This window comes from Rhipicephalus microplus, chromosome X (genome assembly GCF_043290135.1).
Source record: "Rhipicephalus microplus isolate Deutch F79 chromosome X, USDA_Rmic, whole genome shotgun sequence".
NCBI lineage: Eukaryota > Metazoa > Arthropoda > Arachnida > Ixodida > Ixodidae > Rhipicephalus > Rhipicephalus microplus.
In genome coordinates this window covers 156,376,008-156,448,096 of record NC_134710.1, presented here as the reverse complement: position 1 = coordinate 156,448,096, position 72,089 = coordinate 156,376,008, and the positions used below count along the sequence as shown (strand labels likewise).

General features: G+C 44.3%; 1 protein-coding gene and 1 pseudogene across 4 annotated transcripts; one reads left to right on the top strand and one right to left on the bottom strand.

Moving 5' to 3' along the window:
* The first annotated feature begins 16,927 nt into the window (after nucleotides 1-16,927).
* LOC142775837 (uncharacterized) lies at nucleotides 16,928-54,596 on the top strand. 4 transcript variants are annotated; one of them, XM_075878056.1, is made up of 4 exons: nucleotides 16,928-18,292; nucleotides 18,826-19,083; nucleotides 19,666-19,788; nucleotides 43,685-54,596. In XM_075878056.1, exon 4 carries the CDS (start codon nucleotides 51,358-51,360, stop codon nucleotides 52,942-52,944), a length of 1,587 nt encoding a protein of 528 aa, XP_075734171.1. In that variant the 5' UTR covers nucleotides 16,928-18,292; nucleotides 18,826-19,083; nucleotides 19,666-19,788; nucleotides 43,685-51,357; the 3' UTR covers nucleotides 52,945-54,596. The 4 variants fall into 4 exon arrangements, with proteins under 4 accessions (XP_075734171.1, XP_075734172.1, XP_075734173.1 ...); XM_075878057.1 differs by having other exon boundaries at nucleotides 17,113-18,292; nucleotides 19,744-19,788; nucleotides 43,685-50,211; XM_075878058.1 differs by having other exon boundaries at nucleotides 17,113-18,292; nucleotides 43,685-50,211.
* Nucleotides 46,803-48,693, bottom strand: LOC119183145 (uncharacterized; annotated as a pseudogene).
* Nucleotides 54,597-72,089: the final 17,493 nt, after the last annotated feature.

The window sequence follows — 72,089 nt, the reverse complement described above, 5'->3', positions numbered from 1 at the left end:
CTGCAGCGGCGTCGTAAACCCATGCATTTTTCACATATCAGCTTTTCCCTTTTTTCTTTGCCTTATTTGTTGTCTATGTGCTACTCTTTTTTACCATCTTGTGAACTGCGACCAGAACATTTTTTTCAGAAAAACGAGTTTCTTGAGTGCTGCTGGTGATTTCGGACTAATTTTCTTACAGTAGCAGAGACCTGTTGAACTCACTGGACTGTCTGCTGCACCTAATACTGGTATACTCGGCGACAATCTTTCTTGGCACTGAAGGGAAAGCTACAGTGGCGGAGCTTCTGCACATGTGGCACTACGCGAAGTAGTCCGTTTTGGCGCGCGTCTAGTAACACTGTGTAAAGTGACTGGGCGCACCATCACCATTTCATGTAGACACAGACGTCGTTTAGCGCTTGAGGTGCACGTAAAAAGGCAGGACATTTTCACGCGTTCAAAAACGCGAAGTAACAACAAATAAAAAAATTACAATTATCTTAATGCTGAGAGTTGCGTCCTGCCTGGAATAGCCCAACATAGAAATTAAAGGAAGAATTTTTATGTTTCACGTTGCAAATACGAGCGTTATTGTGTAACCCCATTACTGGTGGTGAATTCGCGCAATTTGGCTCTGTAGCCTTTGCTCCAATGCCATGAAAATTTGTCGGCGAGTATACGCACGTATGCAATGACAAGCATCGGTATGCCAGGATGAATGAACGGAACTCTGCTATTCATTCAAATCAAATTTGTATCCGGAGCAATATTGTTCAAGGAACCGGTGACTTTTCATCTAAATAATCTTCTCGTACGTACTTCAGTCGACTTTTGTGAAACATGAAATTTCAATATGCAACGACTAATGGTAGATAAAAGCAGTACACAAAAATATATCTACTGTATCGATTGAATGACATGGGAAGTTTAACCTCCCCAAACCACTATATGAATATGGGAGATGCCGTAGTGGAAGGCTCCTGAAATTTCGACCAGCTGTCTACTCCATGAACGTTTGCATGAACAGCAGGGGAGGCAGCTGCATATGTGTGTGATGACCAAAAATTTCAGTGGCAGTTATGTGACAGAATACGAGGGCTTGAACTGAAAAGCTAAGTGCCAGTTCATCGTAGATCATCGAGAGGCGTACGTACTGTTCGTTACTGTAACCCTGCGAAACTCCTCGTATTGATTTCACGAATTCAATACAAGGGATCCCTTAGCAGCCGTTCAGCAAATACTTTTAGAGAGTGCTGCCAAGAAAAGGAAAAAAAAATCCTTCAAGACACTCTTCCGGCAGGTTAACAGCCCCAAGCTATTAGATGAAAACTGTGGTACTTGGAGAAGCCTGATCACTCGCAGTGGTCGAATATGCGTGTTTACACCCCGGAAAGCCGTGCCAGTTTGAGGTGGTCGGGCTCTTCTGCAAGATATGCGTGACGATACATTGTGCCTTATTTAGACTTATTCAATTATTACATGTGAAGCATTTCTTAGCGAACTTCGGCAAATTTGAGCGTATCTATCTATCTATCTATCTATCTATCTATCTATCTATCTATCTATCTATCTATCTATCTATCTATCTATCTATCTATCTATCTATCTAGCCGCCTAGGACATTTAGCTCCCCTAGCCGTTTCATTGATGGAATCTATACCGAAATTCGCATTGAATAACATGACTAAATGACAAGCATACGTGACTAATCATGACAATAAAATCATGTAGTGAATGTCGTGATTTGCCCCGCCGTGGTGGTCTAGTGGCTAAGGCACTCGGCTGCTGACCCGCATGGCGCGGGTTCGAATCCCGGCTGCGGCGGCTGCATTTCCGATGGAGGCGGAAATGTTGTAGGCCCGTGTGCTCAGATTTGGGTGCACGTTAAAGAACCCCAGGTGGTCGAAATTTCCGGAGCCCTCCACTACGGCGTCTCTCATAATCATGAAGTGGTTTTGGGACGTTAAACCCCACATATCAATCAATCAATCAATGTCGTGATTTACATGTCATGGTCTTATTACTCTTGCCGTGGTTTCGTTCACATGACATATTGGAAAACTGCTTTTGTATGACATGACTGCATGGCGAACAGAAGTGACAGGCCCTAACGTGGAAATCGTGACACACATGTCATGTAAGTCATGACCACATGCCATGCTCATGGTGCACTCGCGGTTGTTTCGCTAGCTTCACACATACCAAATTTGGCATTACAAGACGTGCATGGACGACGACCACAAATGCCAGGCGCAAACATGATAATCATGTACGGCATAATTTACATGCCTGGTACTGCTGGGGCTGGTATTTGAAACGTTGGTGGTGCCGTCGTTACACGACTATAAAAAACATACTTGCATCTTATTTAAATACCTGAGGGCGCAAACATTTCCGCTTGTGTTTACTGTGTACTATTTCAGTGCGCCTCGTAACGTTGTGCTCATTTTAAGTTGACATATCAACCTTCCTCATTCGTGCTTCGCATATCATCAATTCTCCCTGTACGTGGGATCTGCCAATTCCTTAGACTACTACGTGCGCCTGTGTACCTTTCGAGTGAGCCTCTCGACATTGGACTTAACTTCATCGCACTTCCTTCCACAACCCGCAAAAGCCTACTGGTTGTAAATAATAATAATAATAATAATAATAATAATAATAATAATAATAATAATAATAATAATAATAATAATAATAATAATAATAATAATAATAATAATAATAATAATAATAATAATAATAATAATAATTATACGATGATGATGATTTTTGTCCAAAGGAAATGGGAAATCATAAAGGTGAACTTCAGATGGGTAATTCAAACTATTAGAACAAATACCAGTCTTACGATAGATTATGATGAAATTTTCCCACAAGTGTAAGTACCAATCTTTGAGTTTTTTTGAATTCCAGTATAAAATATTGCACAGTTCATGCAGAAACAAATCACATAATAGCCAAAGATGTTTCTGTGAATAATAAAACGGTAAGAGTAGGAATCGCCTCGATTACTTCGGCTGGACATTCTCAGTAAGGCTGCAGACTTCACTCCGAATTTTGAAGCTGAGCTCTTGGCTATTATTTTGGCACTCCGAAAACTACCTTCAAGCGAAAGCAGTGCAATCATCATTACAGATTCTCTTTTGATGTGTACAGCTGTCACAGCTTCGGAACAATCAAGAGTACTATTGACATTGCGCACAATAATTCTGCCTCAACTGAAACGCCTGAAGTTAGTACGGGTACCAGGCAACTTTGGCATACAGTTAAATGAAACGGCCGATTCATTACTCGAGCTTCTCTTGATGGTTCTATGATTTCGGTTCCCAGAAATAAAATACACAGCATTGATCAGATTTAAAAATTAGCTATTCAGACAGATAAGATGGAGAGTATTACTAAAAGGACAGACTATCAGCACCTCAGATATCTCTGGAAACCTCATTGTAGTCAATTTAGAAAGTTAGATGTTATTTTGACTTAATTTGTATGCGGTGTTCCTCCACGGAGCAGGTCTGCAGATGTCTTCCCTGTGCCCAATCTGCGAAAAAGAAAAAACAATTGAACTTATTTTATATCATTTTGAAATTATTCAATAATTGGGAAAAGTCTTCTAGCTTGTCTGTTTTCCAAAGCAGCTTTGAACTTAAATGAAGACAATGTTCTCAGTTTCTGTGCATCCGCCTTGGGGCATTGCCACAGAAACTCATTGGGTGAAATATGTGTTTTTATTCAAGAATCTAAACGGATGTCAATATAACGTCTCCTTTATTATATATTTGACAAATATTTGTGATATATTTGGCATTGTGAATGAATGTTGGACGTGGATTCGATTTTGATTGGGTGAGGTATACTTAACTGTTTGGTCTACTCAAAATTTTAGTCTTCTGATATAGTATTAGCTCTCATTCTTATAATATTTCATCTTTATTTTATTGTTATTTTATTTTTTAAATATAATTTGCTATTTTTGTGCTTTCTAGTAATAGGCTGACTAACATTGTGTAGTGTTTACATATAGGCTATTACAAGCTTTCTCAGCCAATTAGAAAACTCACAGAGCTCGAAGCAGAGGCTTTTCAATAATCGACACACCTCGGAGGGGCGTTCCCCTTTAGAATGGGGGATCGAAACTCCCTCCAGCAACCGGGATCGGGCCGACCACATCATAGTGCGTCTGACACAAGTTCTCTTCCCGGCGTAAGCGTGGTCCACGTTGAGAATTCTGATGACTCCTCCGTTGAAGATACGGCTTCGGACAGCCACTACGTGGTCGTACCAAGCCGACGCCTGAAAAGGAAAATCAGCTGGACATCGCCGACTGGCCGGCAAGCACAGACAAAGGCGAGTTGGATGCGGTCGTACACCATTTCGTATGTGCCGACATCGAAGACAAACAACTTGAACTCTCTAAATAGGCAGAGCCTGTCAGAGTACTTTGAGCTCGTCGCTCCAAGGAAAGTCGTGAAAATACGCTTAAATACTCGAAAGAACATACTGTCGGTAGAGGTCACTACGAAGGCTTTATTGGACACGCTGAAAGCGATTGTTCGATTAGGAAACATTCCGGTGCGCGCATTCTCAGCGTATGACGAACAAACGACAACAGGAGTTATATACGATGTCGATGAAGCGATAACAGACTCGAGTCTCGAGAAACTGCTGTCATTGTCGGCTCCCGTGCTTGGTTTCCACCGCTTTCGACGCACGCGTTGTGTTAAAGTAGTGTTTCAGTCGAAGACGTTACCCACACATGTAACAGTTGGGTACGTGAGGTACTCGATACGTCCTTACGTACCAAAACCTCTGCAATGTCATAAATGCATGAAATTTGGGCACGTTAGTGCAGTTTGCAAGGGTGCAGTAACCTGCAACCATTTCAGTGGCCTTCATGATGGTGATAACTGCAATGCTGTGGCCAAATGCCCAAACTGCTCAGGCGCCCACGACGCAACATCAAAGGAATGTCCCAAAATGAGGAATTAAATTAGTATCCTGAAGAAGATGGTTCGAGACCACTCCACTCACAGAGAAGCTGCAAGGGCTGTACGGCACCGTAAACATCGTTCGCGACACCGACGCAAACGAAGCAGCAGTTCTCATAGCTTATCGAATTCGACACACAAAACCGTGCCCTCACCACCTACTAGCCTACTTTTGTCGGCCAGAAAGGAGGATACAGATGCTCAAATGCCAATACAGTCCACGCAAGTACAATGTAACCAGTCATTGGCTCTCCCCATGTCGGAGACTCAGTGGCCTTCACTACCGTCAAGAGCTACGATAGCACCATCATCACATAGTGCCCCTACCCCAAATGGAGAGAACAAGAAGATGGACAACGCAGATGTCAAGGCTATGATTAAAAATTTGATGGGTTCTTGGCGTAAGATTCTCAGCAGCCTAAACACTCCCACTGCTAAGGTGGCTGTACAGCTACTTGAGGTTTTGGAGCCTCTTCTTAGAAACTGGTTCTTCAGTAAGTGAACATAGCACTGATATTTAAAGAACGCATGCGCCAGTCACTTGTTATGCAATGGAATGCTCGTGGCCTACGCGGCCGTCTGTCAGACTTCAGACAATGGTTTTTTAAATATCAATTTCCTGTTATCGTTATATGTGAACCGAATATGGTTTTATCTTTTCCTATATCTGGATATATCCAGATTTGGTCCCGCAGTGATCAACGTACGAGCAAAGTTCTCGTTTGTATACGCCATGATTTGACGTTCTTGAGACATGAAGTCGCGTCGCATACCAGCAACGATTACGTGAGCCTGATTATAACACATAAAAAGCGGACATTCTCACTAATAGGCGGATACATACACCCAAGCGCACAGATGAACTGCTTCCACCTGAGGACCATTCTCCAAGCAGCACAAAGGCCACACATTGTGATCGGCAATTTGAATGCACATCATCCTCTCTGGGGTAGACTACAACGAATTATCACGGAAGGGATTTGTTCAATTTTATATGCAGCTATGGACTAAGCGTACTCAACGACGGATTACCTACATTTGTTCGTGGCACGTCCTTCAGCAGCGGCCTCGACCTCTGTTTTGTTTTCAGAAGCCTCCTGTCTTCCGCATGTTGGTGCACAGATTTGGACACTCACGGCAGTGACCACCTTCCAACCTATGTTCAGTTCAGGTGGTTTCGCCGCACGCACACAAGCTACATCCGTCGAACCGACTGGACATTGTTCAAGGCACCTGTCAAGTCTGGCTGTGAGCACACGACTGATCCATCTGAGGTTGAGAACATCATTGCTTCTTCACTGCGTGACACAACCAAACAGGTTAACCTACCGATGCAGAGATCAGCAGTTGGCTCCCAACACGAGGCCCTTCGTGCAATCCGTCGCCGTGCCGAACGCCGATACAGACAAACGAAGTCGCCTTCAGACCTTTCCGCCTGTCGTCGAGCTCAACGACATGTTCTTTGGCATCTTGACGAGATTTACAGGCAACGTTGGAGAAATTTCTGTGGATCTCTGGACTACTTGCAACCTCTATCTAAGATCTGGCGGGTGGTACGAAGTTTGCAGACAACTCCCCAACAATGTCAACCATTTCAAGCTGTTGCTCTACATCAGGGACGAACAGAAGTTGAGATAGCCAGTGAATATTGTAGCCTCATCGTGGACAACACTGATGGTCTTGTCACTAATGAGCCTCTTACTACCGTTGCACCTCCATCGTCTGACGAGCGCCTTGATGTACGTTTTGCAATGCATGAGCTTGACGCTGCGATTTCTGCCTCCCGCCGATCATCGGCACCGAAACCTGTCAGAATCACGTATGCTGCATTCAACCATCTTGATACAGAAGCACGACGTATCCTGTTATCTCATTATAACACCTCATGGGAGTCAGGAGAAGTCCCAACTCATTGGAAAGGCAGTCGCATTATTGCATTGCTTAAGCCGGGGAAGTGTCCTTATGCACTTTCCTCCTACAGACCAATCGCCTTAGCCAGCTGCGTCGGAAAAGTGATGAAAAAAAATGGTACTGTCAAGATTAGAGTGGCTTCTAGAGAGGAACAACTTCTTTCCTGAATATATGAACGGCTTCAGAAGAGGCCGACCTGCCCTTGATGGTGTGGTCGACTTGATCACCAGCATTGAAGAGGAAAGAAGCCGACGCAGACTAGTGGCGGCGGTCTTCTTAGACATTAAGGGTGCCTACGATAATGTGCTGCATTAAGCGATCCTTGACGCACTGGAAGATTTTGACTTTGGTGGACGACTGTGCGCTTGAATTTTTGGCTACCTTAGGGACCACACCATTTACATGACGACAAATAACGGAGACACCAATCGATATAAGGTTCATCGTGGTGTTCCCCAAGGAGGAGTTCTCAGCCCGATCCTATTCAATGTCACAATGATCGGCCTAGCAGCAGAACTTCCCAGCATGGTGAAGATCAGTTCATACGCTGAGGACATATGCATATGGGCATCCGGAACTACTCGTTCGCAAATACGAGCTCGACTACAGTGTGCAGTGACGATCACATACAAATATCTACGACGTCAAGGGCTCACTCTTTCAATTGACAAATGCGCAGTGCTTGCGTTCACGCGCAAGCATATGTCGGAATACCCGATATCTATTAATGGGACAGCGATACCTGCTGGAACGCACGACAAGTTCCTTGGGGTTGTCGTACACAAAGATCTATCGTGAACGAGGCATATCACAGTACTTAAATCTAAATTGAAGAGCTTTGCTCTCGTTCTTCGCCACGTAGCAGGAGCAAGATGGAGCCCGTCAGAATCATCGCTACTTCAATTGTACAATGCTCTATTTGTAGGATACATTCGATACAGCATGCCGGTGCTCTCCAATATGAGACCTAGTTGTGTGAAGACGTTAGAGAGTGTTCAAGCTCAATGCTTTCGAAGATGCTTGGGTCTACCGCGCTGTACTTCAACAAATGGGACAATCGCAGAGGCTCGGGCTTGTCCCATCAGTGTATAGATGCTCTGCGAGCCACTTAGAGTTCACCTCCGATTGCTGAGCAGACACAGACAGCACGCACTGTCAGTACTACCCGCCACTCACCCATATTGCAGTTTTTCAAGAGTAATATCGCGGCATAAAAACATTATACCATCAAGGTTTTCTCCACCTAATGCCCCCGCAGTGCCTCCATGGGTCCTGCCTAAACCACCTGTTTCTTTTACGATACCTGGAATCACGAAGAAGTCGCTCATTTCTTCTGTTGGCCTCAGACAGCTGACCCTATATCACATTTATACAACGTACAGTGATTCTCTGCACGTGTACACCGACGGATCCACCACGCTAAACACCTCCGCCGCAGCCATTGCCATCCCAGACATGGATATCACTCGACGATTCAAAGTGGACCATAAAACCACATAATCTGCCGCAGAGCTTGTCGCTATCTGGTAGGCAATAAGGTTTATTTCCGGAGAGCGACCTCGAGCCTGGACGATTTTCTGTGATGCCAAACCGCTTTGCAAACCATTAATTACATCATGAAGCAAGGTCTGTAGTACAGCTTGGCAATAGAAATCACAGAACTGAATCAGGTTGCTTCAACAAATGGTCATCTTATAACTTTCCAGTGAATTCCCGCTCATTGCGGCGTGATGGGAAATGAAGAGTCAGACGCTGAAGCTAAAAATGCCTTAAGCAGTGCCCCTGAAGTGCGCATTGCGTTCTCACAAGCTGACACGAACGCCCTGCTTCGCTGCGTGATGCGCAGCTACACACTTCAGCACTGGACCAAACCGGAACGGCGACACCAGCAACTTCACAAATGCGACCTGGAAATGAGGTTCCGCATGCTCCTAAATTGAAACGGCAACTCACAAGTATGATCCACCGCATTCGTCTTGGTGTAGCGTACACCAGACGTTACGCACATATCATCGGTCGCAGTGACACCGGTCCTAATTGTGAACACTGTGATGTGCCAGAAACACTTGAGCACATATTTTGTGTCTGCCCAGCATACGCACGTGAACGACAAACACTGATTTCTTGTACTGAACTATATCGCAGTAGGTCATAAACTGATGAGACCATGTTGGGCCCTTGGCCAGACACGAACAGTGCAACTGCGGTCACAAGAGCAGTTATAACCTTTTTGGAAACAACTAGACTATGTGCGCGGCTATGAAATGTGTCTCAGCTAGAAAGAACACTACATACTCACCTCTCTATCTCACCATCGTCATCCATTAATCTTTCTTTTCCCCTTTCCCTTCCCCCAGTGTAGAGTAGCAGGCTAGAGCAAGCTATCGCTCAGGCCGACCTCTCTGCCTTTCTGTAAATAAACTTACCTCCTCCTTCTCAGCCAATTCTTGCGTGGGTATGTGCCAGTGTTCACAGACAACAAACAAACACAAACAATGAAGAAGAAGAAGAAGAAGAAGGAGAAGGAGGAGGTGATGATGATGATGAATAATCACCATCGTAATGGTTTTTATGCTTCACTTCCACCAACAGCGTGCATGGACATTCCATGAACAGCAGAAGCCAAACAAGTTTGCTCCGTGTAACTTTATTCTCTGACAGCACTCAGCTTTGAAAAAAACATGATAAAAAGAAAGAAACTGACGCGAAATTATAACCGCATCTTCTCAGTCATTTGCCACAAAGGGAAAATTAGCAGGATAAAATATTAGATGCGTCGTTTAACAAGACTGTCATATGCAGTTCATTACATCTACGTCGGCATCGATAACTAGTGCAACGTTGTGCCGTTTTCGAAGGTAACACAAAATTACTTTACATGCAGCTGCGACGTTTTTACTCCATAGTTGGAGTGCCATAGAGAAGTTAAAAGAGCTTGAATAATTTGTTACTACGTTAGTGTGATGAGGTTCATAGAAGACAAGACCCGAAACAGTACTACAACTGCGTGATCATTGTTGTTCAATCTCCAGTTTGACACAAGCACTTAACATCTCTTTTGACGAAAGCGAATAATTCGCAGATAAAGGGAGCAAGCATTCCCGCGGCTAAAAGAGGACGCGACCGTGGCATGACAGCCGTGCCATCTCCAAAGCTTGAGTGCTGCGCGGGTGGTGGACAGAAGGACGGAGACGGAATGCATTTCATCGCCTTCCCGCACCGCTCAGTGCATGCACTCTGGCCGTCGCGCCGCATCAGCAACTCCTCGCGTTTCTTTGTGCCTGCCTCACCTGGTCGTGGTAACTGCGTTGCAGGCCGAACTTTTATTTACAGTCCGGCTTTCCGGGTAGCGCGCACTGTAACCCCCGTGTGCGTCGCGTGAGGCAGCGTTCTCTCGGCGGACGCTGCACAGAATGCGGGAAGGGCTGCTCTTCGCCCACATTGTATCGGGAAAACTTCAGTGAAAATCTTGCGTGTGGGTGCCCTCATGCCGAGGAACACGTTTTCCTTGCGTCAGTGTGGGATAGGCTCAAAAGCACACGCCTGCCTTTTGCTTGCAGCACTCAACGATGCCCGCTACTCAAATTCTCGGGTCAAATGCGTTCTTTAAAACCCGCGCAGAGGAGAAAAAAACATTTTAAAACAGCCTGACATTTGAAGACCTCGCTTCTTTGTTTGGCTCTATAACGAGTGCTATAGGTTTAGGATTTTCAGGCCCACTGGGCTTCACAACTCTTCACCTGTTGGGCCATCTGTTTTCCAGCCTGCTTTCTCGATGTTGGCCGCGAAATGAGCCTGTGTGCTCTCTAACCCGACTCCATGGCGCAGCTTTCAGTTATCAAGTACACTTTTATGATGTCAATTTTAAAAATATACATCACTCACATTCATTTTTGTCATATTATGGTTGCAATACAATTGAAGTCAGTTCGATCATCGCACAATGAAATAGCTTTTTTTTTTCACTGAACATAATGACATTTATGCACTCGTCAGTTTTTTCCTGTTCCTTTTGTTTTGTTGGTTTTGAATGAAAAATACTCAAAACTGCAGTAGCACATATCGTCTCTTGCCCATTATGTGTAGTTGTCTTCATGTGACCTTCGTTTTTTTAAGTCTGCAATGCTGGTAAGTTACAATTATGATATAAACAGGCTCGGACTCTGGCCACTATATAGCTAGCATATACAAGTAGGTGAGAGGTGTGGCTAGAATTTTTTTTTCCATGGGCGCCAGTGTTGAACTATACCTAATGCATGTTAAGACGCGCGTTTTCATCTGTGCGTGTATATATACACAGAAAAACCTAAAATTCGGAGAGGTCTCAACCCTACACTCCCCGCTGAATGCGTCAGTGAAGTAGTATACATGGAGATGGAAAGCGCAGCAGCATAAAAATTTTTCAGCACTTCATCATGCTTGTTTCGTTGCTCTTGTCTCAATCTGTAACGCTGCAAGTAAATATACTTTGATCACAATTATTTAACTGTGAAATGATTGATGTATAAAAGCGTGGCACCGCCCGCTTCAGAGCACCTCGAAGCCATCACACACAAATTCATGAATTGAACGGAGACTGAATGCGTGATTGTGTAATTCTTGAGAAGGCGAAGAAGGCACCTAATTTTCTTCTGCATCTTGGGCAACATGGCGCAGTGTCTTGTAAGGGAAGGAAGGCTAAAACGAATAGTGGAAAGATATAGATAATGAAATGGGACAAGCAAGTGACAGAAAAAAAGGAGATTGGAAAGTTGGTCCGGTCGAACAAGCCTGAGGATGAGGCACCACTTGACTAGAGCTGCACAGAAGAAGAAGAAGAAGAAGAAGAAGAAGAAGAAGAAGAAGAAGAAGAAGAAGAAGAAGAAGAAGAAGAAGAAGAAGAAGAAGAAGAAGAAGAAGAAGAAGAAGAAGCGCGCAGCTCTCGCCGACTGCGTAGCTTTCACTGACTAGTTTGCGAAGGGTGAAGGGTGAGAGCTACGCAGTCGGCGAGAGCTGCGCTGGCGTAGGAGATTGCGGGCGGCACAACCGGTCAACTTGAAATCCTCCGGTCAACCGCCAAAGATTCTGCCAAAGATGAAAGAAGTGCGCACACTTCTGTATTTTGCTATCTTCCCCTCACGTGCGGTACAGTAACGTTGAGTGCTTACCACCACGGTCAACCGCCCCTTCCTGTGTGTGCTGTTATAGTGTTTGAATTACGCAGCACAATACATCTACGCCACATACTACATTTACATATGTCTAAAAAATGGCGATAGCGGCATACCGTTGAATATTTCACCTTCCTTAACATTGTTTTTCTACAACCCGTAATGACAGTTGGTTATTCGCAGCAAAACCATTCCCTGTATTTCTAGTTTCTTTTGCAGTATCTTGTACGCGGACATTGTCAACTTCACCAGACTGTCAGAGCAACTCTCCGCATCGGATCTGGTGCAGACGCTGAACGAGCTCTTTGGCCGCTTTGACCAGATCGCCCAGGTAAGTATTTACTTCTTGCGGCCTTCGTAAGAGATACTACAGCTCGACTCATCCTACGCTCCCTTCGAGCTAAATGCCCGTGTTCTGCAATTTGGTGTGTGGTAAATAACGCCAGAAGGCCAAGATTTCCGCAGCCTTCTATAACGACCTCCCTCATTACCATATCGTGGTTCTGGGACGCAAGACTCTAACTGTTATATATATATATATATATATATATATATATATATATATATATATATATATATTGGCATATCGAGGTACTGCCTATACAAGTACAGAAAGCAGGCAGCCGATTGTACAGCTGCTTTCTCGCTGCTAGTGACGCTCTTTAAGCGTGTCCAGGGGCTACCTATGGATATATTATCTTTACATCAAAATCCGCAAGTTGTTATAGCCCAGATTGAGCCAATTTTCTTCTATCCTTAGCAACAAGTGCTTGCTCTACAAAAATCTGAGCAAACTCGTTACTAGTACCAGGTTAACCTTACTGCTTTGCCCTTTTATATATTTCTGTCTCTCTCGGAGCTGGTCCATTGTTAAACAGCTTACCTTATCACTCGGACAGCAATCATGATTTCGGCAATAAGTGGAACCTGAAAAATGTTACTCATGCCAAAATACTCCTACTGTACTGGTTTTTTTTTTTTAGATCGAAGATACTTTGCAGAGGGGCATAAGCAGTGAACGAGTGGGCTGGCAAATGGCGAATATGGGGAATCGTTTCACGAAAAATATTCTGTGCAACTTGAGAAACAAGCAAAGCGCTCCACCGACATTTTTATTAGCGACAACCACCGTCTAACCGCGACGCCCAAACAGCCCGCTGACAAACAGTAAAATTTTCCCTTTTGGTTGTTCGTCACAAGAGCAGAGACGGCATACAAACTTCCCCGATTGCACAAGTGCTGTAGCTGAGCACCTTCTATGCATGCCTTTTGCAGCCAAGTATACTGAGCTCCTTAACGTTCATTTTTTGTTCAAGAAGATTGACTTTACTTGCTGATGCGTTCATTCGTTTTTCTGCTTTTCATCATTGTCTTCGTTCATTGCCATGCATAATCGTTAAAGTGTTAAATGTACCGAAATACAAAGATGTTCGTGCACCCTTGTTTTGTTTGCCCTTCGTCATCTGCATTTTGAGTGGATGGGAAACGTCACCGTCTACTGCTTATCAGAAGTGTTTGTTTATATGAGAAAGTACTTATACGCAAAAGAATAGAAGAAAATGTATTCTTTCTAACTGATGTATATTCATTTCGTTTCATTTTCTTGCCCTAATTATGGCAGCAAAGAAAACTAGTATTATTTATATTAAAAGGAGATATATGCATGCACACTAAAATACAGGTGTTAAGGTCAGATACAAGCTCGAACAGTCTCCAGAGGGAAACAGAAGCAAGAAAAAGCAGAGAGGCTAACCGGGTGCACGTGCGTTTCCTACCCTGCTCTGAGAAACAGTCTTCGCAATTCACAAATCGCACGTGGAGGCAGCAGCAGCACTGCGGGGCAGGTTGTTGCACTCTCTGGCAGCCCGAGTGAAAATTGAGATCATAAATGTGATGGATCGTGTCGGAAATTAAGCAGCTTGCTGCTGGTTGCTAGTGCGCAGTGACATACGCGATGATGGCGACGTGATGTAAGGTGGGCAGATGGGTAAGGCGGGCGCTGTAAGTTTCCCAGCAGTAGAAATTATGTCAGTAAGGAAATATGAAAAAATGATGTCATCGTTAAGTTTTACTTATTTCAATTCGTAACTTGTTTTTTCAAGCGTAATGCGAATTTTCGTTAGACGTCATTTGGGCGTTTAGTTTCATGCGAAACCCACAGCGCCGCCAATTCCACACCAGTCAAATGGGTTTATCTGACACTCTATATGAACTACGTCCATGTGTATACTGGTTGACGACTGTGTTCTGGACGGAATCGTGCAGTAAATTATGGATGGTGCGTGAGTGCTTTATTCATTATCGGCATGATCGTCATCATCATAATTATCCTCGGCTTGCTTTAGTCCACTGCAAGACGAAGGCTTCCCCCAATCATATCTACCTTACCCCTATCCGGTGCGAGCTCATATAATTTTATTCCTGTGAGCTACGTTTCGCAGAAGTATTGAAAGTTGGGCTAGTTGCTACGAATGCATTTTTTTAAATGCAGCGCGAAAATGACAAAGACGAAAAACAAAAGGGACAGCACTCCTTTGTGTCTTTTCTGTCTTCCGTCTTCGTCGCTTGCGCGCTGTAACCAAAAATGCCATTTCTTCACTCCATCAGTTAATCTAACTCCATCTAAGTCTCTCCAAATGTAAAGAACCTCTCAAGTACACCTTGGCTTCAGATTCTACCATTTGACGAACACCCGACCACGGCGGAGCAGTGAAGAATACTGATAATCTCTGGACTCAAGCTGGCCGCTACGCTATTACTCTCAGTGAAACACAATGTATATGAAATAAAACACAGTCCCTTTAGTAAAGCAAGCCTGTGCATGCTTTAATGCGTCTGATTGGAGTGCACCTCGCAAGTAAAGCGCTGTTCAGTATTCCTACTCTGGAATTTTATTTTTACACTCTGGAATGCTATCTTTCCCCTCTAGCCTTTTCGTTTCACAGCAAAGGCCAATATAGAAACATGCGTTGTGTGGAATACGTGCTTGGAGTCTCGGCGTGCAGCCGTCATGTCTGGGAGGCGTGAAACCACGACGGCCGAAAAAGCTTTGCAGCTTTCCACTTATGAAGGTACAATAACTAACATCCCAGGATGCTGAGCAAGGAATGCATGTGTCTCCTCTTGAAACTCATCTTTAAAACATCGTATACCTAAACGGCTTGACAGTTAAGCATAGTAAATCATACTTTTTCAATGCCCTCATTTTTCGTAGCCTTTACCGGTGTTCAATACGTCTCAGCAGTGTAAGACTATTGAAATTGCAACTGCCAGTCAGTCGGTTTCAGAAGACACCCAATAGAACAATGCAATTACGTGAACTGGTAAACTACGCCGTTATTTTTTTTTGCAATATGAATTCCAGATATGCTTTTATTTTTGTAATAATAAAAATAAAACCTAAAGCACTAACAAAAGTATGGCCATAGGAGCAGAAGTTGTGTCCCCCATCTCATTTTTCTTGACATACGCCATTGGTTACCAGCGTATATTCTGTCTCGTTAAGGCCAAACATAGTCGTAGTTTTTGTGGCAGCTGTACCTGGTGTCCTTAGGTTAGTGATTCAATTAGGTAATCACCTCAATAAACGAAACGAAACAGAGCTTTCATAACAGATAAGCGAAATATAGTCTGAAAGACGCACTTTTGCGAATCGGGAACTGGGCCTAGATTCACAAAACTCACTTACGAAAACATTTTTGCGCAAGAGAAATTTTGTTGCGTAAGTCGATTCACGAAACAAAAAAACGTCGTAAGAGGCCATAGTTGTCACATCGGCCGCTGCAAATAAAGCGCGCTGTGACTGCCCGGGAACATGTCAGCGATGGTGATGCAGTTGCTATATTTGCTTACGTCACCGAAAAGTGCTCATAAGTGGATTCACGAAGCGAAATTGTGCGTAAAAACAGCATGGCTGAGAGAAAATCTCAAGAGTAGTCTGGACCACTCTTAGGAACAATGTGGCTACTTAGAATCTGCTGCCGCAGCGGTATACTTTGGTGCCCTGGCTGGTTTTGGGATAATTCACGCCCATTAAGGGCTGCCTGATGACTGCTGGTGCGTTTTTATTTCTATCGGCGCTTTGAGCTTCGCGTGTTGTTTCCCTTGTACGCAGTGGATGGTGTTGACAACCACCACCGTCCAATTAGTTCGAAGTCGCAGTAATTGAAGAATTCTATTGGGCGTCAATGGCATTAAACTACGCATGTAAAGATTTGTGGTTGGATGAAAACCAATGTGATACGTGAATGGTCGGTGCATTCGAACGCGACATGACATAGGATCAACCTTATTTGTTATGTTGTTGTGTTGCGCCCCATCTCATCCAATTAAAAGTGCGACTCGAGATCCTTGCCTCATTGGTGGAAATTACCACCAAAGAGGTTAATAGGAGCACATTCTTTGCACGCTATTGGAAATAAAAATGAGAGGAAGTTTTCAGTGAGTGGTTCCTAAAGTTTGTGCTCTAGTGTACTTTCATTGGCTCTAACTGTCCAATGGTTGCGATCTCTTAAATACAGCTGTCGATACACTTTGGGACGATCTGGAACAAAGCGTACTTTGTAAGCGTATTAGGGGTGCGCGTGATTACGCATGGAACTACAAACAGATCATGCATTTTCACCTTCACTGTTCAGACACCGATATGGACCGTGATATTATGGCAAGCAATCGGAATGAAATGACCCTAGTAACTTTGTATGACACCGAAAATATGCAAACCCTCACGATTCTGGAGCAAACCTTGGCTGAATTCATCCCTGCGTCAATTACCAGCCATTTAACTTGGCACACGAACATCATTCAAAGGTAGAGCGAGCCACTGACATGTATTTTGTGCGACGTAGCGACCACTTAACCTGAGAATAATAGCGTTGCGAAGGCGAATCCCCTGTCGCATGCTCTGATCGAAGCAGACGACAAACGTGAGCAGACGACGGCTTGGCCGACAGGCACAGCTTGTGATTGGTTGTGAAGCAATACCCTCTACATCAGCTCACTCCGTGACGTTGCCAAAACACTTCTTTCATCTGGCACGCCTGTCGTGTTCGTCATATCACCCCCCTCGCACATAAGAGAAAATTTTGTCATGCCGTGAAAATTGTGCAAGTACTTTCTAAGAGCTCTCTTATCATCTTATGTGCTGCGCAGTTGTCGAAAACAACATGGCGTCGTAAACAGCATATCGGTCGGTGCGACTTTCAGCAAACGCTTCTCGCACGAGTTACTTCAGCGTTTGACCGGATGTGTTGTGATTACAGCAGCTCTTTTGGTGCGTGTAAGCAGTGCGGAAAGCTGTGGCAGTGCAATGGTGTACGGTGAAGCGCAGCGAAGCCTGTGCGTCGGTGTGGTTATCAAGCGGGGATCGGCGTCGATGTATCGACGGCAACTAGCACTCGAGAAGCCTGCAATGTGTGTTTGTGTGCCGGTAACAGTTCGTTCGCTTGACTTGCCAGTCTCTCAGTTTGGTGCTGTGCGACATTTCGGATTGACAGCGTTTTGACACGTTACTTGAGTGACCCCAAGTACGTACGGTAAACGTATGAACTACGCGCTCGGTTCTTGCTTCGCCACTAGTTAGCCCGTACGCTTCTATTTACTTGAGAGCAATGTACTGTTCGGGAGTGAAACGATGTTCGTTGTGAACAGTGGTGCTGTGTTGACGTTCCAAGACTTGTGAACAAGCTGTGCTCGTGTGACCGAAAATTGAAAGACAGCGTTGATAACTGTTTTGCCCTGCGAAGTCGTGGTGGGGCAGCTTGGCGCTTTTGTTTGTTAAGTCGTCACTTCTCCTTTTTGTGATAACCATAGTCCTAGCGCTGTGATGTGATCAACCAAAACTGCGAGATGCTACATTCTGTTGTGGATCGTGTTACTTTGGAAGCGCGCCTAGACTGTTCTTCGGTAACAAATTGAGAGTTCTATGTGGCAGCGAGAGCCCGTGAACGTCAAGCTTCCCTCCAGCCCCCCCCCCCCCCAAAAAAAAAGCAAAGATTTCACCGGTGCCTTGCTTTGGATGAAGTTGTAGGCCAATATCGCCTAACTACAGGTTTCCGAGTTCGTCTGGCCATCGTTTTGCACGGCACTATAGCCTTGACAACAGCCGGTCATGGCCAGTTCTTACACTTTATCAATGGACGTGCACGCCTGGCCAGCCCTTCATTGCTGTCATCGGCAGCTTCCAGTCTGCAGATGCCCTTTGCCTGTTGGCCGTACTTGGTTCTTTATGACACCGACGGCTACTAAATGCTGCCATCGGTGAGTTCACCTTGCAGAACTAAATTTCACCGGTACTATAATTCACGCAGTTCTATAACGTGTGCAAGTTTTTAAGCCCATCAGATGTAATGTTTCCCTATGGTAAGTTGAAGCATGAAAAATTTACTACTACTGTTATATACATACATATATTATGGAGCAAATACATAAAACGTTTTTTGTGATTTGATACAAGTGAGCTCTTGTTTATTATGAGGTTGGGCCTGTCGATTGACCACGTTTGATAGTTGGAAAGTTAATGTGAATTTATTTTTCAGGAGCCAGGTTGCACTTAAAAAATTTATGTTATTTTGGAAAATTAGTTCTATAGACGATTACCACTGTGGTAGTACTATACTTCAGTAGGACATATATATTGTGGTACGTAAATTTTACATGAGGCTTAAGTTTATTTCAAAGTGATTATAGCAGATTTTGGTCACTTTAACGAAGTGATATCTTCCTAAAATAAGTATTAGAAGTGAGTGCTTTTAATGATTGTTTTTAAATATCTCGTTTTTGGCTCTTCACAGATCGCAGAGATTGGTTTGTTAAGGTCCTGTGATGCATCGGTTGCACATTCTGGCACATCAATCCTCATCATTACTTGGAGCACCTGTACAAAAATAGGAAGGACACGTTCTCCCTAACTGTGCAAACCTATGTCACTGCTGGGACTGTTATCATTCAGCGGATGTGGCGTGGAAGCATGCATGGCAGCCTCATATGGATGGACTGCAATCTGCTTGGGAGCTTCGAGGGCACAAAACTGCCTAACGGCTGGCTGCAAGGTTAGTTTTTTTTAATACATACGATTACGTGAACACCACTTACTGTGCACAAATTGAAAACCCAAGCATGGTTGTTTTCAGTGAATATTCTTACACATAATTCCTATTCAACATTTATAGAACTAAATTGCAAGATAATTGAGAATGTTGAAAGCTGAAAGCCGGCCGCTTATGAATGAAACTCCAATAATCTGAGACTCAAAAGCTTGTGCTTTGAAATGAGCACAAATACTTTGATTCCTTATTGAGCTCTCGACTTGTGACTCCCTCTGGGGATCAAGTGCTCTGGAAGGAAATAGCAAGTGGGTGAAAATTGCCTGGCTGTTCACAACTTGCAAGGAGAAAGACCTATTGAAGAAGCCTCAGATGACATAGGGCCAGTAACTGCATATTTTACCTAATGTAGCTTATTCTCTCTCAGTGCTGTTGCTTGTGTTTCAGCCGAACATGTTCACCACGATTGCATAGTGATATATATTTTTCTACAAATTGTACCTGACCTAAGTATGCATTGTTGATCTCTAAAGGTGACGTTGAGTGTGTTTCAAAGCCATGGCTTCTCATTTCTTTGTCTGTGGCTAGCCTATTTCTGCAGCAGAGCGATGCAGCTAGCACACACGCAATCCAAGTCATGGAGCGCTCCTTTGGTGTTCTGTGCAGGATGCAGCATATCCATCCGGCAAGACACTGGTATCAACAATAATGGTGAGTGTTGGTGGCACCTGTAGGAGCCCGTTGTGTTTGTTGCGTATGATTATTTGCCCTGATTAGGTGCAAATTTGAAAGGTTTCCTTCATTTAGAATAATAGATGTCAGCAACAAGCACACTCATAATCCACAAGTTCTTTGTGTCTTCTAGACTGCCCATTTGCTCCTATATGCGGTATGGTGAGCTGGTTATGTTAGACAGCCTTAAAATTATGAACATTGGCTGTTGTGTTGTAATGCAGTCTAACTTGTGTTTCTTAGTGAACCTATTTGTGGTCTACTTCTCGCACCCAGTGTAAAGTCGAAATAGAAGAAACTCTATTGGCTTTTTATGCCTGTCAGAAGTTTCATGTCTTCATCTATAACATTGTAGTTTTGCTCTTGTATCATATTAAATATATTTTCAGTCTTCACTGTTTGTGTGTGTGTGTGTTGAGGCTTGTCACTGGCTTCTGAAAATACAATATCTGTAAATATGAGCACATAATTGACAACTATACACTCTTGCATGTAGCATGGTTGTAACAATGATCTGTAGTTTTCTAAGTTCCAGCAGTAACAAGGGGTTCGGTTCTCCACGGTCATGAACAGTTTATCAAGAACAGAGCACAGAAGACCAACAAGTATAAAGGGATTGCCAGTGACTGTTCTCCAGCTCAAAGTTTACAACAGCAGAAAGAGCACATTGTGATGTCAGGAGCAGCTGCTGCTTAACTTCTTAGCAGTGCATTATTCAGCAGTTCATTTGCTTGCATTCGAATTTATTTAAATTTTGCATGGAAGATACCAAACTATGACACTAATTTAAAGGCTGCTGTAGTGTTAGTGGGCAAATATTTTTGAGCTGAAGTTTTTAACATGTGTGTTAAGTGCCTGCGTGCCTCTACATTTACATGCCAGAAATCACAGCATCTATGGTCGCCAATGATAACTGTGTTTGCATTCTTTGTAGTACAAGAAGTAAAGCCATGGATGCAGTAATCATGTACTTAGTCGATGTAATCCTTCAGTGTACACTCATTTGTATAGCACCAATGATGCCATGAGTGTATAAGCTCTGGGAAGTGAATCTATGTGAATTATTTTATTTGGAAGGAAGAGAATCATCATTACTCCTAGTATATGTTAACAGTAGATTTTAGTGCTTGGGTATTATCCCACTGCCTATCCGTCCTTCAACAGTCTACTAATCTACTGTGTAAGTGTATTTTTTTAAATGTATACTTTGCTCGGATACATTTGTTCATAATGTAATGCAAGTGACTTATCATCTATGCAGCTCTACTCAGACTAGAAACAAAAATATTTATTTTTATATGTAGCTATAGCGTGCATTCAATTGTGTTTTTCTAGGTGCCTGTACAATTGTTTAGCCCTACAAAAGTGCTGGTATACCCTAATATTGAATCTGGCATCTTAAAATGGCTTGTTAGTGGAAGTAAGAATGTGTTTACAACAAATATTACTAATCACAGATGAACTGTGAAAACTCTGTGAAAATTTATTTACATTTATTGAACTTTGTGAAGGCAAATGTTGTTATGTTCTTTTATTGTGGTCCCTGTTTCATGCAAATGACACATAATTACTTTGCAGTGGCATAGTATTAGTTGTTATTTTACACATATGTGCTGAGCAACATCGCAGTTGAGGCCAGCAGCAAGACATACATGCAGTGCACTGGAGCATCACCTCACATAGTGTACAGTCTTTGCCCACCAGTAAACTCAATATTTTTCAAGCAGACTAATAGACAGCTGTATGGGAACTGTGTTGATGCCCAAACTTTGAAGTCTTCTTGAGGAGTGTTTTTCATCATTTTTGTCCAAGTGAAGTAGCTACCCAAGGCCACAACTGGTGAGAATGTGGTGGTTTCCTCTCTCCAAAAGCACTCCTACCTGCTGCCTCAATGTTATTATGGGGTGAATTCACGAACTGGAAAAATAATTGGTCTTTGTTTTCTTGGCCGAAAGAGTCACTTCCACTGTTGAGCCACCACGACGCGCCAGAATAGAAACTTTTAGCTAAATAAAGTTGATTCTACTTTTGAGAAGTGTTTTGGGGAAACGAAATGGCACTTATAGCTGTCAATATAAACACTGTTTGCACCAAGGAGCTTAGTAGCTTATAATTGTATTATTCATGTATTGTCTAGAATTTACTCACGCTGTGCCAACTTTCAGCCCAAGTGTCCTAACATGCTTTGTTAGTGGGTTGTGAATGAGCCAAGCTATGTAAATTAACAGAGTGATATTGCGGACATGTACAAAATATTGATGCACAGCCCTTTTCTTTAGCAAGATATTGTCAAGGGCTTTATTCTTGTGTATTTAAAAAAACTGCTTGTCACTGGGCAGCAGCGGAAAACTTTGCATCAAGCTTTTGCGAGATGGTTTGAGACGGTGTTCAGACATAACAGTGCCGGTGGAATTCTCTCGTAAGTTACTTTCTGTAGTATATTCAAAATGAGTGTATTAGAATTGTTGTTTTATAGCCATTCATTTTATATTTACACCTGAGTGTGTGTATGTATGTATGTATGGGTGTACATATGTATATATGTGTGTGCGTATATGTATGTATGTATGTATGTATGTATGTATGTATGTATGTATGTATGTATGTATGTATGTATGTATGTATGTATGTATGTATCTTTTAAATGAGAATCCGTTTATCATTGGTGAGTAAGTTTGGTAATGATTTGGCTAAATTTGTGTCTAGTTATTTCTCTTTTGAGCCATTATACAATTCAATTTGTTTTGTACTGCATAAAAATAAATGTAACCTTACACAGAATATGTGTGTTCGAAAGAGTTTCATTTACCAACCTACAGTCATGGGCAAGAAATTGGGTAAAATGGAACGAACCTGCGAAGATTAGTTTCGAGCATAGCTACTCTACATGGCATATCTCGTACACATTGCATTGGTTGAATATGTCGATTTCAACCTTTCAATTTTAATCAGAATAAGCAAGCTATCACCTGTGGTTGTATATGTGTGTGATATTTATGCATACTGTGATACCGGTTCGCAATTACAATTAAGGTCACAAACCTAGTCAAGCTGAATACACGAATTTTGTCCATGCACCTTTCTTCTGCACTGCAACTGTTGTTAATAAAAAATAAACTTCAGTTTTGAAATTTATTCTAGTAACCAAAAGCAGGGTATCTCTTTATCACACAAATCAAATTGCCATTGTTCTGTTCCTTTCTGGACAATAGGGGACCCTCTCAGCAGAACTCGATTAACTGCTATAGTTCATTTTAACCATTGACAGCGACATTACACTGAAGCGTGCAGCATGACAAATAGCGGGAGAGAAGCCACAAACTAATCACTCTGTTTGCGTCAGCTCTAACTGCCCGTGCTCTTTGGTCTTGCTGCATGTGATGATGCCCACCAAATTAGCACGAAAGCGTGTCCCTACAAAGGCAGTCAACTTGGCTGCAAGCAGTTAGCTCACTGCATGTGTAGATTTTCTTCAAAACACCGTGAAGACTGATTGCTGGTCGAATATCCAAACACGTGAAAAGTAATATACCAGGTATGATATTGGTATTTCAGCACTGGACACTTTTGCGATAAGAGAGGATGGAGGAGAAAATTATCAACCCTGAATTGTTTAATTTTTTAAGGAACACAGTACAGCGCTTTTGGGTCAAAAGGGGAGTGAAAGAAGCAAGTGCGAAAGCCTACTTCTCAAAAAACTAGTACCCGCCACCACGCATATTGTCAGGCCGGGCGACCTCTTGAAAAAAAAAGTGCTCAGTGATTCTGCGAATCGAACCAAGTACCTCCTAGATTGTAGTTGAGCGCTGTAACCGCTCGTCCACTGCAGCAGTGCTTGTTTACGCCCTATTGCTGATATATCCTAATTCCTTCGAATGAAGCCAAATGCAAAAACGTCCCGTGAAACTTTGTCAAAAATAGAAAAAATAGTTAGAATACGTTTTCCCAAGGTTACTAGAAGATAGAAACCGCCACGTGTGACTGTATAACCGTGCGCTATTTATTCTTGTACATTACTGTCATGACGTTGGGATAGCCGGCTCTAACGTACGCTACCTTCTCATAGTTTGCCAAATATAGATAAGAAAATAAAAATATATATCGGCCTGTGACAACGCTAATCAACTATTATGAGTTCACTGTCACTAGTGTCACTTTCACTAGATGAATGCTCAGTTTGCTTCCATTATCGTTATTTAGGAAAGTTTTGGCTCAATAACTCAACTCTCTTAATTAGCATTGATTCTCACACCTAAGGACAGTCACACTTCATCTCGCTTTCTGAGTGGCTGTCACTCCCATATAACGCGTACTCCACTTTTGTATGCTCTCCGAGCATCTGACGCTGCTTTGCGGATACTTTCTCTGACGTCTGCTGGCCAGCAAATTGTCTTTATTATCTATCAATTTCAAGCTTTCGCGAAGCCGAAACGAGAGTCTCTCTCTCTCTCTCTCTTTTCATCCTTTTCGCACGTGTGATAACGTCTCTCGACCTCAAGACTCGTATACACGTCCCTTGCTTCGTTTGCGCACTCAAACAACGCTGGGCGAAATATTTGCACCGTGTTTTGTGAAAAGCATTAGCACTGAGACACCTCCCGACGAGTCTCCCTCATTTTACGTAGACTTATACCTAAGCGTAAGCGTATGCACGTTCTCGCATTCCGGCTTTATAAAAATGCTGCGGTGCATGGAACCAGCGAAATTGCGCTCACAATTTCATTTGATTACCTGTTATCTATTTCCGCACAATTCGTCTGCAGGCACCAAAGTCGCTGATGTGTCTTGTAATAAGAATATTGTAACAAAGGCTACCTTTGACTATAGGTACAAAACACCCTTACGTTCACCACTATACCGTGCTAGATTGCACCGAATTAGTTAAGTAGCAGCGCAGCTTCAATGAAATGTAAGGTAACTGGTCGCGTTAAATAGGGGAAGACATTCGAGGCACATTTTCAAACATTGCATGCATCGATTTTTGGGTGGTTTCATTTATGTGGTACACCTGGAGTGTTGTTTACTTGTACTTGGCGAGATAGTGCATGGATTGCTCGGTGGCTTAAGGCCATCGAGCAATTATTTTTTTAGCTACAGTCGTTGATTAAAGGCGAGTGCTTGGCTTTGCACAGCCCACCAAAACGTCTATTACAACGTACGCGGCATCCCGTAAGCGCTGTAGCAGACGCTCGCGGAACTGAAACTTAGATGCAGCAAATCATTGGCTATCATCGTATACCTCGATGCTAGACGCTTTGCGTGCTACCTTGATATTATCGGCACACACTTCTTTCTTTCCTTGTCGTTTCATTGGCTATCGTGTGTCCTCCTTGCCCTCTTAAGTGCCGAATAAGTTAAATTCATACCCGCGCTATAGTAATCCCTCCAGATAAGAGAACTTTTGGCTAAGAAAATGCGTAGCCAAAGAGAAAGCTTTGTGAATTCGGCCCCTGGTGTTCACAGACACACTCTTCGCAATTAAATTGTCCGTAAGAACAAATTTAGCCAATTCTGATGCACTGCATTATCAGCCAAAACTGGTGACCTATGAAAAAGGTCATCATGCAATAAAAGATCTCCTTACGAAATTTTTAAATTTTGCGTGTGTGTACATGCGCACCTAAAACAGGAAAGAATATGCATGACCTCCTACAACCCCCCTCCACCCCCCCCCCCAAAAAAAAAAAACCCTGGCTACAGCATCGTTCGTCGGAGAGACACCCATCTATTCGATATAATGCTCGTCCGACTGCCACATGGCCACGATTGAGGCACCCGTGAACAGAATAAGAGCAAGACACGAGCGTGCACCTCCGCAATGTAGCATATTCAGACAACGCTTGAAGAGTGCTTTTGTGATGATGGCACTAACCTCATTGTATTTCACCGCAGGCAAGATTGAAGTGCTCCTCTGTGAAATTATTTTGATGTATTTCTCACAATATCAGAGTACATAGCGGGCTCCGACATGCTTTGAATTAGTAATTTCAATGTTATTTGGGTGTCAATGACAAATGCTACTAATTGTCATGTCAAAAGTTTTACTGACTTCAACTGTTATGGCATGCTGTCATCTTCATTGAACAATTACGCTAATTTTTGTTCAAATACACCGCATGCTGATAGTGAAGCAAACGTTCAGGCATTGTCTTTCTTCCTGATCACAAACCTTAAAAATGCAAGAAAAAGATGTGTTGCTCATCATGGTTTCTATGGGTTGGCCACTTTTTTTAGGTATAAAGGGGGAGAGGAATAATTGCGGAGTGAAATGATAGCAAGAAAAACTGCCTTGATAAATGCTGTGTAGTTTGTCGCAACTTGACCCTCCTAGCAAGAAGTGTGTCAGCTAGAAGACGAGAAAGCATCGTGAAGTACTCTCAATGAGTTCATTAAGCCTCGGTGCGGGCATCTTTTCGGAAAAATTAAAAAAATGAAGGTGGTTGTTTTATTCATCTGCATATTTATATATATATATATATATATATATATATATATATATATATATATATATATATATAAGGGAAAGAAGTGTATATCTAAGGGCTCGTTTTGCCGTGTTTTGACACAATAACAATGAGATCTAACAGACAGTAATGCCAAGGAATGTACTGGTGAAGTTATTAGAACCAATGGAATGTAAATAAGAAAAAAAAGTGGATGAAAAAATAACCAGCCGTGAGCAGGAATCGAACCTACGACCTTCGAATAACGCGTTCGATGCTCTAACCACTGAGCTACCACAGCGGCCTTCACCCCATCCACTTTTTTGGATTTATATGTGAATTTAGAAGTAGGAGTGACAGTCAGCGCCATCTATAAGCCAAACGACGAGTGTGAAAACAATCTTATGCGCATGTTTGGCGTCACGTAGCACGTGAACTTATTATGAGCGGGCAGCTGATTAATTGTCCCTCTTATACAACCTAAACGCACCCAAGTCTGCCATTACGAGACCCTCGTTCAATGAAATAAGGGAAAGAAGTGTATACCTAAGGGCTCGTTTTTCCGTGTTTTAACACAATATTAATGAGATATAACAGACAGTAATGCCAAGGAATGTACAGAGGAAGTTATTAGAACCAATGGAATGTAACTAAGAAAGAAAAGTGGATGAAAAAATAACCAGCCGTGAGCAGGAATGGAACCTAAGACCTTCGAATAACGCGTTCGATGCTCTAACCACTGAGCTACCACAGCGGCCTTCACCCCATCCACTTTTTTGGATTTATATGTGAATTTAGAAGTAGGAGTGACAGTCAGCGCCATCTATAAGCCAAACGACGAGTGTGAAAATACTCTAATGCGCATGTTTGGCGTCACGTAGCACGTGAACTTATTATGAGCGATGCTCATAATAAGTTCAGCATCGCTCATCGCTCAACGTATCCAGTCCACTCATTATTTTACAGTTTTGTTCTAGCAAACTGCCTGATTTTTTCCTAGAAAAATTGAATTGCTGCACAAACTTGAAGAAAAAAACAAGGGAGACAGGAAAGAGCGCATGAAAGAGCGCAGAAACTGCGCTCTTTCCTGTCTCCCTTGTTTTTTTCTTAAAGTTTGTGCAGCAATTCAATTTTTCAAGTATGAACCAACTAGTCTGCAAAAAAGTATTGCTTCAACTAATTTTTTCACCGATGATACAGTTTGCTTAGGTAAAAATTGGATGAATAATTCCTCTTTTCTGGCTATTTTTAAAGGTATTTTTGCTATTTATTGCCTGTTATGTTGTGTTGGACATGCTTTGTAAATTTGTAAAACCTTTTCAGGGCATCTACCATCACGTTTAAAAGATTTTTTGTCTATGGTAATCGGATTACGTCTAGGAAGTGCGACTTAACCACAGTAAATTATAGGCTGTAAAGTTCTAAAAATAATTACGGGCTTTAGAGTGATACTAATGGCTATATCGCTCGTCATGCGCCTAACCAGGCTACCTGCTTACACATATATAATTTTCACTGGTGCAGCAAATGCTTAAGATATTGAAGTAGCCCTATCGGCTGCTATAGTTGCTGTTCAGGCGAGTTGGTGTTCCATAGCTGCAGCCTGAATTAGCGCAGCACGAAAAAACTACAAAAACACTATTCTTGTCTGTTTGTGTGCGGTGTGTTTTCTTTATATATATATATATATATATATATATATATATATATATATATATATATATATATATATATATATATATGTGTGTGTGTGTGTGTGTGTTTGTCAGCTGCCAGCTCGTAATAAGTTCGCGTGCTACGTGATGCCAAACCGGCTCATAAAGAGTGTGCCCCACTCACCTCCATGGCTACAGGTGGCACTGACTGACACTCCCACGTTTAATTTCACATATAAGCCCAATAAAGTGGCTGGGGAGATAGCCAACGTGGTTGCTCAGTGGTAGAGCATAGAACGCGTTATTCGAAGGTCGCAGGTTCGGTTCCTGCTCACGGCAAGTTATCTTTTCACCCACTTTTATTTTTTCACATTTACTTCACAATTGATTTAATAACTTCTCTTATACATTCCTTGGCATTATTGTTTGTTAGATCTCGTTAATAATGTGTCAGAACACCAAAACACGTAAAAATGAGCCCTTAATTATACACTTCTTTGCCCTATATATATGTATATATATATATATATATATATATATATATATATATATATATATATATATATATATATGATGCATATATCACTTCAGTTCAATAACTGGAAGAATAAAGGTGAGGTGGATTATGTTCGGCAACCATTCTGAAATCATGAAAGGTAATCTGCTATTAACCCTCAAGAGGATGGTATATAACAGCTGCATCTTGCAGTGCTTACCTACGGAGCAAAAACCTGAAGGTTTACAAAAAGGGTTCAGGTTAAATTGAGGACGACGCAGCGAGCGATGGAGAGCAAAATAATAGGCCTAACCTTAAGAGTCAAGAAGAGGGCAGAGTTGGTCAGGGAACAAACCGGCGTTAAGGATAACATAGGGGAAATCAAGAAAAAATGGGGATGGGCCGGAAACGTAGCACGAAGGCAGGATAACTGCTAGTCCTTCACGGTAACTGAATGGTTTCCTAATGAAGGCGACTGCACGAAGGGGAGACAGGAAGTTAGGTGAGCAGATGAAATAAAAAAATTCGCAGAGATAACGCTCCAACGGAAAGCAGAAGACCGGGTTGGTTGGCAGATCACGGAAAAAACCTTTGCTCTGCAGTGGGCGTAGACAGGCTTATGATGGTGATGATAATGATGACACTTGATTTGAACCTATGTGATTGCACGTTTGTTTAGCCATATCTGAGCGAAAACACATAAGAAATCCTTTAGAACCAACGTGTTCTTTCTTGTGCGTATGTATGCTATTATTGATACGACAGCCGCTTAAACTCTTGGTGTTATTTTGTTTGGTCTGTTGTCAGAGAATTGTAGTCTCGTTATTTTATCAATTTTATATCGTTTAGCGTTGTTTTTATTGTATAGACTGCAAGAGAATCTTCTCGGTAGCAGAGTGATAACTGAATGTACATGGCATTTTACGACATGACAGCGGAATAACACATTGACTGTTCGGCATCGACACTTTCAGTCGTCTGTTTCGCATTTTTATTCTTCCAGAAGATTTGGGGAGTTTTACTTAACGACGTGGACGTTCAAGAAGCTTTTTATCGAGCACGAACTGACGACAATTTGAACAATTGTGGGAACTCGGCCGCGTCTTCAAAACTACAGCACACCCAGATGGTAAACCATGTTACTATACGGCAACATACAGTTTCCGCAACGTTCGCTTCATTAGAACATTATTTGGGTCTACACGCATTTGCACAATTGTGTACTAAAAGTACCACAATTTGCATTAAGCATTAGAGACCAGATGAAGAACAGAAAAAAAAAAAGCCCAGACATATCTCGACGTCTCATTTTTTTGGTGACGTAAAGCGCTGACTCTCCGATTTCTCTGGGATTTCTCACCGGGGCATAAAAATCGGACCTCTCGTGGGAAAAATAGCTTGAGTCGTTCCGAAGTCTTCACAAGTTTAATTACGAATTCCAAAAAAAGTTTTCTCGGTGAATGAGCGATTATGGAATTTTGTTTAGTTCTAGCACCTTTTTTCTTCGTATCTTTCTCGAGTTCTGAACTTGGCGATTCATTACGGAGAAGCAAATAATAAGGCATAATAACTCTGCGGCAAAAAAGAAAAAACATCTAGAAAAAAATTGATATGTAAGAGGGGGGATGGGGAAATAGGGAGCATCTTTTTTTTTTTCGTGCACTTCTTTCTCCTTGTGTGCGAATTTTTTATAGATATCTGGGATCGGTGAATCTATAGCCTTTATTTCTTAGAGTGCCGGCGGGAGGATTTGTGTAAAGAAGTGATAACTCACGCATGCTCTTGTGAAATCAGGATCGAACCGGGTGCCGGTGGCCTCGGTTTACTTAAAGTTTTTTTTTTTGGAGGCTTTCTTTCTTACATGTAATGATTATCCCTTCTGTACTGCGTGCACCAAGATTATTCAAAAATATTATGTTATATACTGCTCAGTGTATTCATTCGCTGATTTCACGTTTTGCTTCCCAACACTATCGCGTGGCGTGGGCATTGACAAGCTTTGCGCTGATCACTTTTGCGCATAATTATTCCGCTTGCGGCAGCGGCTGTATTGACACTGACACTTCTGAATAGCTAAGTGATTTCTCCCTTTTTTTTTTAGCGCGAACAGTCTCGCGATTATGGCTCCCGCTGTGCTGGCGCCAGTTGCAGCTCGTCAGCAGCGCTCTTCGAGCTTTAGTGATGCTCAGTGTAAAGTGCAAGCAAACGCATTTAGGCAGTTGAGAGTAGTGCCCGTTATTCACTTGATGTACCATCTGTATATGACGTGATTGTAGAAAAACGAAACGAAAAAAAAAACGAAAATCAAGCGTTTTTTGGGAAGATGTTTTATTTGTCATTAGAAACATTTTGTGCCCAAACATGTCTTGCTAGTATTATATTGTATCACCGATAACTACATATTCTTTTTCATCTTTTTTGCATCGTTGGAACAGCACGACATTCAGTCAAAAATGCAGCACATTTTTATTCAGATGAGTGCTGTACTTTTCAAGTTCATGCTGTATCCGTAGACTGTTGGAAAGAATTTGTCCACTCGTTTCCTCAAAAATGAACTTGCTGCGAATTTAAAAAAATATATTTACAGCATAAAAAGTAAACAAAAGAAGTTAAATGCAAGGCTAGGAATATTTCGTATTCCCAAATATATCGAGGCAAAAGCTAAAAGCAAGTGCTTACAAAAAACAATAATAGCAACAAACGTTGCTCTGTTCGTCTCGAAAGCAAGAAGGCGTACTTAGTTCCAGATGGCGAATACCGCACAGATGGTTCCAGAAATTTACTCGTGTTTCCTGCGAACCGAGCTTTGAATTCCCCAACGGAAGTTACTTTGCCGGATTAAATAAATCAGCTTGCACAATGCTTTCGTTTGGCCACGCATTCTGAAAAGAGGAGTCTGTAGTGGGTTCGCACAAAATTTAGAGCGATAAATGGCAAACAGATTGCATGCAGTATCACATTAGTTCTTTTTCTACTTCTCTACAGCTGTTTTCTTTTCACTTATGTTAGCTATCATAATTGATGTTCAATGCAGTCTGCTCTCTATCTTATTTGCGAAATTTTGAGGCAGACTGAGCACAAAGTCTTGAAAGAAACAAGAGCTCATATCTGCGTTGCTACGATCAAAGTTCGTCTCTGCTGCCACGCATCGCCTTAACTGATTCCGCATTCAGACAGTGCAATGTTATCCGCGGTTCGTTAATGCAACGTCGTTTTTTTGTATTGTCGGACTTGACGGCGCCTTCTACGTTCCTTGCGAAACCATAAACCACATGTTGAAGAAAATTGACTCAAGCACTTTTTTTCTGAACTTCTGGAACCGGCACTTACAGAGCCCTTTTTCAAAGCAACAATAATGGAGGTATATACCGACGACAGGCTAACAAACACAAAAAAGAGTGTCGCTTATTTGTTTATGTAATTGTTGACCTAATATTTATTTATTTACTGAAAATGAATATTTACTGCACACTACTTTTTGATTGTGGGGAGAAAAGCCAATACGCAAGTGGTGTGGCATGAGTAATATCAGCTGATTGTTGACTTGAGCTAACGCTAGTGCAACGGCTCAGACATATACAACCAGTGGTGTCGTGTAGGACGGCAACCACTAAACCCCAACCATAGTGTTTCTTCCGGGGACATTTCACTATAGTAATCAGACATGCAGCGATTCATAAGGTATTGCGCGTTCAGACGCAGACGGGGTTTATATTTCCAGTACGGTTCTTGTTTATAGACTTGCTACGGACGTTGCATGTTCCAAGTCATTTTGGGTCGTTTTAATACACCTCTCAGAGTGCTTCTCATAATAATCGTCGACTGCCAATGCTGAATAGGGTGATTTTCATGTCAATGTCTTCTTTGCTAAAAATTGGTGCGAGGACAATGGTCTCTTGAACTTTTTTCCTCCTCTAAATCTTTTCGTCGCCTTTTCAAAATAGGCAGAGCATTGGGCTATTGCATTTCAAACAGAACTTTCCTTCTTGTGCGTTCTTCCGGTGCACCTTTTGAGTTTTTTGTGGCATCTGCCATCCAAGAAGCGATCCAGTATAGCACCTCGCTCCGGAGCACTAGAAACACTCCCAGACATAAGATGAAGTGCGTGACACTTTAACTTTTCGACCTCAAAAGCGGAAAGATCGTTTTTCTTTGCATGCATCTACCGTGTGAGACGCGCTTTCTTCAAAGCAGTCCATTTCGACACCATTCAAATAAAATAAAAGCTGTATAAAAGAAAACAACTGGCCCAGCTCTTTTAACGTCATTCTTTCTTTTTGTTATTTTTCTTGCATGAAAACAACAGAATATCCCACCGACTGGACACTGATGCCATCTCAGCAGCTTCGCGTAGCGCAAGGCAGCCTCGTCGCGTGCTACTCGGGGAGCAGTGGCGGGGGCTACACGGCATTTCTTGGAAGAAGTCCTTCGCATCACAAATTCGTTGCATTTCGGAGCATGACGCGCACTCCTGGCCCGGCGCCTGCTCTAAATCGCGTCCCGTTGACCCGCCACGAAGCACCCGTCTCAGTTGTCCCCGCCGTTTGTCCGAATGTGGCGAGTAAGGGGAGTGGCTCAGGGCCCTTATTAGGCGATTTAGTTCTGAATGCAGGCATCGGGACCTCCTCGCGTGCGTCAATATTTCACGGCTCTCGGACGGTGTCGCATGGCGCCTTTCTCCTGCGACTTTGTTCCCACTTTTCCGCTACGCTACCAGGAAGGCTGGATCCTCGAACAGAGATTTCCAGGCGAGCCGCGCGACCGTCGCGGCTGACTTGAAATGCGAGTATCGCCAAGCATCGAAAGGTTGAAGAGGACTCCAATTACCAGGCAGGGAGCGCGATTCTCGGGAACAGAGCTGGAGGAGACGACCGTGGAACCCTAGCGTTGACGTTTCGAAGCAACACGACTCTTATACGGCGCGCAGAAAATATGGACGTTAATTACGGCGCTAACTGACCACTGCGATTGTGGTGCACAAATGCATCAGATTCTCGGTGTCAACGTGAGGCCTGTGTATAGTAAAGTTGCGAAATCTTTAATGTGTACCATTTTTTTACTATATTCAGGCAGAACAACCTTCTTTATTTTATTAGCGTCAATATCGCTCTAACAATCTCCGGTGCAACCTTGGATATTTTGGCAATCATTAATAAACAAGCACAGTGGGTTAAAGAAATGGAGACAAATGAGAATGACACCCACATCTGCAAGGACATAACAGTTTGGTATTGATGAAAGGAAGAAGTAGGTACCCTACTGCACTGAGATGCGCAATACGATAATGAAAAAAGAGCATGATCTACTTTAGAATATCTTTATTAAAAGCCAGTTGTTAGCGACATGTAAAGAATCATTTTGTTACAGCATGACAAGAACTAGAAAAATACTAAGGCACACATACGACAGGACACACATTCGACAGATCCTGCCGTATGCGCGCCTTTTTTTATTTTGTTCTCGTTCTTGTCGTGCTGTAACATAATGTATCAGTATTAACTAGCCCCACACATTGCACTACTAAGGGTAAAAAATGTTTGCCGTTCACAGTAGATTTAGATATGGGATCTCTTGGGGTGCAAATGCAACAAACTGCGAGCGGACGCATGAGCTGTCAGACTTCGGGATGAAATGTGTTTTTACGATCTCACGTGTTATTTGCGATCTGTGCTCAGCTACCGACTCACTTCACTACTGAACTTAAATTACCTGAAGAGACAGGCAAGACCTGTCCGAAAGCGCTTTACAATCTCTGAAAATGGTTCCATAGAAGTTATTACGAATGAGTTAAAATGGCACAGCCTGTACTGCATGCACTGATGATAACTGCACTAACGACAGGTCTACGCAGGATAGGACGAAGTCCAGGAAAGGTTATTTCTGAAAGTAGTAAACATTAGTTGGGTGCCATTGGTTTTGCTGTTATGTTGCCCATCTGTTGATGGATCATCTTGTTTGTCGTGGCCGTCACTGAGACATCACTTAAAGCCGGCACATCATATCATAGAGCAACATGACCCTTTGAACAGAGACATGGTAACACCAGTCTTAAACAAGACATCGTTTAAAAGAGTGCAGCTAATATTTCTACTGTTCCGGTGATTTAGTATTTTTGCTGAGAATGCTTTAAATGAAATTTCTTTCTCTATGAAGAGTTTATTTCTTGTGTACCTTCTGTTTGGCTGCTGTAGCTACAGCCTTATTCCTCTTTATCATCTCTCTCACCCCCCCCCCCCTTTTTTTTCTACTTATGCCTTATGTCTCGCTATTCAGTAGTGGCCTGCTTACAGAAAATCTTGTTATCCTCTTCTCCATATGTTAGTATTAGATAACAAGGCAGCCCCGGAAAGCATCACAAAGCACGCAGCGTTCAATGGAAAGAAAAACTATGCGGCGGAAAACATTGTATGAGGCAAAAAACAAGGGTGAGTGATATTCTAGTTGATATTAAGCAAACAAATTTGACTTTGTGAGCCGTGTTATGGCTAGGACTAACAAAGAGGGACCAGTAAGAACTACCGAGTTTGTAGATTGCAACAACCCAACTTTTTCTCTGCCGGCCCTTAGTAGGGTGATGAAAACTTCAGTAGGGTGATGAAATGAAAAATTTCACAGAAGTAAGATGAAATCGTCTTGCTCTCCCTACGGTGAATTCGAGATCGTTTGAAAAGACCTTCATCCTGTAGGGGGACAGAGAATAGGCTAAAGATGATGACATGGAAGATCTGGCTTTGTAAGGTACCAAATGAGTTCCCATTTTTTTAAATAGAGCAATATTGTTATCTTCGCAACTATCATACCACTTGTTAGGCATTTATGTTAGCCATAATTATTATTTGATTATTTTCGTCGTACAGTGGCGATGTTTTCGCTGTATTGATGCTTATTTGTCTTTTAGCACGTGGAAAGCAGGGCCTAGTGTTCTCCTGTCGCTGACGTTGTATGTTCCTTCTCAATATTTTCTTTGCTGATCCAAATTTCTTTGGTGGAGCAGACTTACGCGTATGCTATGTTGTCACCATACGCTTCTCGGCCAGTGGCCATAGTATTGAGCCCCTCTTCTCTCTTTTTCTTGTTTTTTTTTTCCTTGTTAGAGACTGCGTGCGATGCATGCATGTAATTTCCGAGTCCCAAACTTCATTCAAGAACTACACTTTCGTTTCCCACTACAGAACCTACGTGTGTTAACCATTATTCTGCTTTACCAGTGTTGCCAGCGTCTAGAGGCACACAGTCTTCAACGAAATGTATGTCCAAAACTTTTGAAGCCACCCGTGGCTTCAAAAGTAGGCGCGACTGGCTAGGCGTGAACTATTTTATTCTAATCTATAACAAAAGCATGACATGAACACAAACAGACAGCATATACACAAATCGACAGCCTGACCTATTAAGCATATCACCAAGGAACTTGGTTGCTTTAGAATGTGAAAACCTGTATCTCTTCTTTATTGTACTTGTGATTAAGTAGTGGGAGAATCACGAAAGAGGTTGAGGTTCACTACATTTAGAGATGTATATTAGCAACGTTGTTGGCATCACTTTCTTTGGCCGATTGAAAGTAAAAACATCGCAAAACACATTGCCTTATTTATTTATTTATTTATTTATTTATTTATTTATTTATTTATTTTGTTATTTAAAATTTGTTACAGGCCTGATGGCCTTGAGTAAGGGGGGCTCTAAAATAACGTCAATGATCAGAAAGATATGAAGAAATCAAGCACCACTAGGAAACGACACAGAAACAAAACTGAACACTTCATGCATAGCATGTACATAATGCAATTATATTGGAAATAAATACATGATGTATACATATTAGTGGCACAATACACATATATACATATGTACATATACATACACATGTTTACAAAATTGTGTTTTCAATAATAAACGACTTCAGTGGAAATGAGCAATTATTTGGTGGTGCAATGTGTCAGGGTTGGACAATGAAACTATGTTGTCTGGCAGATTATTTCATAATGTAATGGCTCCTGGGAGTTCTGATGAGCTCAATGTTAATGTACGACCATATGTTCGTGTAAAACTCAAATTATTATGCAATCCTCTGGATGTTCGGGACGGGACATCGCGATGAAGTGAACATAGCCTATCAGAGTTGACATACTGTTGGAATAATGTTAGTAGGGCCATGTCATGGTGCGTTGCTAAGGACTGTGGGGGCAAAAATCAGTTTCAATTCGTGTGACACTGCTGTAGTAAATACTTAGTGAAACTTGGCGTTTTTTTTCATTTCGTGTTATTTATATTTGACGGCTTTTAAACCATGCCATAGGCTGCCCTCGAAGACTTCAAGTTGTGAACAGATGACGAAACGTCAGTCACGTATGTTCCATTTTCCATATCTACCTGCATATCCACGTATATTCCGTGTAGTTTTTCAAAAAGATTTTTAAATTGCTGTTTAGTTGTCTATACATCTTGTCACCTGAACTTCGCAACGTTTAACGCTAGAACCTTATCTAGTTAGGAAAGTCTAGCTGTACTATTCGAGGAGCTAGAGGGTGTTAAATGAGATATATTAGGGCTCAGTGAGGTTAGGAGGACAGACGAGGCCTATACGGGGCTACAGAATGGGCACGTCCTTTGCTATCGGGGCTTGGCAGACAGAAGAGAACTGGAAGTGAGGTTCCTAATTCACAGAAACATAGCTGGCAACATAGAGGAATACTATAGCATTACTAAAAGGCTGGTAGGTGTCGTAATTAAACTGAATATAAGATACAAGATGAAGGTAGTACAGTTTTACGCGCCTACATCCAGCCATGATGACGCTTCAGTTGAAAGCTTCTATGAAGACGTGGAATCGGCAATGAGTAAGGTAAAAACACAGTATACTATAGTGATGGGCGACTTTAGTGCAAAGATAGGAAAGAAGCAGGCTGGAGACTAGGCAGTAGGAGATTACGGCATCGGTACTAGAAACGCCAGAGGAGAGCTACTAGTAAATTCGCAGAACGCAATAATTTACGGATTTTGAATACCTTCTACCGAAAACAAGAAAGCCGCAAGTGGACATGGAGGAGCCCTAATGGCGAAAATAAGAACGAAATAGACTTTATAATGAGTGCCCACCCAGGCATCGTGCAGGATGTAGAAGTGGTTGGCAAGGTACGATGCAGTGACCATAGAATGGTACGGTCACGAATTCGCCTAGACTTGAAGAACGGCAGAAACTGATACGCAAGAAGCCAATCAATGAGCTAGCACTGAGAGGGAAAGTACAGGAATTCAGAGTGTCGCTGCAGAACAGGTACTCGGCTCTTAGTGAGGAAACCAGCCTTAGCGTAGATACAATGAATGATAATCTGACGAGTATCATTAAGGAGTGTGCAGTGGAAGTTAGAGGCAGGGTAGTTATACAGGACACTGGCAAGCTTTCCCAGGAAACGAAGAACCTAATTAAGAAGCGTCAAATCATGAAAGTAACAAGTACAACAGACAAAATAGAACTGGCTGAGCTTTCGAAGTTGATTAATAGACGTAAGGTATGCGATGTAAGAAGGTATAACATGGAGAGAATTGAACACGCTCTGAAAAACGGAAGAAGCGTCAAAGCAGTGGAGAGGAAACTTGGGAGAGGCAAAAGTCGGATGTATGCACTAAGGGACAAAGAGGGCAAAATAACTACCAATATGGATAGGATAGTTAAAATAGTGGAGGAGTTTTACAGAGATCTGTACAGTAGCCGAGACAACCACGACCTTAAACTATAAGAACTAGCAGTAACTCAGATGACACCCCACCAGTAATGATAGAAGAAGTTAGAAAAGCTTTGGAGAGCATGCAAAGAGGCAAAGCTGCTGGTGAGGATCAGTTAGGATCAGATCTGCTGAAAAATGGAGCACAGATTGTGTTAGAAAAACTAGCCACCCCGTTTACAAGTGTCTCCAGACGGGAAGAGTACCAGAGTCTTGGAAGAACGCTAACATCATCTTAATACATAAGAAAGGAGATGACAAGGACTTGAACAGTTACAGGCCGATCAGCTTGCTCTCTGTAGTATACAAGCTATTTACAAAGGTAAATGCTGACAGAGTAAAGAAAACATTAGAATTCAATCAACCAAAGAAACAAGCAGAATTTCGAACAGGCTACTCAACAATTTACCACAATCATACTATTAATCAAGTAATAGAGAAATGCTCAGAGTATAACCAACCACTATACATAGCCTTCATAGATTACTAGAAGGCGTTTGATTCAGTAGAAATATCAGCCGTCATGCAGACACTGCGGAATCAGGGCGTAGATGAAGTATATATAAACATTCTGGAAGAAATCTACAGGGGATCAACTGCTACCATAGTGCTTCATAAAGAAAGCAACAGAATACCAATCAAGAAGGATGTAAGGCAGGGGGACACAATCTCGCCAATGCTATTTACCTCGTGCTTACAGGAGGTTTTCAGAAGCCTAGAATGGGAACAGTTAGTGATAAGAGTTAATGGAGAATACCTTAGTAACCTGCGCTTCGCCGATGACATTGCATTGCTGAGTAACTCAGGAGACGAATTGCAACTCATGATTACGGAGTTAGACAAGGAGAGCAGAAAGGTGGGTCTTAAAATTAATCTGCAGAAAACGAAAGTAATTTACAACAACCTCGGAAAGGAGCAGCGCTTCGAGATAGGTAATAGTGCACTTGAAGTTGTAAAAGACTATGTCTACTTAGGGCAGGTAATAACCACAGAGCCGAACCACGAGATTGAAGTAACTAGAAGAATAAGAATGGGGTGAAGCACATTCGGCAAGCACTCTCAAATTATGACAGGTAGATTGCCACTATCCCTCAAGAGGAAGGTATATAACAGCTGTATCTTCCGGTACTTAGCTATGGAGCAGAAACCAGGAGACTTACAAAGCGGGTTCAGCTTAAATTGAGGACGACGCAGCGAGCAATGGAAAAAATGGTAGGTGTAACCTTAAGAGACAAGAAGAGAGCAGAGTGGATTAGGGGACAAAGGGGGGTTAAGGATATTATAGTTGAAATAAAGAAGAGGAAATGAACATGGGCCGGGCATGTAGCGCGTAGACAGGATAACCGCTGGTCATTAAGGGTAACTAACTGGATTCCCAGAGAAGGGAAGCGGGTTAGGGGGAGACAGAAGGTTAGGTGTGCTGATGAGATTAAGAAGTTTGCGGGTATAAATTGGCAGCAGCAAGCACAGGACCGGGTTAACTGGCGGAACATGGGAGAGGCCTTTGTCCTGCAGTGGACGTAGTCAGGCTAATGATGATGATGATGATGTTGACTTCTTCGCAGAGGTCCTCGAGTCACTTACCTCCTTGACCCCTTATGCTTTTTTTGCTCCGTATCATAATTATCTCGAGTGTATCATTCGAAAGCAAACTCGACGATTAGCTAACTAATTAACAAAGCTTCATTATTACTGACTATGCCCACAAAGTATACTGCACCAAGAAAAGTTACAGCTTTATCACATTTGCGTTTGGCGACGGAGAGCACACGTTTAGCAAAAATGAGAACAATGGAATATTGTATTAGTTAGAATAACTCTTTAGTATGGTAAATATAAGGTAATGGACTTTCTGATCTGAGGCTTAGACTTCTCTCTTTCTGTGCTTGCCCAAGTCGGCACTTTGAGTACTCAAGTCACGCGTGTTGAATTTAGTAGGTTGGGCTTCAGGGGTGAATGTAAAGGAAAGAAGGAACTTAATAGAAAGGAAAGGCGGGATGTTAATCACTATAGAAGGACTGGTATACTACCCTTTACCGGGGAAAGAGGGAACGGAGTTTTGAAGATTGATAAAAAAGGAGGGGAGTGAGCACGCACACATAGTCACACTTGCTAATCGACGTGCTGGAATGTCTCTTTGCTAACATAGTTGACGCAAAAAGTTTGTCAGCTATTTGGATTCGAAAAGACAATGACTTTGTGAAAGCCACTCTCTGCCATAAACGACAAATCAGAGTGACATCATTTCAACGTCGTCCAGTAACAGTCTGAAGACGTAAAGTGTTCGGGCAGTAGTGGTGCTGATCGCGCCGCCTACTTGCTGGATTCCAAGTGACTTCTTGTGCGACCACTCGAAATTGGTTGCAGCATTGGTCTTCAATAGGGGTATTGTTTCTACCATGTCCCCTTGGTGAGCTAATTGATCAACAATCTAGGCATTTTCATCGCCTATCACGCCGCAGATACTTGGCAGCCACTGAAATGTCACGCGGTGTCCTTCCTGTAATGCAGTGTGAAGCAGATGCCCAAACTTGAAGACCAATTGCTGGCATAGTCCGTAACACAGGCCTGACAACATCGGTTGCAAAGCTGTCTCGAATCACTGAAGGCTGACCATCGTTAAGACTGTTCGCGGTTGAGTACGTGCAGTGTAGCACAAAGAGCAGCAAATTTTGCAGCTGTCGATCATGTTGGGTAGTCGGTCTTGAAACTGACGGTAATAACCTTCGCTGGCACTGCCACGGCTCCGTACGAAGACTGCAGAGACGTTACCCCATCAGTATAGATATGTAAGTGATCAGCGCAGAAGACTGATAGATGCAATAGCACTGGTGAAGAGAGCTCAGACTTTTTCCTGATTTCCGGTACATTGAAGTTCACATCAAATCGGATGAAGCCCCATAGAGGTATCGCTGGCTTAGTCATGGGGCTGAAGCCCGACGATTGTGGGCAACACAGTTTGAAATGATTGCTTGATACAACGCCCGTGGTCTTTCTTCAAGCAGTGTGGCAAGGTGGTGGTAATGAGCCCACGAAGAATGCCTGACATGAGCTCTCGAGGCTTTCTCTGCAATGTGCATTTGTATGTGTTGTTCCCGTGCAATATATATAGTCGCATCAGTCGACGTGCATTTAGCCAAGCCGAAATCTTCTCTCTCTCTCTGATTCTATTTTCCTTACTTTTCGGTCTCTCATTAACCCTTTCGCAGTGCATGGTAGCAAACCACATACTTGCTTTCCGGTAAACCTCCCTGCATTTCTTCATACCATCTTTGGCAAGCCAAAAGAAACTGTGAGAGCCTGAGCTTTTACTGTCTGTAGAGTACATATTTGTCTTACAAGTATCAGTCACTAGGGGCAGACTGTATAGCAAAAATTCGAGAAACAGTGACATGTACAGTTGCAGCATTTCTTCCATCGACATGTCTCAGGTTTTTCCACACAGGTAGTAAAACAACTGGGAGATGGATGGGAGAACCTGTTTTATGTGACGCAAATGCTGCCTCTAACGTAGGTCTCTGTCTATGAATATACTCATTGATTTGTGGCTTTGGGCAAAAGTTATGGTCCACCCTTTAATAGAATTGTCTTGGTGCGTCATTGGCTTGTGTGAACGCCACTAAAGTACATTTTCCCGCATATTTGCACAGCGCAAGACTACGAGAAGTTACGACATAACTACAAAAGAAGAGACGTAGACAGAAAGAACGGTCTTTCTGTCCTTGTCTTTTCTTCTGTAGTTACGTCTTAACTACTCATAGTCTTGCGCTGTGCAACTATGTTGATTCCCAATCACCAACTACACCAAGCATGTCTTAACATTTTTCCGGGGAAATTTTCTGTCCTTGTTCGCCGAGGTAGCTCGCTGTCATAGTTGGAGCTTTTTGAAGCCTCGCTCGTATCTGGGGTCGTGTGACGGCTGATGTCCAGACGCATATGCTGTTTACGTATATAGATATCGCGATCTTACAAGGAAAATATTCGGAAAGCTTTAAAGTGCCAGATTGAATAGAGGAGGGCTTAATACTCCGTCCTGAGGAACGCCCTCACATGTTTAGCGCCAAGTGATTGGGAACTCGTCCGTTGATACAAATAATAATCTTGCTCACAGGTAGCAAGTAATCCGTCAAAAAATTTGAACACCCAGGCCAACCATCTCGAGGGAATCGAGAATTCCTGCGTGTATTGCGCTTTCTATTAGCCTTTTACGTCTAGAAACAAGGCTGCAGACAAGCGCTTGCGAAATTTCTTCTGTTGGACGTATGTGACGAGATCAATTACGTTATCGATAGATGAGCGATCACGTCCAAAATCAGCCATAGAGTTTGTATAAATCTTTTAATGTTCGAGGTACTACCATTCAAGGTGGTGAAGGATCATCCATTCCATTATCTTTCCCGCGCCGCTGGCCGACGCGGTAGGTCGGTACCAGGCAAGTTAAAGTGAACACTTCTGTGGCTTTGGAAGTGGTACTAGACGACGTGTCTTTCATTTGTCAGAACACTTCCTTCTTGCCGGGATGCGCTGTACAAACGTAACATCTCTACCAGCGCTGCCATACCCATATTGCTCAGGGCTCGAAATAACGTCTGGACCCTGTGATGAGAAACGCCTGTATAAGGCTAGTGCCACCTAGGGCTCCTCTGTCGTTAAAGGAAAGTCCATGTGGCTGTCACGAGAAGTGGGGACGTCACTTCTGGCCATAACATGCAGGCGGTCTCTTGGTCTTCTATCCTTGCACAAAAGTGTCTGTGACATCAATGTATTGCCGCTTTTGAGAAAGCGCCAGCGCCTGGAACGGAAAATGCTGTTCAGGAATGCAATGAAGACCGCTCACCGTTCTGCAGATGTGAGGTAGGGGCTTGTGGTGGTTCTGTCGTCTGACAAAATGTCCTCCACCATTCAGAGGCTAACTTGTCCATACGAAGCTGATTTTTTTTGCATTCTTCTGACTTCTCTAAGGTCGTGGACGGACTTTGTTTTCCAATATCTATGTCCAGAATGGCGGCGACGCGCTCGCTGTCTTTCCGATTCAGCATAAACATCTATACGCTTGGACGTAATCGGGATCGTACGCGTGGCATCTTGCATTGTGCACTTGATTACTTGCTCTCGCCTAGTGGGAATATAATAACTTGCAAGAATAGCGCTGTGCTTCTGTGTTTTGTTTTTGTGTGCTGTTTTATAGCACTGGTTACCGTGATTATCATGATTCACATGCAGAAAGTGCAGATTTTAAGCCATTGAAGCCAGTGTGCAACACAACATGCCCTTGTGGAATCTCTGATGCTGTCACCACTTTGAAAATAGCTCAACGCAAGATCTGCTGGCATTACTGGCGCATTCAGACTCGTTTATATGAAGCAAATGAGGAATTTTAGAAAAGTAGCTGCTGAATGACAGTGGAGTGTCTACCAAATATTCTCAAATAGTTTTCTTTGTTTGTTTGCTTGTTTGGTCGCTTGTTTGTAAGCAAGTAGGCACGTTTTATTGCTCCACTTGGTATAATAACGCGCCAATCTGGACATCAGAGTGCAGGTTCAATTTTTTTTTCAGGAGAACCACTGTATGCGGATAAAGATCCTGGATGACTGCTACTATTGTGTGTCGAGTCTTCTGGTCTCCAGGCCAAGCCACGCCTACAACTGCGTGAGGATGGGCCTACAAATAATCGAGGCCATACGTTGAGTGACGCTGTGTCTTTCGAACAAAAGTCGCTGTCTTTTTTTCACTATTTTTTATTCGACAGCACTTCTGCCTTACCTACCAATATATCGCGTATGTCAGGAAAGAACGCCCGGTTTCGGCTGAACTGGGGCAGAATGCACAGGCACGGCAACGCAACAGCGTGATTCCGGAATGTCCTGGCAGTATACGAATATTAACGCATGGTATAGTACATTGATCATGTCTAGAAATTGTCTTGGCCCACTCGAAGTTTGTTCTTTGAATGACCAAGGCTGAATTCAACATTGCTAGAGCTTAAGCAACAGCCTATACATCTGTTAACATGACTTAGCAATAGCCAAGCATGAAATTCTAAACTAGGCTGGATGAGACAAGGACGGAAAAGGTGGGAAAGGAGAGTCAAGGATGTTAACCAATTTTTTTTAACGAGGGGTATGCTCACCTGCACTTGAAACAGGGATGAGGGAGTTTAAAGATAGAGAAAAAGAGATAGGGAGGAGAGAGCACACACTACAAAAGACAAAGACAAAAACATTAGTTAAGCAATGGCCTAGCACCGCTTAAGGCTTCCCTCCAATGTTCTTTAGCACAACGTTGCATTGCGGAGTCAAATAATCTCTTAATTTCATTCCCTCTTAATGATGAAAGCTCCACATCTCGACAAATACTTTGATGGTTACACTGTAGAGCGAGGTTTACGAGACGAACATGTCTTTTCGGTAACAATGTCTACATTAGTATGAGAACCAGATAGTCGAAAATGAAGGAGGCGCACGCAGTGCACCGGAAGCGGCAAGAGTGAAAGAGACGAATGAAAAACAGAGAGGAGAGCTGCACGTTGCTTGGAATGCTGCTCTGCAGGATTTTATGACCGTGGGTGGCAGCCGCGTCGCTACAGATTGCTCCCCCTTTAGAGAGGAAGCTGGTGCGAAATGTCATCCCAGTGAACGCGGCGCAGAGGTGGTGATGAGAGGAACACTGGCGAGGAGAGGCCCTCGTATCCAGCGGAGGGAGGCACGGCCAGAAAATAAAATCCGCATGGCCAGAAAATTAAGATCAGGGGAGATTCACTGAACGCTGGCTTGAGCCACTCGAGCGCGATTGTATCACGTGCCTCATTGATGTCGACGACGAAGTTAGCAGGCCAGCACTCTAACAAACGGAAGGGGCTGAGGTAGTGGGGTTGAAGCGCGGTGAACACAGGGCTGTACCGCACGAACACGTGTGTCGCTGTTTTTGGGTCCTGAGCGATGTACGCTGCACGTGGCTGGCTGCGTGTAGGCTGCGGACAAATCTATTGAGAGACGCCACGCAGCTGCTCGACGTACTCTGTTGCTGTTAGCTGGGTGGCACTGCCGCTTTCTTCGAAGCAATCGGCAGGCAGGTAAAGCGAAGTTTCATAAACAAGCTCGGAAGTGGAGCAGGAGAGTTCCTCCTTGAAATAAGATTGAATTCCGAGTAGGGTGAGCAGGAGGTGGTCAACGAACCTGTCGGGGCAGCCGTGTGCTGCGCCTGCTGCTTTGAGGTGCCTGTGGAATCTCTCGACGAGGCCGTTTGTTTGCGGATAGTATGACGCTGTATGCAGCCGGGAAATACCAAGATGTTTCAGGAGCTCCGAAAAGAGGAAAGATTTGAACTGGTGACCCCGGTCTGATACAATCGTGGTCGCACAGCCAAATCGGGATATCCAGGTAGAAACGAAACCCGCTGCCACGATAGCTGCAGACAAGTCGGCCATAGGAGTCACTTCGGGCCAGCAGGTGAAACGATCTACACATGTCAGAAGGTAGCGATTGCCATGGGGGTAACGGGCCAATGGTGTCAATATGCACAACATCGAAACGTTCGCCGGGTTGTGAGATGGGCTTTGATGGGGGAACGGGGTACCGTTCCACTTCAGCGCGCTGACACGATGTACACTCATGAACCCAATCCTTAATGTTGGCGTTCGTGCCGGGTCATACAAAGCGTGAAGAAACAAGCTTTTGGGAAGCGCAAATTCCGGGGTAAGAAAAGCTGCGATAGGCGTCGAATATTTTCTTACGGAAAGGGTCGGTTAGAAATGGTCTGGGGTGCCCTTGGAGGTGTCACCGATAATTGGCACATCTTCAAAAGTGACGTATTCGAGCTGAAGTTATGTGGACGCTTCGCGTAGATCTTCAAGCTCAGTGTCTTTTGATTGGGCTGCAGCCAGATCCTGGAGTTTGAATGGAAAGGATGTTGAGGTGGAGGTTTTGGAGCGACTGTGGGTGCTGGCATCCGCGCGAATAAGAGCGTCAGCTGGGGCTTTGTCAACATTGCTGATGTGGTGTATATCAGTTTAAAACTCCGAGATGAAGGCGAGCTGGCACTCCTTGCGCAGTGTGTATAGTGAGTCAGATTGGCCGATTGAATAGGTGAAAAATTTGTGATCAGTGAAAATTGTAAAAGAGCGGCCTTCAAGTAGGTGTCGAAAATGGCGCACGGCGAGAAATATGGTGAGCAACTCACGGCCGAAAACAATGTAGTTTCTTTAGGCAGAGGTAATACGCTTAAAGAAAAAGGCAAGAGGCTGCCACTGATCGTTCACTTTTTGCTAGAGTACGGCCCCAAGTGCAGAACAGGATGCATCCGTCTTGAGCGAAAAGGGGTAACTGGGATTGTAGTGCGTCAGCAGTGTGGCTTCAGCCGAAACGTTCTTGACGGAGTGGAAAGCTTCTTCCGCAGCGGTGTTCCATGGTAGTGCAGTTTCCGAGGGTTCGCCACAGAGCAAATTGTCAAGGGGCTCCAACAGCATAGCACAGTTCCTAATAAATTGGTGGCAGAAATTTACAAGCCTTAGAAATCGGCACAGCTTGGTTATTAATGTAGGCTTGGGGAACTCGATGAGTGCTTGCACTTTGTCAGGAAATGGGCTCATTACACTGCTGTCCAAGCGATGAACCAGAAAATCAAGAGATGACACTCCGAATTCAAGTTTTGCAGTGTTCACAATGATTTTGTTGGCTTACAGGCGCTCGAAAAGTTGACGGAGATGTTGCAAGTGCTCCTCGTGGGATGAGCTTGCCACCAGCAGGTCGTCAACGTAGGCGAACACAAACGGCAGACCACGTATGATCGTGTCAATGAACCACTGGGACGTTTGTGCAGCATTGCAGAGGTCAAATGGCCTTCTCGGGAACTCAAACAGGCCAAATGGGGTGGTCATTGCGGTCTTTTGAACATCTTCTGCAGCAACAGGAATTTGGTGAAAGGCTTCGACTAAGTCGATTTTAGAGAACACTGATGTGCCAGTGGAACCGATGCGAAAGCCTGAATGTTAGGCAGGGCATGCAGGTCAGGAATAGCTTTTGCGTTCAGGAAACGGTAGTTTCCGCAGGGTCTCCAGTCACCTGACTTTTTGGTGACAATGTGGAGAGGAGACCCCCAGATGCTCGATGATGGTCGTATTATTCAGACTTCCAATATGTGTTCAAATTCTGCCCTGGCTACTTTGAGCTTATCTCGAGCAAGTCGCCATGGGCAAGCGAAAACAGGTTGACCAGTGGTGATTACATGGGGGTGGACATCATGTTCATGGGTTTTTTCCAGTCAGGCGGTTACGTGGTGTTTGGGAATTCTTGAAGAAGTCCTGCGAAATGGTCATCGGCCACCGTTGTAGTTGGGGTGATTATGTTCGAGTCGTGCGAAACAACACCATAGACAGGGAGTAGTGTAGTAGTGTCTAGCAGGCGTTGCCGTTTCACGTCGACTAACAGTCCACGGTGGTTTAAGAAGTCGGCACCAATGAGGCCATGGCATACGTCAGCGACAAGGAAAACCTATCGAAACACGTGGCGCAAGCCTAGGTTCAGTGTGAGCGACTGCAATTTGTATACGCGAATCTTGCTACCATTGAGAGCTTGCAGGTAGGAGACTGGGGGGTATTGTTCGGTCGGATTTTTGAGCCGGAATAATGCTGGCCTCTGCATAAGTGTCCATCAGGTACATCTGGCCTGTGCTTTTGCCCATGATGTGAAACACGCGACGTTTGGGTTGGGCTTGACCAGTCGTCGCCGTGAATAGTCGGCCTGCCTGTTTGCCTGCCATGAGCAAGGTTGAAGGCAGTTACGCGCATCCTGTCAAAACGGCGATGGTAATATCATATCCCAGGTGGTGTGGGGGACTGAGAGCATTGTGCGCGTTCATAACGCGGAAAGCTTCGGCTGCGGTTTCGGTGAAGTGGAGTGGTGTAATGGTCCGTGACATGGCACAAACCAGTTGTTCTAGGCGATCACAAAGCGCGTCGATGGGAAAAACAGGGTCAGATGATGTTTGTGGAGATGCACTCACGTTGCTGAATGACGGCGTTTTGTTGCACAGAAACGGCGTAACCAGCTCCAAGACCTTCTCTGCCAGGCTGCCCAAATCGTTGACATCCAACGTGGATGCAGTGACTAGTACCATTTGCACATTGCCAGGAAGGCGCTGCAGAAACAGTTCTCGCCACAAGCTCTCGTCAGTAGTGGTGGTGAAGCCGCACATGAGTTGGCGCATATGACGAAGAAGCTGGCCGGGTGGGCGGTCGCCTAATTCCTCCGCAGACAGCAACTGCTGTATGCGGGAACGCTGTGATGCCTTCGTTCACTCCAGCAGAGCAGCCTTGAGAGTGCTGTACGATGTGGTGGAGTGGAGTGCAGAAACAGGTCAGATACTTCTTCGGCAGCAGCAGGTGACAGCGCCGAAACAACGATATGGTACTTGCATTGTTTCGTGCATTGGCCAGAAAGCACAAATTGTGACTGAGCTTGGGTGAACCAGATCGAAGATTTTCGCTCCCAGTAAGCTGGTAGTCGGAGAGAGATCGCAGAGATGTCATGATTGGTGTCCGTGTTTAGGTGCGACTCATTGCTCTGCATGACTCTGCAATAATTCGGCCGTGCCGCGAAAGACTACGGGTCACCACTTTGTTGTAGAGCCAGGTTGTACGAGACGGACACGTCCTTTCGGTAACATCGTCTACTTTATTCGGACAACCAGAGAGTCGAAAATAGAGGAGGTGCACGTAGTGCACCGAAAGTGGCAAGAGTGAAAGAGGCAAAGGAAAAACACAGAGGAGAGCAGCACGTTGCTTGTAGTGCTCCTCCAAAGGTTTTTATGACCACGGGGTGCGCGGTGTCGGCCGCGTCGCTATAATATGAATAACTTCAGAGAAGTGCAGTATTAATCACGTATAGGTGAGCAAATTTAGATAATTTATAAGGTTGAGCATTCATGACAGAGAGAGAGTGAATGAATATAAGAATTGTATGGAGGTTAGTTGACTATGTCCAGTTTGCTACCCTACACGAGAGGAACGAAGAATAAAGGAGCAAAAGAGAAAGAGAGAAAGACGTGCACATTCCTCACCACACACACAGTGCAGGGTTTCGCAGGTCGTCACTCAGTGACGTTGCCTTCAAGTATTGTAAAAGGGTTGGCGTGGCTTTCTAAGATGTTTTGCTGTGAGACTGTGCTCTTTTCCTGAGTAAAGGTACTATCATTCAGTCTCCTCAAGGCACACTGTGGGGTTCGGTAGTCTTATTCAAAGTCGGGGCACTGGCACAGGACGTGGTAAAGAGTTTCTACGCAGTTGTACTTATCCCAGTTGGGTGAGTCAGCCATACCAATGCTACAGCTGAGTGAGTTGGTAGAGGCATCACCGACCCACAACCGACGCAGTACTGTTGCGTCACGTCCCGAAGTCTTCGTTGCAGGTACAGTTGGAATAATTATTCCAGGTTCTGTGGGCGACAAATCAGGTTCCATGAAAAATTCTAGTGCGTAAACTTGGGCATTATACACGGTGTGTCCAAGTTCTCTTGCGGGGATATAAGCAGTGTGGGCGCTCCGTCATGAACACATCGAGCAGCGTTGTCAGCGACGTTTTTACCTCAATAACCCAACAGCCATTTGAAGACTACGTCGTGTCCTTGATTAGTCGTGCGATGGCTGGTTTTATTGATTTTTAGACTAACTGATAATACATTCCACGTCGTAAACTTCGCACTAATTGAAGGGATGCCTTGGAGCCGAAAATATGGCCCACTCACCAGGGAAGTTTTGCATAACGAATTTCACTGCGGCTAGAAGGCCGCCGAGCTCGTAGCTTGTAGATTTATAAACTGCAGTATGATTATGACATGAGCCTTAGTGGGGACATCGGAAATCATTTTAACCACTTGGGCTTTTTGAAGGGGTGCCGTAACCGTATGCTATTTTTCTACGTTTTGCAACCACTGAAATGCGGTCAGCGTAAATAGAAACCAACCTTCTTACCGAGTCATCACCAGGCCCAGATGGAACGCAGTGGTGCTACGCATAGTGCTACGCAGATGGAACGCCATGGTACAGGGGAACTCATATGAAATAAATTTGAATTTAGTTTCTTTTGTTCACTTGACCAATAAGATAAAATCCGAACATAGTGTTTTTAAAGACCATACACATCATACTTTAACATGCAAAACAATAGAGCTTCTGCCACTTCCTGATTTGCTTTATCTGTTTAGCACAGCTTTCATTCTGTATATCAAAACGCCAATGGTGGAGGCTTCTTTTTTTTTCGTTGAACGTCATCGGATGTCTTTGTTCTTCCTCACTTAGCCTTGTTGAAATCTTGTGCTTTTTCTTTTCTCTTTGTTTACCAGTAGGGCAGAAACTAACAGGTGCTGCGAACTTTTAGGCAGCGTTGACGCTTCCTTTGACAGCACGCGTGGGTGACGGCGCGCGTTCTTATACGTAATGAGTGCCTCTTGGGCAGCCCATTTCCCGAGCTCTCAGCTTTAACGTACTTACCGGCGTGAATAATTTATGAGGCGCACCAGGCGCCACGCACAACTTTGCTATACTGACCTTATCGCCGGGCACAAACGCGTTGCTCCCGCGCAGTGAGTCCGTACGAAGAAGGCACAAAAGTTGCTTATTCTGTTTTCTTGCCTGCTTCATCGTTCGCGCATTCAGGCGCCCATCCCGAAAGCGTGCGACTTTCCAGGGCCGCCGTATCTCTGTATCCCCCGCACGCGCAGCTGCTCTTGTTTAGTAATAAAGGCATCATAAATGCCGGAGCCATGCGTTATGCGCGCGCGGGAAACTAATAGAGTTATGTTTTACGTTTAGCAGGCATCGTTGGCCGCGCGTGCCTTCCGGTGCTTATGAATTACAAGCGCTGCTACAGGACATCTTGCGAATCAGCGCCATAAAACCGAAAATATTCTTTAGGAACTGTAGCTTTAGAACTGTAGCTGGGGGGAAGAAGAAGAAGCCGACCTGTGCGGGCGTTAGAACATCGGCTTCCGCTATCCTCAATGATTGTGTGCGGTTTGCCGCCTACAATCACCGTGATTTGCACACCAACGTACGCACCAAGTTACGAGAATTCCGTGGACACCGTATTTATTTCGGTGGGTGGACTCTTTCTCTACTTTTGGCCTTCTGAAGTGCTTACGCCGCCGCTGCCTCGCTACCCCTAGCGGGCTAAGCCTTGCTCCGGTGAGCCAAGGTGGGTAGGCTTGGGCCTATCCCGCAAGTTTACCCCGTTCATCATGGAAATCGTCGAAGGCGAAGCAATATCGCCTGAAGAAGCGAATGGCCCAGGCTGGATTACGGCGTACAACCGTAAGCCAAGCAAGAGCAAAGCTAACCAATCCCAAGACGCAAGACCAACAAGTACGCGAGGGAGACGTAGGGACAGCGGCCGCACCGCCGAACCGAGAAGCGCGTACCAACGCCTCGTCGCTACCTCAAGACTCCCTCAACTTCCGAGGGACACATATCGCATAATCGTAAGGCCCCGAGATGGCCTCAACGTGGCTAAAATCACGCCGGTGCAGTTTGAGCAAGCCCTGGCGATGGCCGCCGCCCTGGCTCCTCAAGACCTCATGGAAGACTCTATATGCCCAAATGTCACCCAGAACATTTTTGTAGTGTGTACCCCAATCGAACGAAACGCACGAGCTTATACCATGGTACAGCAACTACGTCTGCGAGACACTCTGTACCGAGTTGCTGTATATCCGGCTCCACCCGACAACACGTGCAAAGGCGTCATCCGAGGCATTGACATTGACCTCACCGATACCCAGCTCCGAGAACTGATCGTCACAAAGCGCAACCCGAGTGCCCTGGAGGTGAAACGCATCAAGAACACCACAGCCGTCACCATCCTGTTCCAAGGAATGCAAGTTCCCAATTATGTATACTGCGGGGCGAGCATAGTTCGATGCACGCTTTTCCGCAGACACACGGAAGTTTGTTACAACTGCGGCAGCCTCGGCCATCGTGCAGACGTTTGCCCTAATCCTAACACAACGTGGTGCCGAAAGTGCGGACTCAAAACCCCACCCGAAAACCACCAATGTAAGCCCCACTGCACCCTCTGCGGTGGACCACACCCCACTGCCGATAAGGACTGTAAACGTAAATTTCAAGTTCCGTACATCGTACGCCAACGACGACGCCGACGCCGTCGACGCGGTCGTAGCCGCTCCCGAGGATCGAGTGGAGCCAGCTCCCGCGATTCCAGCGCCACCTCGAGCACCTATGCGACATCCAGGCGAAGCTGCTCCCTCACACCGACAGCGAGACGTCGCAGTGCCCAGCGCAGCCACTCCCGCTCCAGGAGACACTCCCCACCTCGCCAGGCTGAGCTGACATGGGCGGACCGAGTCCAAGGGAAGAAACCACCGCTACGGAGCACGCCGCCAGTCACAAAGGTAACGCGGCCCTCATTGCCAGAGCATGAAAGCGAGGTAGTTACAACTCTACGAGAAGAACTAGCAGGTCTTCGGGCAACCATACAACAGCTCACCACACAACTAAATGAGGCGAGGCACCAAATACAAACTCTCACAGCTCCTAAAGATCCCCCCTCATCCACTGTAGATGTTAGCAAACCTAAACGCAGAGCCCCACCACTCCGCGAAGCGGACACGAATGACAGCGACTCACCAGAAGACACTCTAAACGAAATCTTACGTCTCACGCGAGAAAACCACGATAACATCGACACGCTGTCACGCCGGGTGGAAGCACTAGAGCAAAAAGCCACCATAAAAGCTAAAACCAAAGCCAGAACAGTAGTTTCTGTGGATCCTACGGCAAATCTGCCTGGGCCACCAAATTCAATGTAATCATCATGGCTTCCACAACCCAAAACACGTTAGAAATTTGGCAGTGGAATTGCGCTAGCTTCGCGACCCGTAAAACCCCACTGCTGCAGTACATTAAAGTGCAACCCAAGAAGCCTCATGTAATATTACTGCAGGAGACCCTTTGTGATACTCTCACATTATCGGGTTACCACCCCATCTCACAACGAGGGGATACCAAGAGAGGTATAGCCACGCTGATTAGCAAGAAATTTGCTCACATAGTACATGAGGTATTACCCACCCGCAGCCGCCTGGAAGCGATACTCGTCGAACTCGTACCAAACCGTTTTTTAAAACAAAGCGTTTTTATCCTTAACGTTTACAGCTCCCCGTCAGACTACAGACAGTCCTTCCACGCGCTCTTAACTAAAGCCACAACGCTCGCGCGAAACTCTCCGCTTGTTATAGCAGGCGACTTCAATGCCCCCCACCCGTCATGGGGTTACCCCCAGGCAACGGCTAAAGGCACTAACCTCACGCGAGCAATTGACGACTTGTCCCTCACACTCATCACAGATCACCGATTCCCTACGAGACTTGGAACATCGGTACAACGCGACACTACGCCGGACTTGGTATTTACCCGTAACGTCACAGGCCACACCTGGACCAATACGCAGGAAAATCTGGGCAGCGATCACTTCATCATACGAACCGAACTACCCAACGCATCAGCCCCACCCCGTACATTCACGCTGACGGACTGGGATGCCTTCCGCACCCTCCGCAAAAACAACACAAAGGAATACAACACATTCATCGAACTACTCACCTCACTTCAGGAAGACATAGCCAAAACAACGAAAACAATACAAACAGAACTCGAGGTCCCGAGAATGGACCCACACCTCGCACATTTGCTCGAGGCAAAAGCGTCAATACTCGCGCGCTGGAAAACACAACGACTAAACAGACGCTTACGAAAACGTCTATCAATACTGAACCAAGACATTGCCAAATATTGCACGGAGCTCACACGACTCCAATGGCATGAACTCTGCTCGGCGGTCGACGGCCGCATGCGAACTGGGGGTAAATGGAACCTCCTAAAATACATGCTGGACGACTGCGAAACAAAAAACAACCAGAGTCATGCCATAGACCGGCTCCTACACTCGCACAAAAAGATGGGAGGAACAAACTCATCCTTTCTTGAAGAAATCTCCAAACGTCACCTCCCCTTAAACACAGCACAACCCACCGACTACCCAGAAATAGAATGCGAAACGATACCCGAACTCGACGAACCCTTCACGGAGTCAGAAATTCGGGAGGCATTACACAACCTCAACAGCAGATCAGCCCCCGGTCCTGACAAGGTAACCAACCGCCTGTTGCGAAATTTAGACGACCAAGCCATCACACTACTCACAAAAGACATTAATTACATGTGGGAAACTGGCCAGGTACCTGAACAATGGCGCACGGCCACGGTAATGCTTCTCTCAAAGCCAGGTAAACCACTCAACTTCGACAATCTACGCCCGATTTCCCTAACCTCATGCATAGGAAAAGCAGCTGAACATGTCATCCTAAATCGTGTATCGCGCTACATAGAGGATCACGAACTCTTTCCGTTCAACATGGTCGGGTTCCGTCCGCACCTTTCAACACAAGACGTCATGCTATTACTAAAGAAACAGATCTTCGACTCAAAAACGAGAGATGTTCGTGGCATTCTCGCCCTAGACCTCACTAAAGCATTCGACAGCGTCTCACACCGCTTTATACTGGAATCCATTGCCAGCCTTGGTCTCGGTAAAAGATTCCAGGCGTACATTCGTTCTTTTCTGCAAAATCGAACAGCTCAGCTGCATTTATCGCAACTTACATCCGATACTTACACATTAGGTTCCAACGGGACACCACAAGGGGCAGTCATTTCTCCACTCCTTTTTAACATAGTAATGAAGGGACTATCTGACAAACTCCGCGACATCCCAAACATAAACCATGCTATATACGCAGATGACATCACCATCTGGTGCCCAGGAGGCTCATTGGCGGAGTTGGAGCAAGCCCTTCAAACTGCTCTCGATACCACAGAAGCCTACTTAAAAAACACTGGACTTCGTTTGTCGCCCACAAAATCAGAGTTGCTACTGTACCGGCAATCTCGCCAAGGCGTTCGTAACTTAACACCCTTAGGTGATCTACCCATAGCGCTACACGCCAAAGATGGGCAGCGAATACCCCGAGTGGACTCCATACGCATTCTCGGCCTCCTCGTCGAGGCCACTGGCTGTCATGCAAGAACAATTAAACATATCACAGCAAAAACAGAGAACATGCTCCGACTCATTCAGCGAGTCTCGGGTCGTAGACGAGGCCTTGGAGAGGCCAACCTTCTGCGCATATACCACGCGTTCCTAATGAGTCACATCAATTACGTCGCCTCTGCCCACAACTGGACGAAGGTAGAAAAGACGAAACTAAACACACTCATGCGCAAAAGCATTAAACAAGTCCTTGGTTTGCCTCAAAACACGAGCACTTCCCGTCTCGACCAACTAGGCATGCACAACGGCATCGATGAAGTGATCGAGGCCCAGACCACGGCCCAAGTGATCCGCCTCTCCTCCTCCAAGGCAGGCCGCCGACTTCTAAGCGAGGCCGGCATGTCCCCACACCCCTGCCTTGAACGCGCAGTAACCCTCCCCAGAGTTGTCCGAGCTACTTACATGGTAACCCCATTTCCGCGAAATGTCCACCCACAACACAACGAAGGCAGACGGCTGGCCCGCGCTCGCGCGATCCTAAACCGTACCGCCGCGAATCGCAACTCTACCGCATTCGTCGACGCAGCGCAATACGGTAACTCCTCCTCTTTCGCACTCGCGGTAGTAGATGGCGACGGAGCCCTACGCTCAGCCGCCTCGGTTAGGCTATCAACAAGCGCCATAGCCGAACAAGTTGCTATAGCTTTAGCGATGACCGACCCCTCACTCACTAATGTCTTCACAGACTCTCGCGCCGCCATTCGGGCTTACGAAACCGGCAACATCGCTCCAGAAGCAGCCCGCATTTTACAAACACGGAAAAATACGGGCTCGCACTACCTCTCTTGGTTCCCTGCCCACATGGGCAAAGACGTTCACCCACAACAACCCAACCTCAACGAAATGGCTCATGATCGAGCACGAGAACTGACCCGCCGTGACGATCAATCAGCCACCGAAGAGCTGGGCCCAGACGTGCAGTTTAATGACCCACTACTCACCTTCCATGAAATTACCTCCCACTACCGACACAACAGAAGCCGATACCCTTTACCCCATTCAAAACTAGAACGCGCGCAAGAAGTAGCCTTTAGAATGTTACAAACGAGATCGTACCCATCACGGGGCCGACTCAGCCATTATAACTCAGACATAAATTCACAGTGCCCAGATTGCACAGAAGTGTACTGTTCACTCGCGCACATGCTCTGGCAATGTCCCGCGTTACCTCAGGGACCTCTCACCAGTGAGTCCGACTGGGAGGAGGCACTCAGGAGCCCCAATCTCCGAAACCAACTTAAGGCAGTCCAGAGGGCCCAAGAACTGGCGGAACGCCACCACGTTCCCGCCCCGACTCGGGCGTCGCCTACGGTAGCGGCTGCTAGGATGTCCCACGTGGGCACCCTGGTGGCTTAAACTCCTCAGGACCATATATTAAAGTTCTTGACTGACTGACTGACTGTAGCTATCGCAACTGATTTCAGTTGAAGAAACGGCCGGCTAAGGTGTTCCGCTTCTAAGTTTAAGGAGTAGGGTTCCATTACCTGTCGACAGCTGCCGAATTTCCAAGTCACTGAAATGCAAAAACACCCGCATACTTAAGTTTAGGTGCACGTGAAGGGAGAAAAAATGAATTCAGGATTGAATTCTGAATACAGCGTCTTTCAAAATTGCGTCAATATTACACGCGTAAAACTACGTAATTAAACGTTACGAGCATTGGTGGCTGTTTCTAAAACAAAATTGGCAGATCCCACGTACAGTGGGAGTCGATGATATGCGAAGCACAAATGAATAAGGTTGGTATGTCACTTTCAAATCAGCACAACGTTACGAGGCGGACGTAAGCTGTGCCGCACATGACTTTTATGTCATGATTATGATGTTTGAACGTGTCAGTTACTTTTATCGTCTACTCACGTCGCATGTTACCAAAATTGGTATATTTTGAGCTAGTGAAACGGCCGCGAGTACGCTATGAGCATAGCATGTAGTCATGTTTTACTTGACACGCATATCATGATTCTAATATCTGAACTTGTCATTTACCATCGTGGTCTATTCAAATGACGCGATTCAAAATTTGTTATATGTAGAGCTAGCAAAATGGCTGCGAGAGAAAAAGCGTGTCGCTCTTCAACTCTCTTTGCTATATAAGCCGGCCCCCTTCGCCAATCACCTGTGCAGCACCTAGATTGGCTGAAATACTCTTCCGATCCATTTTATAGCGTAGAAGTTTTATTGTGAACAAGTACATAGCGTAGTTGTCATGACAGCATGACAGCCACATCTCTACACTAACAGTGTTGATAAATTATATAAAATGGCAGTAGATTAAATGTAGTGAAAGCTGTATTTCGCGATTCAAAAACTCGGGCGTGTGCAGCATCTTAATGCACGAGGCAATATTGCAAAGTGTTCGTGTTTCACCTTTTGACAGACGGCTCCCTCGGCGCCGGCATAGTCGTCTCTGAGATGCGCCAAACAAGCGTAGACCCCCCCCCCCCCCAAATGCACTGCCGAGGCAGTTGCGTCCGTCTTAGTTTTCTCATGGACAGCCCTGCACAACGGCGTTTTTTTCCCCTCCAGTGAGAATGTCTATAGCACCCGATATGGCTGTTCAGTCACCTCAACCAGTTTAAACACACTGTTTGAAAGCAGTCACAACTTGCGAGAGTACGTGTCGCCAGCCACTAGTGATGGTGATTAATATGGTAGGAAAGACGGTGTTGTAAACTGTTTCGTAAAATATAAAGCCTGCATTCACAAAAGAGTGCTTCCTCTGTTGGGTGTTTCTTTAGTAAACAGCTCTAACCATTCACGACCACGAGTTTATTTGTCGTCAATGAAAAGTGGGAGGGGAACGCATAGGCAGACTGTTCTTAGCAAAGAAAACACTTCTTGGTTAGCTACATGCGCGGGAAAATACGAATATTTGTATGTTCAAACATTGGACACTCTAAGTGCACCTAAAATTTTTTTCCTCTTTCATCCTTTTATGTATGCCGCATGCCGCAGTGAATTTGGTGCCTCCCTTTTTTTATTCTTCGTCTTTTTTCACATCTTTCTACCTGTGCTCATTTTTTCTATTCCCATTTCCCAATCCTGAAGTGTAGGGTAGCCCAACTGAAGCTTCTTGGCTAACCTTCCTCCCTTCTCGCTGTCCGTTTTTTCCCCTTTGCATGCTTAACATGCACACACAAGCTTCAGCGAAGGATGACATTCAAAACATAAATATCAAATTAAAATCAGCAATCGAAATTCACTTCAAAGTTTATTACATAGCTTTTTCCCGAAAGAAATGTCCGCACCTTAGATGTTCGTATGGTTCGAGAGTAGTTGATTGTGGGAGTGAATGTAATTTAGCAAGTGCAGTTTTCTGATGAAAAAATGACATACAAAAATGAAACTAAAATGTTTTACTCAGCCCTAGTACCATTGTACAAGACCTATTTGCGATGAATACCCGACGCATCATTGCTGAAAAAAATGTACATGGTGGAACGCGATATGGTTTTTAAGAACCTCCTCACTGCCTTAAGATCAAAAACATGCTGTTCGTTATGGTTACCCCGTCCCTGTGGCCCAAGATGCTGAGGTGAGTGCACTTCTTCCTTATGTAAAAAAGAATAAACGAACGATGAAAGGTGGGCTGGTTGGTACACGTTTTTAAAGAACGAATGAGCAGCGCAGATACGGAAGAAGACAATGTTAATGTAAAAAAGAAAACACAGCGCCTGTCTCCATGTATTTCATGTCCTTTTTTTTATACACCTGCGCTGTTTATTCCTTCAAGAAGGACGCGAGCACACAGACAAAACCGTGAAAATTGAGCTCGCAGGGAGTTTACTAAGCTCCGCAGCTGTCGATAGTTTATACAATCCTTAGATATGTAACTAATCTCTAAGTATTCTCTGGGGTTATCTACGTGATTGTCATGGGTCTTGATGCCTTATTCATCGCGAGACTATCCATATAATTACACGTACATGAGCCTCGCAGCTTAGTTAGAATGCTTCAATATTGAATCATGGAGATACAAAATATCGAACTGTTGCTGATGTGTGTCTGTCACACAGAAGATCAAGGCCCGTATCCACACACACAAAAAAAATCTTAATCTGTACATTTCTTCACATGTGCAGAAATAAAATAATTCCGACACCGCAACACCATTTATAATGGCGCGGCCGCCCAGCTGTGAAAAACACGAATGAAGAAAATGCTTTACGGATTGGACCTCTATAGCACACTTAATCGCTTTTGAGATTTGCCAAAGAAAGCAGTTCAGCACAATTGTAAATGCATCTTCTCTACAGCGGCTGCTACAAGATTATAGTAAGTGGATCTCGAAGATTAAGCGGTGCTATTCTCTGTTTTTTGTTTGAGCACGTCTCAGCGCGTATAGGCTTATAAAAAAGTATGCTGGCAAGTTCTTTCAATATTTTAGAGAATTGTCTCGTTACTCTTATTGAACTTCATTTCAACTGCACGTGGAAACTACTTAAAAAAAGCTGTTTCCGTCTGCAAGCACTATTTGTTTCTATTTTCATGTCTACGCCATGGCAGTTCTTGTTGAATAAGCTGCTTCTAAAATTCACGAGCAAAAATGGTACTACACGGTGGACTTGAGCAGTGTCCTTGCTGAAGGATTACGTCAGAGTGGGGATATATAGCGTAATGTTCAACAGTAGCGAAACCGTGGGAACGGCGAAAACCTTGTTAAACTAGAGCTGCTAAAGCCGTAGGTTTGTAGCTTGCTTAAGATATTTCAGGAAATAAGGATTTTTGATTCTGCTGGCATAGTTCTCGATTCCATTGCACAGTGACATATCGCGTTCTCGTTCAACAAACACATTCTGCGTGCTGTCGTTATCCAACCAGGTTTTGCGATATGAATAAGCAGCCAGATTATTCGTTATTTATAAGCGACTTAATTTTACATCCTAGATTATACTGAGTTTTCATTCTATGCGTGAAGAGTGCGTGTTTTTGTCATCGTATAAATGTTTCTTTCCTTGTTTAATTCAAATACTTTGTTGAAATTTTACAATACTTTCCCGATGAAGTACTTGCATCAGAGAAACTCAGGCTGTGCCATGGAGTGTTTTTTACACACCGCCTTTGTAATCGTTAAATTACCCTTATCTGCGAGCAAACTTGCCCGCGGACTAGGGTCGAGTGTTAAGCTAGTAAATAGCAGTTTTTTTCGGGTTTATTTTTATAGCGTGCTTTTATGCATACGTCTGCGTCAAATGGTAGAATTCTAACCTTCGTGTCAAACCCTACTAAGTGCGGCCTCTGAATTCGGATTTGAACCTGCGTTATCTGGTGCATGAGAGGGTTTGCTTTGAAGCATGATATACGTGTATTGAAAGTTACTTTTTTTATTCTATAGATGTATTCTATTTTATTCTATAAACCACCAAAATCATATGATTGTTTTGAGACGTTAAACCCCAGATATTAATTAATCATCAATCAACTTTTATTCTGCATTTTTTATTAATATATTTCATTTTCTAAGTCATAGGTGCCGCTGTATCCGTACATCTCCTTGTTCACTGGTAGCCGGCTAACAAGTTTACCTTGTGTTCTCCCTTTCTGTTCGCGTCGCCTCGTTTATTTGCCTTGTACGGAGCTTCGCAATGACACTCCGAACAACGTATTTCTGCAGCTTCGAGGTTGTTTACACTTTATTGAAAGGCTACGCTGCGGCGTAGCAATCGTCGACAAGCGCCACGTGGCTAGATTGTCCTGACGCGAGCAGCGTCCTCCTCTTAGCAATTATACCCAGCTGATATTTAGCTATAGGAAGCTTTGTCCTCACTTTGAGACTCTCATAATTGGCCGCCCGACATTCTACGAGGAGTAGTCCCGAACTTCTGAGGAGCATTAGGGGCACCGTTGTCACTGCGGCGTGTTTTTCCAGTCCCATAAAACGGTTTTCATGCGTCTAACTACAGGCAGAGCACCCAGTTATGAATTATGTAGCTGCTATAATTCAGCTTTATTCAGTGGCCAAATTTATGGAGCTTATAAACTAATGGTAATTATTATTTCGTTGTTATGTGAGGTTCAACGTCCAAAACCCTCCTTATGATTATGAGAGATGCTCTATTGAAGTGCTCAAAAAATCTCTACCACCTGGGGTTGATTAACGTGCACCCAACTCTGAGCACAAGGGCTTACAGCATTTTCGCCTCCATTGAAAATGCATTCGCCAAAGCCAGGGTTTGATCTCGCGGCCTGCGGGTCAGCGGCCTATACCTTAGTCACTAGACCACAGCGGCCGGGCAGCTCAGAAACTAAAGATGGTATCATCGATGAGCTGCAGTGTAACATTAGTGGTGGAAATTTTGCAGGGCGTTTTTGTTTGACACCGCAAACTGCCATTCTGGAGCGCGGCAAAATAAACAACGTCAAATCAAAGCGAAAATGATCTAATGCGCGCATATCAATACACAAAGATATTGTCAACGAAAGGAATAGCCATGTGTGAGATTCGCATCTCGTTTTTTTTGTCTTATAAAAAATTATGACACAGATTTTAAATACTGCCAATAATGCATTGACTGATTTACGTGCGAAGAGAGGTTGAGTCAGCGTTCGAGGACTGCCTGGCTGGCCTATCGAATAGGCTATAGCCCCACTGCTCTTTTGTTTTGTTTTTTGGCACGCCTACTATTTTTTTCTTCGCTTTCTTTCTCTTTTTTACTTCGTCTCCCCGTAGTGCAGGGTAGCAAACCGGATGGTACATTTCTGGCTGACCCCATTGCCTTTCTTCGACTTATCGATTTTTATTCTCGCTTTGTTACTTGCATACTGTCACTAGTTCTGCGGGAACTGCATGCCAGTGGCATTGTTATATCGCTCTGCAAGAAGCTGAAACTAAATTACACAGTCGTACAGGAGGTAGTGAGAAAAATACTCGTGTACATTGATTAATGCGCACGCTAAATAACCTGTAGTGGTCAAAAATCATGTGGCGTGCTCTGTTAGGACGCAGCATTTCCAAAACATTGCTTTTAAAATGCGGTGAATATCATCAATGGATTACATAATATTACAAATATTACTGAAAATTATGTCTGAAATATTCTGCCACTGCTGTAGCTCAAAGAGAGAGTAGTGTGTCTGCACATTCTCGGCTTGTGGTTGCTATTCTCCAGCGTTTCGAAAATGGAGGGAGGGGGAATGAATTCTGAGCGCATATTCGAATGGACCATTCACGCAAATTTGCTAGTAAGCAGGCATTCTAGTTCTTCACTACAGTTTTTTTTGAGCCAGTCCTACTGCCAGACATAGAAATACTCAAGGAAGTGGTCCACATATAAGATAAAATAACTTAGAAGCGAAAAATCTATTCACATTGAATCGAATTTGGGAACCTTTTTCATCGTAAGTGATTTTTCATTGCATGGCCATCTTCGTTATTGATACATTCAGCATCCCATGACTGGATGATATTTTCTGCTACGTACAATCTAAGCGGAATATTTTGTGTCTACGGCCATGTAAATCATCCCACTTTAATTCACACTATACTGAAAAATGTGTAATAGGAATTTGGAATCAATTATGAAGCCGCGTATATTAATAGCAACGCCAGTTGTAGCCAAAGGCAAGGAGATCTTACCAACTCTGAGCATTGCGGGTTCACCTTTTGAACGTTGGTTTCGCAGCTGACAAAGTACTCTGCTTTTCAAAATGTTGCGTTCTAGTTTCAAGAAAATGATCTCATTTTCAATTTTCTCGGTGTCATCATTTGAATTTAATGTAAAGTCTCAATGAGATAGGAGAAGAAGACGAGTTATTTCAGCTATTTGAGCTAGGAGAAACTACATGGATCCAGCTGTGGAGCACGACTAGGCGAGCTGTTCTAGGTGCGTATCTATCAGCGCTTAAAAGGGTACATCGGTTAAACAATGTGAAACATCGCAGTTTATTTTGTTTTTGTGCTTGGGGCCTTGTTTTATAACGCTGTTTGCACAACATACCTTAAGACGTTTAATGCTGTATAGTCAGCATGCACTGCTGCAATTGCCGACGTTAAGTGTCATAACACTTTTGTCAGGCGGCTGGCCTAGGAACATTGGCTGAGATAATTTTTGGCCCAGAAGGGTTCGAAAGCACTGCTGTGTTTTCTGCAAGTGACTGGTTTTAGACAGAAACTTTAAGCAATGCCGTTTTCTCTTTATATTTGTTTTCTGTTTTATTCTTTTAGGGGCTAGCCTTGACCGGCGTCCAGTGAAGTACGTGCGTCCACACTCGTATCACAACACCTGCTGCACAGATGTAAAAAAACCACCGGCGTTCTCAATCCGTCCGTCCGCCCATCCATTCATCTGTTCATCTTTTATACTAGTGGGTGACTTCAACGTAGACATTGTGAACCTTAAGACATCGCTTCGTCCACTCGTCATCATTCGCTTGTGGTGTTGCATGGACTTTTTTGCTCTTTTTTCATTCTTTTCTCAACATCTTTTTCAACTATATTTCGCTACCCTCGCCTGGATCTGCCGTCTGGTCTGCCAGAGTCCAATAGACTCACCAAAGAGCTCACGCAGACCTGACTGTGTATAATCGGAACAAGTTTAAATACACCAGTCAAGTTACAGTAATCTTAACCCTTTTCACAGCACACTGTAGTCATCCGGTCTGGGATTTGGCTAACCTCTTGTCTTTTCGTCTGCTCCTTCCTTCTTCTTGTTGGTTCTGCTAAGACGTTTATTGGCGGACACTCGGCGATGATTCACAACAGCGACAGTCAATGCGGGGACCGACTCTGTGCACGAGCTGCTCTTCTTCTTATGAAAAGGGCGACCCACTAGATGGCGCTGGAGAGGACGACCCACTGTTTAAAGGCTTTGTCACAACTATCCCGGGCTTTGTCACAACTATCACAACAGCTGGTTACAATGAGCGGGTCATGATAGGCCTTGAGGCGCTCCACGCCGACATGTCCCGCCCTCGACGGCACATGTCCGAACATGGTTAGACGTGTTCAATCAAGTAGTTGACAGGGGAAGTGCGTTTGGCGACACGGTAAGGGCCTTCGTATTTGGGCAATAGTTTTGAAGATAGGCCAGTTGCAGTGGTAGGATTCGAGAGCCAGACGAGCGCTCCAGGGAGGAACGTGGGCGCAGTAGTGCTGGCGTCAGCTAATATGCTTTTTTGCCGCTCTTGATCATGCGCAGTAAAGGTCTTTGTAAGCTCTCGACACTCTTCAGCGAGCTTGGCTGTAGAAAAAATATGCGTCCACTCGGAGGGATCTGGCTTATACGGAAGTATCGTGTCGATGATGTGCGACGGATGCCTTACATATAATAAAACGAAAGGTAAAAAGCCAGTAGTTCTTTTAGGGGCGGTATTATAAGCGTAGGCGATAAATGGTAGAATGACATCCCAATTTTTGTGATCGGCGGCGACGTACTTGGAGAGCATGTCGCCGAGCGTACGGTCGAAGCGTTCGCTAAGGCCATTCGTCTGCTGGTGGTAAGCAGCAGTTTTGCGGTGAACAACATTGCATTCTTTGAGAATGGCTTCAACGACTTCAGACAAGAAGACGCGGCCTCGATCAATGAGCAGTTCCCGGCGTGGACCATGTCGCATAATGAATCGTTGGATCAGGAAGGAGGCCACATCGCTCGCTGTAGCCGCGGGGAGAGCAGCCGTTTCGCTGTATTGCGTGAGGTGGTCCACAGCGACAATGGCCCAGCGGTTACCAGCCGACGTTAGTGGAAGTGGCCCATAAAAATTGATGCCAACGCGCCCAAAGGGCCTGGCAGGGCAAGGTAGAGGTTGCAGACCTTCCGTCGACCGGTGCGTTGAAGCTATGCGGCGCTGACAATGTATGCAGGAGCGAACGAATTTCTGCACGTAGCGGTACATGCCGGGCCAAAAGTACCGTTGACGAATGCGGTGGTAAGTCTTCGATACCCCGGAGTGCGCAAATTGTGGTTCAGAATGAAAGAATTCGCATATGTCACAGCGCAGACTGCACGGTATGACTAGCAGCCTCTGGCGGCCGTCACCATTGTAATTGCGTCAGTAAAGGAGGTCGTCGCGAACGGCGAAATGGTGGGCTAGAAGACGCAGCGCGTGAGTGGATGGAGTGGATAGAGCAGTCAGCAAGCCTATCAGTGAGGTAATCCATTGATCCTTGCACTGTTAAGTACCAATGGTATGAATGCTAATCGAAAAAATAGCAAGGTGAGACGCTGAGCTGTGGGCATTGTCGTCAGGCAAGGGAGAGCGCGACAGGGCGTCGGCGTCAGCATGTTGCCTTCCGTTGCGGTATAGCACGCGGATGTCGTAGTCTTGCAGGCGAAGTGCCCACCGGGTGAGACGGCCTGAGGGATCTTTCAATGACGTCCACCAGCATAGCGCGTGATGGTCGGTGACGACATCGAATGGGCGACCATAAAAATAAGGTCGGAACTTTGTAAGGGCCCAGACAATTGCCAAATATAATTTCTCAGTAATGGTGTAAATTGTCTCGGGTTTAGTAAGCGTTCGACTTGCATACGCAACGACATAATCCGGGAACCCTGGTTTGCACTGTGAAAGGACAGCGCCGAGGCCGACACCACTGGCATCCGTGTGTACTTCTGTAGGGGCCGTAGGGTCGTAGTGGCGGAGTATGGGAGGCGACGTCAACAAACGACAGAGCGTTGTGAAAGCGTCGTCCTTCTGTGATGACTACGAATGGAGAAACCCGTTACTTCCGCGGAGCTTTGTCAGCGGCGATGTGATAGTCGGGAAGTTTCGAATGAGGCGTCGAAAGTAGGAACAGAGTCCTACAAAACTGTGCAGTTCCTTGACGGTTGTCGGCTTGTAGAACTCGGTCACGGCCCGACGCTTGGCTGGATCAGGGAGAATTTCGTCCTTGGACACGACGTAGCCGAGTGTTGCCCGCAGCCGAGCTGCAAATCGGCACTTCTTTAGGTTCAGTTGCAGGCTGGCGTCACTAAGACGCGTTAATTCATCCCGCAGGCGTTGAAGATGCGTGGAGAAGTCCAGAGCGCAAACGACGATGACATCGAGGTAGCACAGGCACGTGTGCCATTTCAGGTCACGCAGAACAGTATCCATCATGCGCTCAAAGGTGGTGGGCGCATTGCACAGCTCAAACGGCATGACGTTGAATTCGTACAAGCCGTCGGGGGTGACAAAAGCAGTCTTCGGTCAAGCGTCCTCAGCCATAGGTACTTGCGAGAGGTACCGGTATCGATACCCAGCACCTCCACCTTATTGTTAAGACGTTTATTGGCGGACACTCGGCGAAGATTTACAACAGGGACAGTCAATGCGGAGACCGACTCTCTGCACGAGCTGACCTTCTTTTTATGAAAAGGGTGACCCACTAGAAGGCGCTGGAGAGGACGACCCACTGTTCAAAGGCTTTGCCACAGTTCGTGTATCAGATAGATGACTGCATGCTATTGGGATTTGCAGTGTTTTTGATAACAATTTCTGGTTGTCTGAAAAAAAATTTAGAAGTTTGTCGTACACTCGGAATGCTATATCAGAAATACTAGCCAATTGATGTGAAACCACGAATTTGGATGCAAATGGTCCACGGGACGAATAACATGGTTTCCTGCAATATGGGTTTCTTTTCTTGCAAACACACTTATAAGGCGAACCTGTCTGCACTTTTGTTTTGTCAAGCACTGGCTATGTGGTTTTCTGCAGTTATCGTTCTTTCGTAAAAAAACTATAACACTGGAATATTGCTTCGTTGTTTAGTAAAAGACTGTTATGTTCAAATTCTTTGTAAGATCTCACAGCTAATCACGATTATCAGTTGCTCAAATCAGTTTTACTGAGGGCGAAAGCTGTACGAGCGATTTCTGATGGCGTTCGGGGTCTGGAGGTGGCTGGTTGAAGTGCCTTATGCAAGTGATTGTTGTCGGTTTTCACTGAACCGTCCAGGAAACAAGGTCTTGAGGATCGTAAGCTAGATTCCAATTTTGACTGGATGTTCGCCATTCTTTGGGCACTGTATATTAGGTAGAAATCACATCAGCACTGGCTGAATGCATATGCCCTCTTATAGAGGTAACATCAGAGTATGCATCCCTCACTGCAACAGACATTATCCTTGCCTTGCTTGGGTCGCCAATTGTGGTGCTAAAACTAGAGTTTTCATTCCCCAAGACTTCAGCCCAACGGGTGCTCTGTACGCAGAAGCCCGCTTCAAGTAGAATGGTCAGCTTATTTTTATCAATTATTATGAATTTGTTGTGATTTCAAGCTAACGCACGGAAACAGTCCTGCATGAGATCGATGAAAATATGTGAACTTCCAACAAATGCAAATCACTGCATGCAAATTCCTTCAAAACTTCATGGGTGTTCCTTTTTTAGGCTGTTCAATCTATATAGCTGTAATATCTCTTAGCGGGGCAGTGGGGCTCACCCCAGATTGAGGTAGAGAGAGAGAAAAAAAGTTTATTCGCAGAAGGGAGAGAGGTTGGCCTGAGCAATAGTATGTCTGCTACTCAACACTGGGAGGGGGGGAACGGGGAAGAAAAATAGTAATGGATGACGATGGGGAGGTAAGGAGATGAGTATGTACAGTGCCGCTAGGTTCACACAGTGCCATGGACGCGCATCCAGTCCAGTGGCAAAAGTGGTGACCGCTTTTATGGCCACTGTTGCAATGTTGGCATCATGCCAAGGACCCAACACAACTTCGTCAGTTATGGCGTCTCTCATATTCATATGGTGGTTCCGGACTCTAAACCCCTCATATCAATCAACTTCGTCAGTTAGTGGCATAATATGCAACCCCTCAGAACAGGATATCAATTGCTGTTTGTTCACGTACACATGCTATGCAAGTAGAAAATATATACTCCTGAGTTTCTGGCACTTTACTGTGTTCGCAATTATTACCGGTGTCGCTACAGCGCATAACGTCTTGTGAAGGTCGCACCGAAACGAATGGGGTGAATCAGACTTGCGATGTGTCGTTTTGATTTACGAGGCATGCGGAATCTGATTTTCGGGTCCCATTTGTGTAATCGTCCGTGTCGTAGCTCAGATTTAGTCCCATGCTCATGCGTCAAGTTGCGCAGTGCGCACCGAAGCAGGGTGTTCGTGTCTGGCCGTGAAAACAAAATGTGCACTTCAGGGTCACTGCATGGTTGTTATGGCTAAGCAGGAGGCTTATTTCCCTTGAAACAACCCAATGTATTTTTTTTCACACCACATCTAAAACAATGTTCTGTGCGCTTATCTGTTTCATACCATGGAACAAAAGAGCGTAAAAGATATCCCTTGATGATAAATATTTCTCTTCGAGTTCTCTTGAAGTTTTGAAGTTTATGAATGAAGCGTAAAGTACCCTTCACCGCAGTAAAGTTTAAGCTCTAGGCATTGATGGAATATCAGAGAGGTATACATCAGTTACAAAGGGACAATAATGCCCAGTTATTTAGAAGGTACACAGAATAACGCAGAAGTGTCACAGTGTCAGGCATTATGCGTCAATACCGCGAGCTCTGCAGGTGAAGGTTCGTTTTTCCGTGAAAACGCATTTCATATAAAGACCATCCGCTTAAGGCGCAACCAATGCGAGGTAAGTCGGGTAAGCCGTCTTAAAACCGGCCTTACGCTTCTTCCTGCGTGCTTTCTTTTTTTTTAATATGTTTTCATATTTTATTATTCGCGTTCCTATATATTCACGGCTGAAGATAGACGATGATAACTACGCAAGAAAGGAGAGAAAAGGGGGGGGGGATGGAATCCCTTTTCCGGTGTTTTTCTACGACATATACTCCTTAAAGTTCGAGCAAAGAAAGCATCTATTTTCGGATGCCTTTAGTGCCGAAACTTGCGACAACCTAGTGTTAAATGTTTGCAACATAGCTATGATGATATACACCATTGATAAAGCTCTTTAAAGTCTAGCCTTGGTATAATTTATCTCGTTGCACTTCATTTATAGTCTTCCGTTTTCGTGACTGCGATGGGTACGCGTGTTTGGACGTGGGAACAGTCATGTATGCAACTGTTCTTTTAATATTTAGAAAGTCATCATTTCGTATAACGTAAGGAAGGCCAAGTTTGCATTAGCTCCAAAAATGAGGGCTTTACAAAATTGTCCCAGCAATAACATTCTCCTCTGAACCTATGTTAAGCAGACTGGCAGCAGAGTCCGGTATTCTGAGTAGTTCGTGTATTATTAGCGAACCAAGCAATACGTCCATGCCCATCAATAGTTGTATAGCTCTTATTCAGACGGTAAGCCGAGGTATTCGGGTAGTGACATTGATGGATTTTCTCGCAGCGCTCACGAGCACAACGAAGAACGGAAAAAACAACTGTTCCGATGCATCGTATTTGCCTCGAAACCTCTGTGAACTGTCACTGTATCATGAGATTGGTAACGTTGCACAAGTAATGCTGAAGCTCACCACACGCCGAATAAAGTAGTGTCACAGGAGAAATCTCAAGCTGTTTCCAAACACGCCCTTTGTGAAAGTCCCACATTTCGGTATAGGATGGCTAAGCCCTGTAATGCAGTGCAAACAGCCACTCTGTGTTCTAATTCATCGAAGAGATGATGGTATTTAATTTTCATAAAATAGCGCAGTGAGTTCTTCAAGCTATACACCTGTGCGATGTGACGACCCATAAACATATTACACGTGTGAAAGGGAATAAATTGCTCGTGCTATTGCGTAATGGAAAATATACCGCACGGCCATCCGAGGACGGCTAAAGACTTTTATTTGCTTTTTTATACGCCTTCAATTTAGTGCACAATATGAACAGCGCAAAGTCTAAGAATAATACTGGCAATCTGTAAAGCTAGGAAAGGATGCCGCTGCTCAATTTATTGAATTAAGTGCATGACTTTGCCAAGCCAGGTGTCCGCGCAATATTTTTGTCGACAACGTAGGCTGCTTTTGTTAACACAAGCGAATATATTAGCTCTCGTTTTCGCCTTTCACGCCCAAAAATGAATTATTGGACGTCTGCGCCGAGCAGGCCCGTGCAGCCGAGTTAATGAACAAGCAAAAGTGTTCCCGAATAACGTCGAGAGGTTGTGTTTGCACCCACGGCAAATTTTCTTGTTGGCATGAGTCACCAGGGTGCCATGAGATTCCTGGATATTGTGCAGCAAAGGCAAGCTTCAGGCTACTCGTGTAAATTACCATCGGGTGTAAATAGCCTGCCAAGGCTGGCAATAAACCATGAGATGTCGGGCGTTAGATCACCGCCGTTGGCTCTTGAGGTCAGTAAAGTTTTACCAGGTGAGCATTTCTGTTACAAGAAACTTTCCGTAATATCTGATGTACTCCGCATACACGCCAAAACTATAGGAAGTATCAAGAGTACTAGAGAAAAAATGAGAAAAAAATGTGTAGTATGAACGTTACAAGAAGAACATAATTACCGAGGATTCAAAATTGAATGTTTCTTGCACGCTGTACTTCAGAATATGTGTCGCTAAATAGGCAGCAATTAGGCAGCTTCGTGAAACCGGCGAAAATTACAGCCGCTACGAGAAGTTCAGTTATAGTGAATTATTGTTAAACTTGAAAACAAGATTTATAACGCGTAAGTGATGTGGTCACAATTTCTAACGCCGCCCTATTTGATTACACGTAAACATTTGGCCTGTTGCATTTGCACACATGGTCTGTCTGAGATGCTGTTCCTGTGTGTGGTAAAATGATATTCAGCCGCTACATTTGTTATGATATCAAATCGTCTACAGTAGCCACTGCGCCACGGCCTTCATTTGTTTGTTTGTTTTTTCCAGTAATAGCAATATAATTCTTGGTTAGTATCTGGTACATCGCGAAACCCGGTGTACACTGCTATATTATTATGAAACTAAAATTTGAATAAACACACACGCATACACACATTCAAAAGTGCGAAACGGCAGTGTCGGTATAAAAGTAATCTTTATTCGTGGTACACACCAGATGCCCCAGCACGCGACCTTATTTATGAACGAGCCGATAGATTTTTAAATGCACACCATTTCTTAGTCAACGTCAGGCACTTTGAGTCTGTCTGTCTGTCTGTCTGCCTATCTATCTATCTATCTATCTATCTATCTATCTATCTATCTATCTATCTATCTATCTATCTATCTATCTATCTATCTATCTATCTATCTATCTATCTATCTATCTATCTATCTATTTATCTATCTATCTATCTATCTATCTATCTATCTATCTATCCATCTATCTGTCTTGCTATCTGTCTATATATCTTGCTATCTATCTATCTATCCATCTATCTTGCTATCCGTCTATATATCTTGCTATCTATCTACCTATCTATCTATCTATCCATCTATCTAACAGCCTACGTCTCAGCGCTATCGTGGTCGCCCCCTCAGCTTGGCGTATACTGAAATTAGTATGGAAAGGTAAAAAGGTTTGACGAATATGTCTGACTGGTCATGACATGAATAAGAGAACCTTTTCCTTCAGACATGCCTGGTAAATGCCCGTGTACCACAGGTTCCGGTATACGTGTATGTGCCACCGGTAATCGACAGTTTATATCTGTCCAGGAACGGCGAGAACAGAAATTGCTATTGTAATTGTGAGAGCGTTAAGGCAAACTGTGAACGGCTGCGTTAAGCCGATGAATTCTAAAAGTAAATATTAGGGTGCCCGCAGGACCCGAATCCGAGTATTCTACCACAGAGCCAAACCAGGCCTAGGAAATGCTTTGGAAAAAGACTCCATGGAGGCATGATGTTGTTGAAGCGTGAGTTGTGGTCGCAGTGCTGGCTACCTAACATTATGTGGGTACTCCTAAGATACAGGCGTCACATTGGGCTATCGTCGCTTGTATACTTAAGGGCCATCATCTGAAGCTGGTCTACGTTGCACAATGCAAGGCCACCATTCTTGCGAGC

Excerpts from the sequence above, each read along its gene's own strand:
- LOC142775837 (XM_075878056.1), top strand. The coding sequence starts at position 51,358 with ATGGAAATCGTCGAAGGCGAAGCAATATCGCCTGAAGAAGCGAATGGC.